The sequence below is a fragment of the Phoenix dactylifera genome, unplaced genomic scaffold (assembly GCF_009389715.1).
Source record: "Phoenix dactylifera cultivar Barhee BC4 unplaced genomic scaffold, palm_55x_up_171113_PBpolish2nd_filt_p 000160F, whole genome shotgun sequence".
Classification (NCBI taxonomy): domain Eukaryota; kingdom Viridiplantae; phylum Streptophyta; class Magnoliopsida; order Arecales; family Arecaceae; genus Phoenix; species Phoenix dactylifera.
The window spans coordinates 816,871-888,959 of NW_024067704.1; the positions used below are offsets into that span (position 1 = coordinate 816,871).

A 72,089-nucleotide genomic window follows, 5' to 3' on the forward strand; every position below is an offset into this window, starting at 1 on the left:
ACTTTAGAAAATATTTATGATAAATCTCAGATTAGCTCTCATATGCTTCAATTATATACTAACAATGAGACTGCAGAAAAGGGTGATGAATCTCCCTCAGTCGAGTCGACTCCAAGTAGCTCAGAGTCGACTCCCAAGTTAGTCGAGTCGACTCCAATAAGGTCCGAGTCGACTCCAAGGCAAATCAGCTTCCTAAAGACAAAGAAAAAGAGGAAGCAAGAAGAAAGGAAGAAAGAGATAAAAAGGAAGAAAGCCTTGACCAAGAAAGAGTCAAGCCAAAAAATAAAGGTTAGGAGCAACAATGATGATATTAGCTCCAAGAAACTACAAGAGGTAACTGACTTGTGCTTTATGGCACAAGAAGACAAGGTAAATTCTGAATCTACTCTTACCTCAAATGATTTTCAAGAAGAATTCTCTTATGATGAATTATTAAATGCTTTTCATGAGTTGTATAGTGAATGTAGAAAATTATCTGTAAAGAATAAAAATCTTAAGAAACTAAATTCTGAAAATGAAAGCTTAAGGTCATTTTCAGAAGAATTGATTCAGAAAAATCATAGCTTAATTAAAGAAAATCAAAACTTAAGTAAAGAAATTAACCAATTAAGATATTTTATTAACAAATTCACTGTAAGTTCAGAAAGATTAAAAATGATGTTTGAAAGCCAACATGCTGATTTTGATAAATCAAAATTTAGCTTGACTCCTTCACTTAGCCATAAATCTCTAGAGAAAAAGGTTATCAATTTACCAAGCAAACCATTAAATAAGATAACTTATTTCAAAAATGAAAAGGATGGAAATAACAACTTTACCTATCGTTCTAGTATAATTAAATCAAATGGTAAAGTTATTACTATTAAACAGATATGGGTTCCAAAAGGAACCATATGTCCTAACTCTCAAGGACTCAAGCAAGCTTGGGTACCCAAAATAAGAAAATGAGGATGTACACATAGGTGTACCAAGGTACCTATGGAACATAAAGAAACTTAAAAAGTTATTAACAAAAAAAATAATAATGAAATCAGTAATTCTTGCATCTCATCATTATTTGTGCTTTAGTATTTGATATGATTTGCTAGTAGTGATCAATTTTGTGATATAGAAAATACTTTTGGAAATATAATCAAATCTCTTCATTTTTTAGTATACTTTACTCACTATTGGATAAGTTGCTAAATGATTAATCAATTTATTAAGAATAACTCTATGAATTCTCTATATGCTTGATTGAGAGTTATTATCCATGGCATTATTGTTTATTGATCATAGATATGATAATGTGTACTTGGTATGCTTTTGAATATATGCACTATGAATACCAAGAAACCATCCTTGGCATATAAAATCAACTCATGCTAGTATGTACTTAATCTCAAAAGACCTTGCCATAGGCTTACTTAGATTATCTACTTAAAGGTCAAAGTTTTGCTATGCATGCTAACTAAGGAAACAAACAAAAATCATTTCTAAATCTAAAGATGTTGTTTCCATCTCCAAGTTTTTCAAAAGCTTACATTGGATTTATTCTTGAAAAATAAAACTGAAGTATTTTTCTGTATTTACTAAATCTTGTAAAAGTGGTTCAAATGATAAAGGTTTCCAAACTGTGAAGATAAAGAGTATCATGGCACAGTGTTGAAAACCAAAATTCTGATAAAGGTTATACAGAAAATAATATTAAATCCAATGATTTCAGCACCAAGGACACCATAAGCAAAATAGGATTAATAGAATTCTTGAAGAAATGAAAAAGACAATTATGTATGATAGTCATCTACTTAAATAATTTTTAAAAGACTATCATCACTGCTTGTCATACATATGATTTCTATTTTTGATGAAAATTTTGATCTTCTGAAAAATGGAAAATGAACCATTGCATATCTTTCATATTTTTCAGTCGTACATGTTATTATGAAAATAATGCCAAATCTGATAAAGATACTTCTATCCTTGGATATCATTCATCAAGCAATGCATATAGAACATTCATGAAAAATTCTAGTTGTAGAAGTATCAATTCATTTTATTCTTTATGAGACTAATGATTTATTATCAAAATACTAAAATCAAATTATATGGTTAATCTTTTACATATGCACTTAATGAAGAAAAATTGATGACTACTAAAAGACTAAATCAAGAAAAGAGAAAATAGATCTTGATAAAGATTCTTGCATGATTAGAAGTAAAGATCATCATTATCATGTGCTTGCTTCATGAGCTTTATATTCTGTCAAATGAATGTGTAGAAGTCACTCCTATGTGGTTACTTCATTAAAAAGGAGATCTATGAAAAATAACCACCATATTTAAAAATACACATTACATATATGATAAAGCAATATGTGATTTAGAACAAGCATCAAAAGCATGATATATAAAAGCTTAAGCAACCTTTTTGATAGAAAGTAATAGTGATAAATCTATGCATCAAAAAGATGAATTTGTGATATCTTATTTGCTCAAAGTATGCATTGATGACATCATTTTTGGTTCTACTAATGAAGAGTTATATTGCAAAGTGAGTCTGAAATATGATGAATGAATTAACATCTTCTCTCAAACTCCAAATTAAGACAAACAGGAAAGGGGATCTTCATTGACCAACGTTAGTCCACAAGAAAACTCTTATAGAAGATTGGCATGAAGAAGGTATATCTATGACCCCATCTTGTAGAATTTGAAAAGGATGAGCAAAGTAGATCTATTGTGTTAAAGCTGTATTGAAGCATGATAGAATAATTATTTTATCATACAGCTAGTAGACCAGATTGTATGCTCATTATGTGACCTTGTGCAAGACTTCAATCTAACTTTAATTAATCATATTTTATTGATAACAAATAAATCATAATCTGAATTTTGATAGAAACAAATGTTTAAGATAAATTGATTAAAACATAGTTAATATATCTTATTGATAATTATCTTAAGCAAATAGAATCTAAACTAAATTGACTTAAACTATCTTGGTTAATGAATCTATCTCTTTAGTTCAAATGATATGTGATTGCTTATATTTAGGCAATCTCTTGAGTAAAGTGACTCAACATGCAACTATTGTCATATCTTATATTGAGTCATCTAGTTAAAAAAATATATATGTTGGATGAATGCTTTGTATCTTAAAGAAACTAATGACCTTCCTTCAAGAAAGAAAAATGAGAAATTTCAACTTGAAGGATATCTTCATGTAAGATACACTAAACATTCACATGCAAACAAGAGAGAGGATCTTCTTCAGCCAAAAGTTCACACATAAGAAATCTAGTTTGGCTTGAAGAACATATAATGAATAGGTAATTTAGATACCTTTCTCACAAATTAGTTGAGCAAAGTCAGTAACTTAAATCTTATTATGGCATGATTAAATTCTTTAATTATTAATTTTTGATATCATGTCTATATGTGTATTGACTGACTTATACTTTTAGAAATTATTTCATGGTTTGCCCAAACTAAAATATATCTTTGCCTATGTCATAACCATGAAATACACAAGTATATGCTTAAAATGTTGATGTAAAATAACTTGTGAGAAGTTATGAATCCTTGAGCATAATGAAAATGTTGTTTGCATGATATACATATATATGATACGTAAGATTAATTCTCTATTCTGCTCTCTCATGAAAATTACTTGAGAATAACAAAAAGAGAGAGAGATAAAGAAAAGAAAATGGATATTATTCAAGAGAAGTAAAATCCAAGTAGAGGCAAACACTTCAACCTTAAGGAAAAGCAAAACAAACTTAATATATTCGACACATTTGTGAGACTTGTGTGAGCATTCTTTTGAAAGAGATAAAATCCATAATTAATTACACTTAAACAGGGAGGTTTTGAAGTAAATATTTTAACCTTTCTATATTGCTCATCATAGGGATGGTGTCAATGGGGAGGCTAGTGGTAGTACCCGGCACTATTGGACCCAACTATTCGGTGTAGGGCATATTAGGGACGGCACAAGAGGGAGGCTAGTGGTAGTACTTCGTGCCCCTTCCCAACTCCACCGGATAGGGAGCAAATAGAGTATAGAGCATAAGAAAGTTATAAATGAAAAACAAAGTAAATGAAAGTAGAATTAAGTCAAATTTTTAATCACTTGAAAACACACTTTAAGGATGAAATCATTGCAAGATTATATTTAAATAGGGGGAATTTATTTGAAAAGAATTGATTTTGATCCTTGACATTCTTGTACTTAGTATTTTAATGCATGACTTAACACATGGTATATTTTGCATATGGTATGATGTCTTGATTTATGGATTCTCAATATTTTGTAATGTTTCATACTTGGACAATTTGATTGAATGTTTGAACTGCTACATAACATCTTTTGTTTAGTTTTATTGAAAAGAAATTTCAGATTTGTCATTCACAATCATTGTTAAAATCTGAAAGCTAAATAAAATTGTAGAAAGGAGAAGAGAAGAACATCTCTATTTAGGGAAAATAAATTGATATTGATCTATCTTTCTACTTGCCTAACTTTGATACATAATGTCCTAATACTTGTTAAAATATCCTTTATTTTGTATCGAAACTCAAAATTAAACACAAAGATTCTGAAAGTGCTTTAATGTTATTGAAATATGTATTTTTCAATCGTAACAATTTAAGATGAGCTACATTGTGAAAGATACATATCTCATATTATGACTTAGAAAGCTTCTATTGAAAATCCTATGTAATTCAGAATCCGATTTTGTATAAAAGTTTAAACTCCATATGATTACTAAATAAAATGTTAATGTAAGAAAAACAGAATTTATTTTGATTGCTCCGATACGCATCCGAAACATATCATTTCTTACCTTCAAAGTATACTAATTTTGATTCAAATGATGTCTCTTACGATGATCTTGATTGCAAGTAAATATTTTTAAAATATATGACTTTATTTTAATATTTAAAAAATTTATTGAGCTTCATGTATACATTGCTGAAAAACTGTGATTAAAAAATTGAGTTCTATAAATCACATACCTCAATGATCATCTATATGTTTTTCTCTCCTACATTCTTAGAAACTATCATCAGAATATATATATATAGAGTGAATACTATAAATTTTGAATAATTCTAGATCACTCTACATTCTCGATAACATAGAATTTCAGTTTTATTCACGTTTATTATTAAATTCTGAAATTCAACCAAAGAAAAGAATGATTAAAGAAGAATGCATCTTTTGAGGGGGAGCTTTAGATATTCAGTATCTTATCCTAAAGAAACTTTAATTTGATGCATACCTTGAATTTTATGGATTGATTTTGATGAACCTCCTTATATTGCAAGACATGCTTTAATTACCTTGAGATGAGTTCTATAAAGGCTGTCTTATCTCAAACCTTGAGTCTTATGAAAATAAGCTGAAACTTATAGAAAATATATTTTTGAGATTGACAATTTTATTGAACATTATCTTCAAATTCTAAACTCTTAAATGGAATGATCAATAGAGGGGGAGAAAGAAAATTTCAGAAGGAGAGGTCTCACGGAACTTAATTACATAAATCTATAGGAGAGGGAAAGAATACTAAATGAAAAGTGATCCTAATACTCTCCAATATGTATCATCTGAAATTTAAATCTGAAAATCTTTATGATACACCTTGAGGCATGTTATTTGGTTAATATATCTTCTGCACAAATCATGAACCAAATTGCAATTCAAATAGTTGATCTTAAGAGCCTCTAATTTAATGAAAAAAGGGGAGAATAACGTGTTAAATTTTCTTGAGTATCTCGTAGAAAATCTATTTTGGAATTCACTAATGAGTCCTAATTGGCTTGCTCTTTAGAACTTCAATATTGTGCCAATTCATATTTTTATATATGTATCAAATCGTGCTTATTTTCTAAAGGAATAAAAGAAAGTCCTTAAAAGAGCTCTAAGATATATCATAAATTGCATGAATTCATATTTTGGTATTTGTGCCCCAATGCTCTTATTATCATAAAAAGAACTTTGAAGTCATGATCCAACATGATGATATGTTTTTCAAGTATATAAGTTTTGATCTTTTACTCTGAAAATCAATTAAATTGCTCTCATGTTGATAAAATACTTAATAGGTTGGGCAAAAGTTCTTCAATGAACAAGCTTTCATACTTATTATTAAAGAGAGGTTAGATTTCCACTCATGTTTTTTCTTGAATATCATTTGTGGTACTTCTTGAATTAACCTAAGGAAGATTCCACCTACACTTGATTAGAAAACTATCTGTGGTATCAAATTAGAAAATCTCTTGAATTCACACTCGATGTGTTCTGCTCTGATCTTTGTACTTAATGTTTCACTATCTTTTTGATGTTGTCAAAAAGGGGGAGAAATATCTAAGTATATGCTATATACTCAGAATGCTTTATTACTTTGAATTGAATACAAATCAGCTTAAAATTTAAATATGTTGATTGTGTTAAGCTGATTAAATCTAAAGCATTATCATGAAGTATGTTTTTAAATATATATGTTTTCCACTTCATGCAACTTAGCTATGTATTACTTCTAGAAATCAATATCTTTTATATTGCATATACTCCAAGTTTTGTCATCATCAAAAAGGGAGAGATTGATGACCCAAAGATTGATTCATAGATTGATTTTGATGATCACAAAACCTTGAAGTATAGATACTAATGTTTATGTTGCAAGGAGAAAGATATTTATTTTGCAAGGAACATAGCAAGTTGGAAGAACACAAGAAGGCCTCCAAAGCTCTCAAGTTGGAAGAAAGCTACAATTTATTGGCCCAAGTTTAAAGTTCAAAGGATTCAAATTGGAGGAGTAAAATCAAAAGAAAAATTCAAAAGAACAGTCTTCGAGTCGACTCCAGTGGAATTCGAGTCGACTCCGGAGAAGTATGAGTCGACTCCTAGGAGTCACAGGCAGAAAATTCAGAGAGCAGTTTTCGGGTCTGAGATTCGAGTCGACTCCCGCATTGCACGAGTCGACTCCGAGACTCCGCGACCATCAACAGACAGAAAACCAAGTTACTGCCTCTGAGATTCGAGTCGACTCCCAGACAGCTCGAGTCAACTCCAAGGCAGCGCTACACCAAGATGGCAGAAGGCTGTGTTTCGCAAACTGAGAGCCGAGTCGACTCTAAGGAAGTTCGAGTCGACTCCAAGACTGGACGAGCCAAAAGACAGAGGATCGGGAGTTCGGGCTCTGAGATTCGAGTCGACTCCCAGGACAGTCGAGTCGACTCGAGAGGACAAAATTCAAAATTGGATCCACGGACTTCAGTGGATGAGCCGACTCCGAAATTGCCAAGTCAGCTCCAGAAGTTGGCGAGTCGACTCCAGGTTAAGACGAGTCGACTCCCAGTCGAGGCAAGCACATTAATTCAAATTTGGAACAGTGGCCGAGTCGTCTCCGGTAAAACACGAGCCGACTCCTGCAACAGGCGATCCGACTCCTGATCGCGCGAGTCGACTCCGATCCCAACGGTCATATTGTCAGGAGGTGCAGACTGGTTCCAACGGCTCTATTTTTGTCTCTAACGGCTATATTCTTGTTTCCACGCCATCTAAAGCTATAAAAACAAGAAGAGAGCTAGGGGAGAACTCATGGAAGTGGGAGAAAACATTTAGGAAAGAGATTACAAGGGAAATCTCCCATAAGCACAAAAAGGGCCATCCAAAGAGAAATAGAGAGAAGAAGAGCTTCCAAGTGAATCCCAAAGCTTCTTCTCCATCAGTGTGCTGCCTCGGTGATCCTCTACTTCATGCCAAATCAGAAGAGGGTCAAGTAAAGAAGAAGTCGAGCTCCTTCATCTTCAAAACTCGTTTGAGGACTTCACTTTACTCTATTTGTTTATATTGTTATATTTGCTTGTTTAAGAAGCTTTGATTTGTTTTATTCTTTGTTTTAATATCTTGTAACTTGATTCAATCAAGGGATTGAATCAAGGGGTTAAAGGTTTGTTGGTGAGCCAAAGGGAAAACCAACGGTGTAAGGTTTGTTGGTGAGCCAAAGGAAAAACCAACGGAGATAGGTTTGTTGGTGAGCCAAAGGAAAAACCAACGGAGATAGGTTTGTTGGTGAGCCGAGGGTAAAACCAGCGTGTAAGGGTTTGATTGTGATCCCGGGAAAACAATCGGAGTGGTTCTAGTCGGTGAGCCTGGAAAAACCGACCGAGTTCGTTGTGACCTCGTAAAACAACAAGTTGGGTTGTGAGCTTGTAAAACAACCGGCTGTAATCTGTAGGATTATAGTGAAATTCCCAAGAAGTCTTGGGGAGTGGATGTAGGTGCTGGGGTGCACCGAACCACTATATGTTTGTTGTGTTTGTAATGCTTCTGCTTATTGTTTAACTAACACACTCACTTACTTAGATAAACTGCTTGCTTAACTCTTATCTGGACATCCTTTAGTTGCAAGCATATTTAATCAAGTCACATTCTATACATCAAACTGTTGCTAAGTTTAACTTTCACTGCGCATATATACAACTTAGCATAATTAATCAAAAAGTACTAGAAGTAGTTTAAAAAGTTTTAAAAAGACCCAATTCACCCCCCCTCTTGAGTTGTATCTACTGGGCAACACTTTCTTTTGTAGATCCATTTGCATCCAATAGGTACAATACCTTCTGGTGGATCTACTAAGGTCCAGACTTGGTTGGAATGCATGGAATCTAACTCCAATTATTTCTCGAAATCGATATCAGATATCGCCTCGTCGTAGGTTTTGGGATCCTGCGTGTGATCCCTATCTCCCACTAGGAACATTTCCTCGGTATCCTCGTCTAGTATACCTAAGTATCTATCGGGAGGATGGGAGACCCTACTTGATCTGCGAGGTGGTTGAGGGACATCGTGTACTGGCTCTGTATTAATGGGTTCGATAGGATCCATGACTCGTTGCTTTTCAGAGACTTTCTCTTCAAGCTCAATTTTCCTCCCACTGCCCACTGCCTCTATCAAGGATAAACTATTTTCATGAAGATAGCATGGCGTCTCACAAACACTTTGTGATCCTTTGGGATGAAAAATCGTATCCTAATAACTCTTTCAGGATATTCAATAAAACGAGCATTAATTATCCTATCCTCTAACTTGTCCGCCTGTGTCGCTTGACGTGGGCCGGACATCCCCAAATCTTGAGATGACCAAGACTCGGCTTCTTACCATGTCATATCTCATATGGTGTGGTAGGAACGGACTTTAGAGAAAATTCTATTCAATAAGTAAATAGCTAAAAATAGGGCATCTATCTAAAGAAACAAGGGTAAATCAGTGAAGCTCATCATGGATCGGACCATATCCAATAGAGTCCGATTCCTCCTCTCCGACACTCCGTTGAACTGAGGTGTAATAGGAGGAGTCCATTATAAAACTATACCATTCTCCTTGAGATAATCACAGAACTCTCCACTAAGGTATTTACCTCTTCGATCTGATCGAAGAACCTTAGTGAGTTTTTCTATATGTTTTTCTACTTCATATTTAAACTCTTTGAACCTTTCAAAAGTTTCATATTTGAGTCTCATACACATATCCATACCGTGAGTAATCATCGGTAAAATGAAGTAAAAAATTACAACCCCTAGCCTGCACATCGAATGGGCCACACACATCAGTGTGTACTAGGGTAAGTATTTCAGTGGACCTCCCTGTGTCCTACAAAGGATAATTTGGCCATCTTTCCTTCAAGGCAGAATTCACAAATCAAATATGACTCGAAAGTCAATGAGCCCAAAAGCTCATGTTTCTCCATTTTGTTTATTCTGTCTTCTCCTATATGGCCAAGCCTGAGGTGCCTTAAATACTTTAGATTTATCTCATTTTTGGATCTATTAGATCCCATGGTATTCACTATTTGCTCAGATATATTCATAGATACATCCATATGTATGTGATAGAGACTGTCAATCTTAAAACCATGTTGAATCAATTTAATTTTTCAAATAAATAAAAATCTTTCTGTGCTAAATAAAATACAGAAATCAAATTTCTGCTAGCAATAGGTAACAGTCCCTAAGTATCCTGAGCATATCTGACATACCTTTTGAAGGTCTGTCACCCTTCATGTTCTTTATGCTTCCCATGTATGTAGGACAGTTCCTCTTCCAATAGCCGTCCATGATGCAATGGAAATATTTTTCCTTGCAATTGGCCTTTTCTTGGAACTTCCTCATTTGGCATTTTCTCGGTCTTCTATTTATTCGCAGGCTTTTTCTTCTTCCAAATAGACTCTCTCTTGGAAGTAGAAACCAACTTGACAGCAAAAACGATGCCCCTTGAACTTCTTCAAGGTCCCTAAGTTAGTTACCAATTTTTTAACAATTCTATTTTGGTGCATACAATCTTGTTCATATGGTAATTTACTATAAACTGTTCATATGAAGCTAGAAGAAATTGTGGGATCAAATCCGTTTGCAATTCCTTGTGCATGGTCATGCCGAGCTTCTCAAGCTTCTTCAAGTCCTTTTTCATGGTCAAACCATGATCGTGGACAGACTGCCCCTCATGCATCTTTGTCTTAAAGAGCCTGTTGGACACTTCAAAACATGCTGCGTGGCTCTGATCACCATACAACTCTTGCAGGTGATTTAATATGTCCCTGGCAGTCTTCATGTTCTCATGCTGGCATTGTAATGCATTGGACATGGATGCCATTGTGCAGCACCTAACTTTATTGTCATTGTTCGTCCACTTAACAAGCGTCTTACGCTGATCAGTGATCGGACGGATTGGTAACATGGGGATTCCATGGTCTAGCATATACCCGAATTTCTCACAATTCAAAACTATTTTTGAAATTTGCTGAGCCAATCTTTATAATTGGGTTTGGTCAAACGGTTGTTCTATAGGATATGAGTTAAGAGTCTAGAAGCTGACTTTATAATCCTCAGAGAGTAAAGATTCTAGTTAGACTTTTGTACTTGATCCTAATCTGTTCTAAGGTCTTTTAGAACAAATGTAACTCCTACTATTTTCTTGAATTCCTCACACTCCCCTGGTAGAAAAACGGAAATCCCACACGACTAGGATTTCTAGTGGGTACTGCGGTCCCACCGATTTACATGCCACCTCACCTAACAGTTATTGGTGACACATAGATTAATGAATGTACAACTCTTGTACAATGCTTCTCAAGCATGTTGCAGTGTAACTTGGTCTCTAAGCCATGAAAACCTCACCTAACAGTTATTGGTCTCATTTCTTAGTTAAGTCAGACCCACCGTATAACCGTAGGAATAAAGTCGTCATTGGGACCTCACCTAACAGTTATTGGTGCCCAACCCCACCTTTACCCTACAACATCTCATGTCTATAGAGAGGTCCAGCCCTCCGATGCAACTTGACCACTGTATCCAGCCAAGACAAATCAACATCAGAAAGGCCTTAGCAGCTCTACTACAGTGGAAGACCTATTGACTTAATATTGGTTAATCAGGTCTTAGTGTTTGCAACTTGAGCTCTTCATAAGAGGTAATCGAACAATTGGCCAGGTAAGCAGGTGGGAGGCTCTCCTTACTCAGAGAGTAAGGTCCTAATTAAGTAACCACCTTTCATGCTTTCCTAGACACCAATTAGATCAATTAATCTAATATGACTTGCTCATGTTGGTTCACTCTTGACTTGATTGAGGAGGTTTTAATTTAGGTCTCAATTGGGTTTGTTACATCACATGTAAACCTATCTACCCGGCTTTCATTCACATCACATGCAAACGGCACATTGCAGGCAGTTATAATCGCAGCAATAATTAAAGCTAAACTTTAAATAGGTGATGATCATGGATTCTAGTTAGGTCGTATTACAAGCACATGCACGTCAATCGATCAATTGGTCTTCAACTCTTGAATTGGTTCCAAGCCTCCTTGGTTCGATCCTTGATCAACTCTTGATCCAATCGCCATCAACCGCTTAGATCACCTGTTCATCTCATGCCTTGTCTTCAACTTGATCGTTGACATACATCACATCACAGAAATACAACCAGATGTAAAATAAAAATAATAATAAATTACATCTCCTTTTAGGAGGCACGCAGGCCTCTCAAAACATCAAATAAGATGCATGCAAGCATTTGAAAAATTACATGACATCACAAATCACATCACAGGTCATTACATTTGATAACAAAAGGGTTTGAATCCTATGATCATCACCACATGCAGCAATTATAATTTTCAGATCTAAAAACTAACTGATTATCTCATGACATAGGTTGCTGATCATGCTAATCATGATTCTAAACTTTGTAATTTCATTAACAATGCAATTAGAATCATCATCTTATCATATAAAAATCAGCATGCAAAAATCAGCACCCTAGAAAAAATCTACATGCAGAAAATTTTCAGCATGCATAATCTTTCAATTTTCAGATCTAATAAGCCTACTAATAATTAATCCTTACCTTAATCTACGAAGCCTAGGCTCTGATACCACTGTTAGGATCAAGCGCTACCATTACACCAAAACCCGCAGGTGTTAGTGAAGGCGCAACTTTATTTCCTTAAACTAGCGCAGGGGCCCATAGCGCCACGAGTCGACTCCGACCAAGCCTCGCCCAACTCCGAACTCCGACAGGGCCTTGCCAGTGGGTTCAGGGACCCCCTAGTGGTATAACCCATCCTACTCCTCCAGCGCATCCACGTTGGCAGGCGGCAGGACTGACTTGGCCCTCCAGGCCTCCGCCAACGTTGACTCGGCCCCTCAGGCCTCCGCCAACACATACATGGATGGAAGAGGGAGTACCTCAGAGCAATTGGTGGTCCTTTCAAGGAGAGAAATACCACTAGTTGTTGTCTTGAGAATGCCTCTTTAGGGTGAAGTACCCTCGGGAAAGGGACACCGAGGCTCAGATGTTCCAGAGGAAATAAAGAAAAAGAAAACCAACTACAACCCGCTAGAAATTCAGCACCAGTTGGGTCAGGACGAGGCGGTAAGACCCCATCAATTGTGCAAAGAAGGGATGGAGAGGAAGTCTCATCCCTACCCGTAGGGTGTGGGTTAATTACTCGGTCATCAGGACCAGCGAGCTCAAAAGTGAACTTGAAGGGCACAAAATGTTGAGCTCAGATGAGATCTATTTCCCCCTGGGAGGATAGATGCCTCATAATCCAAGCCCAACTGGACCTCAGACTCAACCTCGCCTGGAGGTGATGATTGCTGACCTCGAGAAGAGCGGTCAGATGACTAACTCTCCTTCGAGAAACTGACCTCAAACCCGCTCATGGTGCCAAAAAGAAGATGAAAAGAAAGATCAAGGAAAAAGTCAAGGACGAGACACAGAAGACAGAAGAAGGCCAAGGAGGAGGGCTGAGTAGCCAAAAAAGCGAATACCCACTAGAAATGGAGGGGCACAGGGGATGCTGGAGTTGGAGAGAGGATTTCGCTCTAGCACCACCCTAGAGCCTAGATGCTTGAACACTCGGATGGCACAATAGATAAAGCAAAGAGTATAAACTGAGAAGAGGGCCCGCCCCTTATATAGATGTGCAAACGACCCTGATGAAAGTGTCGATTCGGCTACTCCAGTAGATCACGCCATTTATCAGCTTGGGGTATGGCATAGGCATTCCACCGAATTGCTGCTTTAATAACATCTTGAGGGAGACCTGACGATGATGATACCTTGGGACAACCTAGATACGATGACGTCTCGAGAAGATAGATCAGCACATTTATTGCCCACTACAAAAGTTTCGCCTTCAATCGAAGTGGCGGTTTGACTTCCATCACCCAAATTGGGATGCAGCTCGGCTTTGAAAGTAGGGAACAAGTGTTGGGTTAAAAGTTGGACACCTCGATCTCGGGCCAGACCTGCCCCTCGACCTCGGACGCAAATCAAGGAGAATGGCTTTAGCCCCAGTCGAGCAACCGACCAACCGAAGTGATCTACCTCATCTCCAGCTGAAGAGCCATCAGCCGAGGAGAACGATCATCCCATGTAGACAACGACTGACAGTCCTAACAATCGATAGCTCTGGCGGCCCACAATCACGGCAGTACCACGACCTGCGCCCCATTGATGCTGCCTGCCACCCACATGAGTTAGCACCCACTTCTCAACTGTACTACCATCCATCACCTGTCTATTAGTGCACGCTATGTGAAGCCATATAAAGACAAAATGAGCTTCTCTATATAAAAGAGAGCTTGGGGGACCTTAGGTATACATGCAGTATTATCTATAGAGCCTACACTCTTTTGAATTTCTTTCTCTTCCAGACTATTGCCTTTCGATACTGATTTAGGCATTGGAGGTCCCGTCAAAAATTTTTCGGCAAATAAATTTTTTACACGCCATATATGAAGGAGAACCACCTCTTGCACCTCCGTCCTGCTGGACCGTCTCAATTTTGGTGGCAATATTATGATATCCACACTATTGTTCACGCCGACCAGCAAGCCAACGGCTGAGAAGAGCCAACGGGCATCGGTGGATACCGCAGGTCATTGCGCGAGGGATGAAACAGTGGGCTCCTTTTCGAAAAACCGCGATCCTCCAGGCCCTTCTAGCTGATGCATTCCACTCCGCGGGCGCCGGTACGCAGAAACCTCGAGTCCCGACCCGAGAGGCGGAGAGGATGAGTGCTGCTTGGCACCTTCTCCGACTCACACGTGTCACGATGAACACGTGTCCACCCACCTCCCTGACCTCCCCTCCCCTCTCCTCTCCTCTTCAGAAGGCGTCGTCCGCCCCGCGCCGGGCGCGAGATGGAGTCCAAGGCGGTCGTCAATCCCCCAGAAGCCAATCTGCCGGTGGTGGTAGAGAAGTCCGGCGGCGGGGGTCGGTGGGACCAGGTGCGGTCCGCCGTGCTCCGCCGGGGATGGAGCCTTGGCAAGAAGGTGGCCATCGCCGGGGCGGCCATCTCCTGCGCCCCCGTGGTGATCCCTCCGTTGCTCTTCTTCTCCACCCTCGGCTTAGCCGTCGCCTTTCCCTTCGGCGTCTACCTCGCCAGCTTCGCCTACACCGATCTTCTCATGAGGTCCCTTCTTCCTCCCCCTCCCCAAGAAAAAGAACAAGAAGAAGAAGAAGAATTCTTCGAACCAGAGGAGGAGATGGAAAGTGAAGGAGAGAAGACAGAAGTAGAAGAAGAGAAGGAGAAGGAAGAAGAAAATGTGCCGCAGTTAGATCATGACATCGAGGAGAAAGGGGATGGAGGGGTGGTGGAAGAAGAGAGACAAATGGAGGAAGCGGGGATGGGTAAGGGAAAGGAATTGGTGGAGGATAATAAGGAAGAAGAATGCGGAGGTGGTACGCTTTTTTATGATGAGGACATGAGGAAAGATTTTGCTGTGAATCTTGTGCCTGTAGAGCTTGTTTGTGCGGATGATAGATATTCATCTGAAGTTTTCGAAGATAGGAATCGGGTCGAGATAGTGACAGAAGAGCAACTAATGGAAGAGATGAAGATGCCAGAGGAAATACTAGTGGAGAATGAGAAGAATCAAGAAGATAAAGTGGAAGGTACTGCTCAGGGCCTGCCGCCAACTGCTTTTCCTTTTGACTCTGTAGCTCCTTTGGAGAAGGAGATCGAGCCGAGTTCACAGTATGCTTCTGCTGACGAGGTTGGTGGCGCTAGGCTGGGTGCTGAGACTGGTGGAGAAGAGATGGAGGAAGAAATGGGTGGTGGAGAGCAAATGGAAGCAGAGGCAGAGGTGAAAGAAGAAGAGGGATTGGATGCTGCTGCACCGAAGAGCAAGGAGTCAGTGCCAAGTGCTGATGAAGTATTGGAGGACCGTGAGGTTGAGATCGTGCCAAGCTTGGAGCATGCATCTGATGCTAAGGATGGTGGGGATACAGGAGATAGAGGATTAGTGAGACAGAAAAGTGGAGTAGAAGAGAAGGGAAGGAATGAAGGTGGTGTGGATTCTACTGCTCAAGAAGTGCCACCAAGTGTTGATCCTTCTTTGGTAGTGGTGCCACAAGATACACCAATGGAAGAAATGGGGATGGAAGAGGAATTAGGAGCAGAACAGAAGGTAAAGAATGAGGATATTGTGTGTTTTGCTCTGGAACATGAGAGTAAAATAAAACAGTCCAGTTTGAGCCTCGTGTATGGGTCGAAATTTGAGAAGGGGTATGAAGGGGCTGTTGGCATTTTGGAAGAAGAGATACCAACTGAAGAACTAGGGCTAGGAGAAGCATATGCAGTTGAGGAGATGGGGGATGAAGGAGTTGGGATCAAGGAAGAAGAAAAACTGACTGAAGTAGGGTTACCGGAAGCATATGTAGTCGAGGAGGAGGGGTATGAAGGAAATGTTGGCATTACAGAAGAAGAGAAACTGACCGAAGAAGTTGCATTTGGAGATGCATATGCAGTTGACAAGGGATATGGGAGGGATGTTGGCATTCTGGAAGAAGAGAAACCAAGAGAAGATGTAGGGTTAGGAGAAGCATATGCATTCGAGTATAAGGATGAAGGGGATGTTGGCAAAATGGAAGAAGAGAAACAGACTAAAGAAGTAGGATTAGGAGAAGCATGTGTAATTGAAGAGAAGGGGTATAGAGGGGATGTTGGCATGATGGAAGAAGAGAAACCAACTGAAGAAGTAGGGTTAGGAGTAGCTACTGCAGTTGAGGAGAAGACGTATGAAGCTGATATTGGCATAACCGAAGAAAAGAAACCTACTGAAGAAGTAGGGTTATTAGAAGCATCTGCAGTTGAGAAGAAGGGTAATCAAGGTGATGTTGGCTTAGTGGAAGACAAAAAGCTGACTGAAGAAGGGGGTTTAGAAGAAGAAAGAGAGGAGAAGGGAAAGGAAGATGAGCGTGTAGACTGTGCTGATTTTGAGAGTGAGAATCTGTTGCCTAGTGCTTATCCTTCTGAGGCTGTTGCACCAGAGGCAAGCAAGAATGAGATTGAGCAAAGCTTGGAGTTTGCAGCTGATGTTAAGGAAGGTGGTAATAGAGGAAGTATAGGATTGATGGAAGAAGAGAAACCAGTTGAACAGATAGAGGTGAGAGAGGAAATCACAGCAGAAGAGAAGGGTAGGAAAGAAGATGATGTGGATGCTAGCACTCAGAAACCGCCACAGAATGTTTATCCTTTTAATAATGCGGTTCTGGAAGAGCATGAAGATTCTGTGAAGCCAAGTAGCTTGAGCTCAGAATGTCCATCCATGTTCAAGGGGAACGGATATGGAGTGTGTGTTGAAACTGTTGAAGAAGGGAAACTGACTGAAGGGGCTGAGCTGAGAAAAGAAATAGAAGAGGTCCAGAAAGGAGAAGAGGCTGTAGATACTTCTGCACTTGAGAGTGAGAAACTGTTGCCTAGTGGCTATGCTTCTGTCGCTGCTCTGCTAGAGGAGTGCAAGGCTGAGACTGAGCCAATCTCACAACTTGCATGTGATGTTAAGAATAGTGGAAATAAAGGAGGTATAGGATTGGTGGGAGAAGAGAAACTGTTGGAAGAAATGGATGAGAGAGAAGGAAAAGGATTAGAAGAGAACGAATATACTGCGGGTGCTGCTTCTCAGGGATTTTCCCAGTGTGTTTATCCTTCTGTTGGTGAGGTACTGGAAGAGCATATGAATCAAGTGAAGCAATCTAATCGAAGCTCAGAGTTTGCATCTGTGATCAAGGAGAAAGGACATGAAGGGGAAGTTGAGATGATAGAAGAAAAGAAACCAACTGAAGGCATGCATTTGGGAGAAGAAAGACAAAGAGAAGCTAAGGAAGAAGAGTGTGTAGATACTGCTGCCATGGAGACTGAGAAATTATCTCCTAGAGCTTATCTTTCAGAGTCTGTTGCATCAGAGGTGTGTGAAGTTGAAATTGAGCTATCCAGTTTGAGTTCAGAGTATGCATCTTTTGTCAAGGACGACGGAGAAGGAATAGGTATTAAGCTAGTGGAAGAAGTGCAACCAACAGAGGAGGAAATGATAATGGAAGAAAAAAAAGAAGCTGAAAACAAGGTGATGAAACAAGAGGGCGTGGGAGCTGAGAACAAGGAGCAGCTGCAGAATGCTGAGCATTTTGTGGATGTTGTTTCTACAGAGCAGAAGATTGAAACCGAGCAATCTGGTGTGAGCTTGTGCGATCCATCTGTGGTCAAACAGAACGAGGATGGGGACTGTATAGAGGTCTTGGAAGAAAAAATCCTACTGTCAAATGAAGCAGGGATGAGAGAAGAAAGAGAAGTGCTAGTGGAGGGAAAGGAAGAAGATGGTGACAATGCTGCTGCCCCAAAGAATGATGGAGCAGTAAGCAGTGCTGATGGTGCTGTTGCTGTTGTTGCTATGGAGATCAAGGGTGAGAGTGAACCATCTGGTTTCAATTCAGAGTATCTACCTGCTGTTGAATATCAGTCTTTGGATATGGCAGAGACTGAAAGCCGATCTTCCATCGAGCATGGTTTGGACCTCAGTCCTGGACCGAAAGCGGTAGCTGTGGATACAGAGGTCCCAGTGTCTTCTGATGGTGAGGTCAGGAAACTGATTTTTTTTTTTTTTGAGTTTTTTGTTGCTTATAATGTATTCTGGAATTAATTTCTGTTCCTATTTATTTATCTGAAAACTGTGAAAAAGGTTACTATAGGGTCAGTGGAACCGTCCCGAATCGGGTGGTTCCGATTGTACCGAGCCGTCTCGGCGGCGGACCGGGATGGTTCTGGCAACAGAAACGAAACTTGTTGCCGGAGGAGAAGGAGAATGAAAGAAAGAAAAAGATAGAGCGAGCAGAGGAGGGAGGGAGAGAGGAGGGCGGCGGATGCCGACGCCTGGGCAAGAGGTCGAGGTCGCGGCCAGGTTCCCTATTTCGTTCGAAACAGGGGTCCAGTCGCTTTTTAATTTTGCAATTTTTAAGTAAAGTTGGCAAATCCGCGGTAATTTCTTAACAGCGTAGCACGCTGCAAAAATCCCAAAGTCTCTTGAACTTTGTGATAACATCACCAAATTAATTTTTTTCTTGTAAATGTTGAATTTTATGCAGAAATGTAGATGATTTCTTATAATAAATAATCCATCTACAGCTACATACATGAAAGTGGATAAATTTGAGCTACATATAGAACATGTGTTTGTTATCTTGTTTGTAAAACACTGCATTCAAACTAAAGGAGAAAAGGTATCAGGATGCAAACATGATGAGGAGGAATATGTACATTTATAACCCAAGATTCACCTAAGATGAGTTTTTTAGATCGATTGTTAGGATATCTACTTTAATAAAATTTATCTATTAGAGGCAGTTTGGGCACATGTATTGTTCTTGACATGGACTGTCTTGATTGAGGTGGAGTTTTTTGTTCTTGCAACTATAAAAAGGTTTTAGAAGCTTATATGTTATAGTCTGGTGATCTTAATAGACCCTTGATTCCATTAGTTCAAATTGTTCTACTGTTATTGAATATTTATTAAAATGGATCAAGATCTGTTAGTTTTTTGTCATGCTAATGTACTCCATAATGATGAACTCCTATACTTGACTCTTAATATATACATAATATGCATACCATAATGTGCATATTATGTATGTATATATGCATGGATTTATATCTATGCATATATACTATGTATAATTACATATGCATATATACACAGAAATGTATGCATTTGTGGATGTATATGGGATACCTGGATGCTATCTATAGACTCCATAATATGTGGTTATTTGCATCAAGAAAATATATTGGCTTATAGTAGCTGTTGGAGGGTTGGAGGTGAGGATCCTAGTATTATTTTGATGCTTACAAAGCCATTGAGGCCATATGAAAGTGCTAATACTATTAACTCAATTAATCCAGTACAAAAGAAAGTAAGGAAGAAAGATTTGATACATCCTTGATACGCTTTGCTGGATACATTTAAAAGAACCTTCAAGAACACATCTAAAAACAAATTATATTGAAAGAACTTAAGAAAAGAACAAATTTACAGTTTAATATGCCTTAGTGTCAAGTTCTCTTGATTAAAGCTCAATTTTATTATTTACATGCTTAATGAGCTTAAACTTTAATGTGTTAAACATCCTAAGAAGAAAGAAATGATTTGTAATGTTGTTACTTCATGATTATATGTTTTAATTGCAAATCTAACTTTGAAGTGAAGAATTTCAGTGTTAGAGTCGACCCCACGAAGATTGGAGTCGACCCCGGCACATTTGGCACACTCATGGCACATTCTGGCACAATGGTACAAGTAGCACAGAGCTTGGGTCGACCCCAAAAAACCATGAGCCGACCCCAGTTTCAGCTATTTGAAAATATAGTCTTCTGGAATTTACTGAGAGGGCCGACCCCAAGATTTCTTGAGTCAACCTCAGGTGGAGCCGACCCTAGGAAACCTTGAGCCGACCCCAGTAGAGCCGACCCCAATGAAAGTGGAGCCGACCCTAAGAAATCAAGAACCGACCCCAACAAGACAAGGAGGAACTAGATTTCCTGAAAACACTGTAGCTGAGTCGACCCCAGCCTAAAGAGTCAGAAAAACAAGCTTCTGAATTTTCTGAGAGGGCCGACCCCACTGTAGCAAGGGCTGACCCCACTGTAGCTGGAGCCGACCCCAGAAAAGCTTGAGTCGACCCCAGCCTGATGAATAGTAACTTGAGCCGACCCTAGATTTGCTCGGGTCGACCCCAGCACGGGTGACAGCCTAACGGCTAGTTTTGCAGAATTGTTTTTTAAGTCCCCAACGGCTATAAACGGCTATTTTCTCCATTCCAACGGTAGGAAAGTGTTCTTTAGAGGTTGGAGAAGTATTTAAGAGGCACTATTCATCAGAGGAAGTAATCTTTTGGAAATCAAGAAGCACATTCAAGAAAAAATCCTAGAAAAGCAAGCCTCATTCAATTGCTTCATCTTAAAAGCCAAAAGAAAGGGGTTGAGCAATCTCAAAGAGTCATCAATAGCTCCACCAACCCTTGTAAAGTGAAGCAAGCTTGACAAAGAAGAGAATAACTCCTCCAAAGCGATAAACATTCTCTAAACTCTTCTTTGTAGTTTATAATTGCCTTATTTGCTTTTTTAGGAGCTTTCATTCTTTACTTATTTCTCTTATTGTAAGGTTTGTTGGTAAGCCTGTAAAACCAACATTGTAGGTTGTTGGTGAGCTCGCAAAACCAACGCTGGTGAGCCCGCAAAACCAACATTGAGGTTTATTGGTGAGCCCGGAAAACCAATTATAAAGGTTTTGGATTGTGAGCCCGGAAAACAATCCAACTGTAATCTAACGGATTATAGTGAATTCCCAGGAAGAGGCTTGGGGAGTGGATGTAGGTGCTTGGGGTGCATCGAACCACTATACATTGTCTTGTTTGTGTTGTGCTCGTTCTTGTATTTATTCTTGCTTTATATTTGATTCTTGCTCTAGGGTAAGTTCACACAAATAACTTAAGAAAGCTTCCACCGCTCTTAACAAGAAAACTTTTAAAGCATCAAAAATTTAGAAAAATCCAATTCACCCCCCCTCTTGGGTTGTCACCTTGGGCAACAAGTGGTATCAGAGCAGGTGCTCTATAATTTCTTGTCTGTTGATTTTGACCTAATCGTCAAAGAGCCAAAGATCATGACAACTCAAATAGATAGTTTTCTAGGAGAAGGACAATTGATTGATAGACCTCCACTATTTAATGGCATAAATTACACACAGTGGAAAGCACGCATGCGCATTTTCATACCATCACGTGATTATAATTTATGGGGTATTATAGTCAATGGGACAAACACAAACACTAATCATAATAAGGAAATGATCCAACAAAATTCAAAGGCCATAAAGCTGTTATATTGTGCATTAGATGAGAATGAGGTTAATTGTACATCTTCTTGCATAACTGCTAAAGACATGTGGAATATGCTAGAGGCTAAATATGAAAGCACTAATATTTTTAGTGAAACTGAAATTAGCTTTGAAGAAGAAGAGATGTAAGCTGATATTGAAAACCTATGCCTTGTGGCACACAAGGATGAGGTATGTATTGAAATACAAAGTGTCTCCTCTTTTGAATATGAAGTATATGATAAAATTGAAAATGATTTTACACTTGATGAGTTATATGATGCATTTCTTAATCTAATGAAAGAACATAAGAAATTCATTTGTAAAAACTAGAACCTGAAGAATGAAAAGAAAACCCTAGTAAATGAAAAACTGAAACTGTCTAATTATTATGAAACACTAATTAAGAAACATACTAATGAAACTAAAATCTTAATTGAGAAAAATAAAGAACTAAATCAGAAAAACCAACTTCTCACTGAAAGCCATGATAAACTTAAGAAAAACAATGAATTGCTTTCAAAAGATTATAGAAGATTAACTAAACAAGTTAACAAATTGAGACCTGTTGTTGAAAGATTTACCTTCAGCTCTGAAAGGTTGAACCTAATGATAAATAATCAAAGAGCTGAATTTGATAAAGTTGGATTGGGATATCAACCTTGGTACATCCAAAAATTTTTCAAGAATATGTTTGTTAAAACAGTTTCTAATTATTTTAAAACAGATTCTTATAATGCTGATAAACATGAACAAAAGCTAAGCAAAATCTTTTCTGTTCCTAAATCTGTACATTACAAATTTGATGAACCTAAAAGGCAAAAACAGAAAACTGAAGGTTTATCTACTACTCATGTTAAATCTATGTTTGTTAAATTTAACAAGAGGATGCAGAAATACAATCCTTGTAATCCTAAAATCTGCAAGTCTATGGACAAAATAGTTATTAAGAAAATATGGGTTCCAAAAGGAACAATTATAGCTAACCTGCAAGGACCCAAAAGAGCTTGGGTTCCTAAGTTGAAAACTTGAATATTTTCTGCAGGTGTGTCTAGCACTCAAGGCTCCAACAAAAGATGTTAATTTGGACATTGGGTGCTCTAGACACATATTAAAGAATGAAACTTAAAATATACTTAAGAAAAATAATTGAAATGAAAGGAATAATGAAATTAATAATCCTTGCATTTTATCATTCTCTTTGCCTTGGTATCTGATTAAAACATGAATTGCAGGTATTAATCAATTTTGTGATATAGGTAATATTTAAAAAATATATATATATAATCAAATCATTTTATTTTATAGTATGCTTTACTTACTGTTGGATAAGTTGTTGAATGATTAATTAATTTATTAAGAATAACTCTATGAATTCTCTATATGCTTGATTGAGAGTTTTTATCCATGGCATTATCTTTTATTGATCATGGACATAAGAATGTATACTTGGTATGCCTTTGAATATATACACTATGAATACCAAGATTAAAGAAACCATTTTTGGCATATAAAATCAACTCATGCTAGTATGTACTTAATCTCAAAAAACCTTGTCATTGGCTTGCATAGATTAATTTCTGCAAGATCAAAGTTTGCTATGCATGTCATCTAGAAAAACAAACTAGAATTATTTCTAAATCTAAAAATATTGTTTCCAACTCTTAGTCTTTGAAAATTCTCCACAAGAACCTATTTGGATCTCTAGGATCGTGAACTTAGGAGATAAGCTTCTTGATTGTGTAATTGTAGATGATTTCTCAAAGCTAACGCTGGTTTTGTTCTTGGCACTTAAATTGAAATATTTTCTTCTTCGACACAAATTTATAAAAGGTTTCAAATGAAAAAGGTTTGCAAACTGTGAAAATAAAGAAGTATCATAGTACAGTTTTGAAAATCAATTTGTTGATAAGTTTTGTACAGAAAATGGTGAATATAATTGTTCTTGCACCAAGAACACCATTGCATATAGGGGTTATAAAAACATAAAAATAGAACCCTTGAAAAATTTGTGTAATAACAATGCTTCGTGATAATAACTTGGTTAATTGATTTTTGATTAATTCTATCATCACAGATTGTCATATTATAAGGTTTTCTATTAAATCTATTTTTGAAGAAAAATCCTTGTGAACTCAGAAAAAAAATAAAAAATCAAATGTTGCATACTTTCATGTTTTACAGTTGTACATGTTTTGCTGTCAACAATGAAAGATATGCTAAATCTATTAAAACAAATATTTCTTTGGATATTACACTTCAAGCAATGCATATAGAATATTCAATAAAAAGATACTAGTTGTAGAAATATCAATTCATATTATTCTTATTAAAACTAAATCTTTTATTGAGAATATAGTTTATCATTTTGCTTCTATGTAACAATCTGAATTTTGATAGAAACAACTGTTTAAGATAATTTGATTAAAACTTAACTAGCATGTCTTATTGATAATTATCTTAAATAAATAGAATCTAAGCTAAATTGATTCTGAAAATAAAAAATTGATTTGATCTTGATGAATCTTCCTATTACCTCACATTCTTGTCCTTGAACCATCTTGCTTAATGAAACTATCTCTTTAGCTCAAATGACATGTGCATGCTTATATTTAGGCAATCTTTTGAGTAAAGTGACTCAATATTCAATTATTGTCATATCTTATGTTGAGTCATCTAGTTAAGAAATATGTTGTATGAATGTTTTGTATCTTGAAGAAACTAATGACTTTTCTTCAAGAAAGAAAAAGATTTTGTTAATAATGCAGAATCCTTGAGCAAGAAATTGAGAGATTTCAACTTGAATGACACCTCCACGTAAGATACAATAAATATTCACATGCAAACAAGAGAGAGGACCTTCTTCAGCCAAAAGTTTACACATAAGAAATCTTATTGTGGCATGATTAAAGTCTTTAATTATTAATTTCTTGATATAATGTCTATATATGTATTGATTGACTTATGCTTTTAGAAATTGTTTCATAGTTTGCCCAAACTGAAATATACCTTTGCCTACGTGATGCATAACCATGAAATACACAAATTTATGCTTAAAATTTTGATTTAAAATAATTTGTGAGAAGCTATGAATGCTTGAGCATAATGAAAATGTTGTTTGCATGATATACATCTATATGATACATTAGATTATTTCTTTATTCTACTCTTTCATGTAAATTACTTGAGAATAATAAAAAGAGAGAAATATAAAGAAAAGAAAATGAACATTATTTAAGGGAAGTATAAGCTAAGTAAAAGCAAATACTCTAATCTTAAGGAAAGGCAAAACAAGCATAATATATTCGGCACATTTGTGAGACTTGTGTAAGCATTCTTTTGGAAAGGATAAAATCCATAATTAATTACATTTAAATAGAAAAATTTTGAAGTGAACATTTTTGTTAAAGAGAACGATTTAACCTTTCTATATTGCTCATCATAAGGATGGTGCCGATGGAGAGGCTAGTGGTAGTACCCGGCACTATTTGACCCAACTATTCGGTGTAGGGTATATTAGAAACGGCACAAGAGGGAGGCTAGTGGTAGTACCTCGTGCCTTTTCCAACTCCACCGGATAGAAAACAAATAGAGTATAGAGCATTGAGGATGATAGTGTTATTTTGATGATTAACAAGCAATTATCTAGAGTATATTATAAGTTAAATTGATACTTCATTTATAAGTTCATTACTCTCAGTATATTTGTATGAATTGAAATAGATACATGTCTTTGTTCATTTGAATGAATCTAACCTTGAGATGCAGCAAAGTGTAGATTGAGTCGACCCAAAGGTTGATTGGGTCGACCTCGGCACATCAAGAAGTCATTTGGCACACTTCTGCAAAATTGGCACAGATGAACAGTGAGTTGGGTCGACCCAAGGTAAGCATGAGTCGACCCAAACTTCAAGAACCTCAAAACGTGAAAGAAATATGTTCTCTGGATTTACTGAGAGGGTCGACCCAAACAGTGGTTGAGTCGACCCAAGCTTGAGTCGACCCAAACCCTGAGAGGGTCGACCCAAAGGCAAGACAGAAAGGCAGACAGAAAATGGTTCTCTGGAATTACTGAGAGGGTCGACCCAAGAAGAAGTTGAGTCGACCCAAGTGAACTTTGAGTCGACCCAAAGAATGGTTGGGTCGACCCATGGGAAGGAAGGCTGAAATTTCAAGTTTCTGTGTTTTCTGAGAGGGTCGACCCAAGGAATGTTTGAGTCGACCCAAGTGAATGTTGGGTCGACCCAAGGACAGGTTGAGCCGACCCAAATACGGGCTGAAGCATAACGGCTAGTTCTGCAGATGTACTTTTTGTCCTTCCCAAGGTTAGTAATGGCTAGTTTTTCAAATCTAACCATTGGGGCTTGTCCAAAGGATGTGGGAAGCTATTTAAAGGGGCACTATTCATCAGATAGAAAAACTTTTGAAAGAGATATCAAAGAGTACACAAGAAAACAAAAGTGCCCTAATCTTCTTCATTCAAGTGCTCCATTCAAGAATCAAAGAAAGGGGTTGAGCAGATTCAAAGAGTCATCAAGAGCTCCATCCTCCCTTGAAGAGTGAAGCATCCTTGACAAAGAAGAGCAAAGCCACTTCAAAGCGATAAATACTTTCTAACTCTTCTTTGTAGTTAATATTGTTTCATTTGCTCATTTAGGAGTTTGAATCTTTCTTTTTTGTTTATCAAACTATTTGTAAAGGTTCGTTGGTGAGCCCGTAAAACCAACAAAGGTTTTTGGTGAACCCGGAAAACCAAAGTGTATAGGTTCGTTGGTGAGCCCGTAAAACCAACAAAGGTTTTTGGTGAACCCGGAAAACCAAAGTGTATAGGTTCGTTGGTGAGCCCGTAAAACCAACAAAGGTTTTTGGATTGTGAGCCCGAAAAATAATCCAACTGTAATCCGCGAGATTATAGTGAATTTCCAAGGGGTCGCTTGGGGAGTGGACGTAGGTGCTAAGGAGAGCACCGAACCACTATATATTATTGTGTTTGTATTGTGCTTGTGGTTACATTTATTCTTGCATTATCTTCCATCGTTGTTCTAGTTTAACTCATTCAAATAATCTAAGAAAGCAACCACCGCACTTAATTAAGAAAGCTTTTAAAACACCAAAATTTAGAAGAAACCAATTCACCCCCCCCCTCTTGGATTGTCACCTAGGGCAACAAGTGGTATCAGAGCAAGGTGCTCTAATAGTACTCATTGATCTCACAATCAAGAGTTAAAGATCATGACAACCCAAGTGGGATGTGCAATGAGTGAGGGGCAATCCACAAATAGACCACCTCTATTTAATGGCACAAACTACACATATTGGAAAGCTAGAATGAGGATATTCATTCAAGCTTCAGATTATGAACTATGGCAAATCATCACTAGAGGACCTCACACACCCACACTTAACATAGAGGGCACTATCATACCCAAACCAGAAATGGATTGGAATGAGATGTTAGATGTATGCCCTAGAAGCCAATCTGGCAGACACATTATTTATTCTGGGACATAAATTTGTACTTGACTTTATTATTATTGAATAATAAATGGGCATCTTTTTCATTCATATTTTTTATGTGTCTATGAATCGTCCAAGAAATTAATAAGATGATGATACATATTCTCAAGAGTTGAGAATTTGAGCCATGTATCATTGGTGATTAATTTCTAAATGCTCCTGATCAATGGATCATCACGAGGACGGTGATCGATCCGATCAGTGCACAGATCACTTTTCTTCTGGATGGACGAGACTCGAGTCCACAGTGTAGGGACACTGAAGTGATAGTGCAGGTGCTTGTTAGAGAACAAGGGTACTGAGCGTGACCAAGACAAGAAGTCACTTGGATGTCTATCCACTCGTCAGTGACTTGCTTGATGTTGCAGTAGTATGACTGGTCCTTTGACCTGCGGTGCTTCGGCTACTCACAGTGAGGTTATTGTAGTTTGACTACACGTATACATGGTCTCTAGCCATATGGGTCCTTATAGTGTAGATTGGCTGCAGTAAGTTCACTGTAGGAGTAGGGTATGCACTTACATGGAATCTATCGACCTTGATAGAAGAGGAGTGATCCTATGTGATTTGTTAGACTGAGTTCTAAGACCTTGGCCAGGGCAGAAATATAAAGTGGAGAAAGAGTTTTTCACTATCGAACTCAAGTCAAATAAATCTAGACATATGACAGACGACGGGGTTTGACGAGTTTTCCATGACCTCCGATCTGTAGGGATTCACGATAGAAGGACTGTATCATACGATTGCTGCACCTAGAGGTTCATCATTCTATTCTGCTGGGTGGCCACTACATACTGCTAGGTGTCACTGGTGGATGGTGAGACTCACAGGGATCATCTCGATGGTCGATAATCCCTGGTGAGTTGAGTTGGAATTGTTTCAACCCATTGAAAGGAGTTTTCAATGATATTGTGATAGAGATCATAATATATCTCACTACCAGTCAGAATGGAACCTATGGGGTCACACACATTAGAGGTATTGACCGATCCAATGGTTGAATGTGATTAGGAATCACAAATAATCAATTAGATTGATAAATGAAAACCCGCTAAGAGTTAGTGGCTAGAAGAAGGAACAATTGCAATCGAATTGCAATTTAATTTAATTAATTGGATTTAATTAATTGGACTTGATCATGAGTCCTACTTGGAGTGGGAATCATGGAGTCCTAATTGGATTAGGATTTCAAATTAAATTAGAATCCTATTTGGAATAGGATTTCTAAAGTCCAAATTGTCTTAGGGCTGAAAATTGAACAAGTCCTGATTAGATTAGGATTTTCTTAAGTCCTAATTAATTTTAATTTTAATCTAATTAATTTTATGACTCCTAATTGGATTAGGATTGAAGAGTTCAATAGAGTCATGGCTCAATTAAATTCTAATTGGATTAGGAATTGGAGGAAATTGAAATGGGTTCACAAAAATCCTATTTTGACTAGGATTGGACTCAAACAATGGACCCAAATTAAAACCCCCTTTAATTTATTTAAATAGCAGATTTAAATGAACTTGAGGGAGGGGCCCACGCCCCTCCCCTTGGGGTGTGCGTGGGAGAAAGAGGAGGGGCGCACGCCCCTCCTTGTTAGCCAAAAAGAAGAGATAAAGATGAGTTCCTAAAAAATAGGAACTCATCCTTATCTCTTAACTAATTAAAAGGGAGCATGGAATTTCGAAAAAGATGGATGTTTTTCTCCTCATTCCAGCCGTGAGCACCCTCCTCCATCTTCCTCCTTTGAGCCACAATCAAGAGAAGAAAAAGAAAAGCCTAAGACGCCCTCTTCCTTCTTCATCTTGGTTCCAAAAGGAAGAAAAAGAAAAAGACTGCAGGGCTTTGTTCTTGTTCCTTTGGTTCTTCCTTCTTCTTCCTCCTCTCAAGCCAATCAAAGGTTGATTCAAAGGAGAGGACTTCAGCCATCCATAGCCATCTCTGCAAGGGAGCTAGCACCCCGGTGAGATCCAAAGGCTTCGATCGAGTCAGTACTTCGTGTGGATACCTGTAGAGGCCGGACGCGTGTGCGGCTTCCACTGAGCCTTGATCAAATACCACGTAAATCAGATTTGCGGAGACCATCTACCCGCACAAGGTGAAGATCTGATCTTCTTAATGATTTTAAAATAGTTTAAAATAATTTAATTCTAATCTATCTACATACGAAAGGTTTTAAAACACGTTCATGCGATGAACAGATCCCACATATGTTTTTCCGCTGCAATCTGAAAATTATTTCGAAATTTTCATGGCATATGAGGGATGCTAACAGTGGTATCAGAGCCATGGTTATGTAGATTAAGATTAGAATTAAATTTTTCAAGGCATTTTAGATCTGAAATTTAAGGGATTAGGCTTGCTGAAATTTATGTATGCAGAATTTTCAGCTTGCTGATTTTTCTGCATACTAATTTTTAGATGCTTAGATTAATGATTCTAAAGCTTTGATAATGTGATTACAAATATTTAGAGTCAAATCTAGCATGATCAGCAAGTCATGAGATGGAATAATCAATTAAATTACAGATCTAAAAATAATTTTTATGCATGTGATGCGTATGGTGATGATCATGGATGGACCCTTTGAATGTGCTGAAATGTTCTGCGATGTTCTGTGATGTTCTGTGATGCATGTAGTTTTAATTTTCAGATGCCTGCATGCATCTTAAATTCATGTATTAGAGACCTGCGTGTCTCAATGAAAAGGGTTGTAATTTTATTTTTATTTTTATTTAATTTTTAAAGCAATCTGGGATGTAAACTGTGATGTGTGTTGCACGTCGATGGTTGATCGATATGTACATCAACAAGCTCAACATGCGCGGATCAAGATCAAGGGTTGATTGAAGATGGATCAAGGAGTTGATCACAATTGGACCTAGAGGATCAAGATCGAGTCAAGAGTTGAAGACGATCAAACCAATTGACGTGCATGTGCTTGTAAAATGACCCCATCTTGGATCCATGATCATCATCATTTAATTTTATTGTTGATAAATGCCTGGATGTTTAATGCTTATGATTATGCAGGTAGACTTATATTTGCATGAGATGTGAATACGCGATCGAGTGAGACCTAAATCGAGACCTCCCTAATCAGTCGAGGGTGAACCAACATGAGTTAGTCATATTAGATTAATTGATCTAATTGGTGTCTAGGCAAGCCTATAAGGTGGTTACTTAATTAGGACCTTACTCTCTGAGTAAGGGGAGCCTCCCACCTGCTTACCTGGCCAATTGTTCGATTACCTCTTATGAAGAACTCAAGTTGCAAACACTAAGACTTGATTATGCAATATTAAGTCCATAGGTCTTCCACCGTAGTAGAGTTGCTAAGGTCTTTCCGGCATTGATTTGTCTCGGCCGGACACAGTGGGCAAGTTGCATCGGGGGACTGGACCTCTCTATTAGACATGAGATGTTGTGGGGTAAAGGTGGGGTTGGGCACCAATAACTGTTAGGTGAGGACCCAATGACGACTTTATTTCCGCGGTTATACGGTGGGTCTGACTTAACTAAGTAATGGGACCAATAACTGTTAGGTGAGGTCTTCATCACTTAGAGACCAAGTAACACTGCAATATGCTTGAGAAGCATTGTACAAGAGTTGTACACTCATCCATTTATATGTCACCAATAACTGTTAGGTGAGGCGGCATATAAATCGGTGAGACCGTAGTACCCACTAGAAATCCTAGTCGCGTAGGGTTTTCGTTTCTCCATCAGGAGAGTATGAGGGATTCGAGAAAATAGTGGGAGCATATTTGTTTTAAAAGTCCCTAGAACAAATTAAGTTCAAGTACAAAGTCTAACTAGAATCTTTACTCTCTACAGATCACAATGTCAGCTTCAAACCCTTTGACCCGAATCCTTGAGACCAACAGACTGACCGGAACTAACTATAAAGACTGGCTTAGGAACCTGAAAATTGTTCTGAATTGTGAGAAAATAGGGTATGTGCTCGAGAATGATATCCCTAGGCTACCAGCATGTCCTACTGATGATCAGCGTGAGACGCATCAGAAGTGGACTGATGACGACATTAGGGTCAAGTGCTACATCATGGCATCCATGACTAACGAACTTCAATGCCAGCATGAGAACATAAAGACTGCTAGGAAAATACTGGCTCATCTGCAAGAGTTGTATGGTGAGCAGAGCCGCACTGCACGCTTTGAAGTGTCCAAGAGGCTCTTCAAGGCAAAGATGCGTGAGGGGCAGTCTGTCCACGATCACTGTTTGACTATGATCAAGGACCTCGAGGAACTTGAGAAGCTCGGTATGTCCATGCATAAGGAACTGCAGATAGATCTGATCCTGCAATCCCTTCCTAATTCATTTGGTCAGTTTATAGTAAACTACCATATGAATAAAATTGAATGCACAAAGACCGAATTGTTGAATATGTTGGTAACTGCTGAAGGGGCCTTGAAAGGTTCAAGGGGCTCTGTTCTGGCTGCTGAGCTGACTTCTGGTTCCAAGAAAAAGTCTACTTGGAAGAAAAAGAAGCCTGCTAAGAAGCAAAAGAAAGACAAGAAGCCTAAGAAGGAAGTTCACAAGAAAAGGGCTAATGACAAGGAAAAATGTTTCCACTGCAACGTCGACGGCCACTGGAAAAGGAACTGCCCTTCATACCTCGAGAGCCTGAAGAACAAAAAGGCAGACACACCTTCTGAAGGTATGTTAGATTTGCTCGTAATTGAAACTAATCTTACGGTTTCTTCTACTTCTAGTTGGGTTATAGATTCTGGTTCTAGTGCTCATTTGTGCACTACTATGCAGGGTCTAAAGGAAAGTAGGAGGCTGGCGGAAGGTGCAGTGACCCTTCGAGTTGGCAACGGGGCAAGAGTTGCTGCTGTAGCTGTGGGCACCTACCCTCTGCGATTACCGTCTGGATTTAGTTTATTGCTTAGAGACTGTTATTATGTCCCTGCTGCTAGCAGGAATTTGATTTCTGTTTCGTGTTTAGCACAGGGTCATGTTTTGACCTTTGACAAAGACTGCTGTTCTATTTATTTCAGAAATAAATTAGTTGCACGTGGTTTCATGATTGATAGTCTCTATCACTTGCATATTGATGTGTCTGTGAATGTGTCTGAGCAAGTAGTGAGTGCCATAGGATCTAAAAGATCCAGAGATGAGATAAACCAGAAGTATTTGTGGCACCTCAGGCTTGGCCATATTGGAGAGGACAGAATGAACAAAATGGAGAAAGATGGGCTTCTTGGCCCATTGACTTCCGAGTCATATCCAGTTTGTGAGTCCTGTCTTCAAGGAAAAATGGCTAGATTACCCTTTGTAGGACATGGGGAGAGGACCACTGAAATACTTACCCTGGTACACACTGATGTGTGTGGCCCATTCGATGTGCTAGCCAGGGGTCGTTATTCATACTTCATTACCTTTACCGATGACTATTCACGATATGGGTATGTGTATCTTATGAGATACAAATCTGAGTCTTTTGAAAAGTTCAAAGAGTTCAGAAATGAAGTAGAAAAACAGACTGGAAAAACCCTTAAGGTTCTTCGATCAGATCGAGGAGGAGAATACCTTAGTGGGGAATTCCGGGATTATCTCAAGAAAAATGGCATAGTCTCACAATGGACACCTCCGGGTACACCTCAACTCAACGGGGTGTCAGAAAGGAGGAATCGGACTCTATTGGATATGGTCCGATCCATGATGAGCTTCACTGATCTACCTATGTTTCTTTGGGGAGATGCCTTATTATCCGCAATTTATTTATTGAATAGAGTTCCCTCTAAATCCGTTCCTACCACACCGTATGAGATATGGCATGGTAAGAAGCCGAGTCTTGGTCATCTCAAGATTTGGGGATGTCCGGCCCACGTCAAGCGACTACAGGCGGACAAGTTAGAGCCTAGGACCATAAGTGCTCGTTTTATTGGATATCCTAAAGAGTCATTAGGATATAATTTTTACATCTCAGAGGATCACAATGTGTTTGTGAGCCGACATGCCGTCTTTCTGGAAAAACAGTTTATCCTTGATAGAAGCAGTGGGAGAAAAATTGAGCTTGAAGAGAGAGTCTCTGAAAAGCAACGAGTCATGGATCCTATAGAACCTATTCATACAGAGCCAGTACACGTAGTACCTCCTCCACCTCGTAGATCTAGTAGGGTCTCCCATCCTCCCGATAGATACTTAGGTATACTAAGTAGAGGACACCGAGGAAATGTTCCTCATGGGAGATAGGGAACATGTACAGGATCCCAATACCTACGACGAGGCGATATCTGATATCGATTCCGAGAAATGGCTGGAAGCCATGAAGTCAGAGATAGACTCCATGTATTCCAACCAAGTCTGGACCTTAGTAGATCCACCAGAAGGTATAGTACCTATTGGATGTAAATGGATCTATAAAAGGAAGATAGGTTCGGATGGAAAGGTAGAGACCTATAAGGCAAGGCTAGTAGCGAAAGGGTATAGTCAGCGCGAAGGCATTGACTATCAGGAGACCTTTTCACCTGTAGCCATGCTGAAATCCATTCGAACATTGCTTGCCATTGCAGCATTTCATGATTATGAAATATGGCAGATGGATGTGAAAACTGCTTTCCTGAATGGATATCTTGATGAAGATATCTATATGGAGCAGCCTTTGGGTTTCACTTCCAGTGATGGTGATCACAAGGTCTGCAAGCTGCAAAGGTCCATCTATGGACTAAAGCAAGCATCTCGGAGTTGAAACACTCGTTTTAATGATGCGATCAAATCGTTTGAGTTCATCAAGAACGAAGAGGAACCATGTGTTTACAAGAAGGTTAGTGGGAGTGCTGTCGTGTTCCTCGTACTGTACGTGGATGACATCCTCCTGATAGGAAATGATATTCCTATGCTAACCTCGGTCAAGGTCTGGTTATCAAAAGAGTTCTCCATGAAAGACCTTGGGGAAGCATCCTACATTTTGGGGATAAAGGTCTATAGGGATAGATCTAAAAGGATGCTTGGCCTATCACAAAAGATGTACATAGAGGAGGTACTGAAGAGGTTCAGTATGGAAAACTCCAAGAGGGGTCTATTACCCCTTAGGCATGGGATTCATCTCTCCAAAAAGATGTGCCCCAACACATCTGAAGAGATTCAACGCATGAGCAGGATTCTTTATGCTTCTGCAATAGGAAGCCTCATGTATGCCATGCTGTGTACACGACCTGATATAGCCCTTGCTGTGAGTGTCACTAGCAGATATCAGTCGAATCCAGGTGAAGAGCACTGGACAGCTGTGAAGAACATTCTTAAGTACTTAAGAAGAACTAAAGATTTGTTCTTGGTCTTTGGAGGAGCATCGGAGTTAAAGGTAGAAGGATACACAGATTCAGACTTTATGACTGATATTGATGATAGAAAGTCTACATCTGGATATGTGTTCTTGTGCAATGGTGGTACGGTAAATTGGAAGAGTTCCAAACAACCGATCATTGCTGATTCTACCATGAAAGCTGAGTATATCGCCGCCTCTGAAGCTGCAAAGGAAGCCTTCTGGTTCAAAAATTCATTGCAGAGCTAGATGTAATGCCATCAGATGCCATCACACTCTACTGCGATAATAATGGCGCCATAGCTCTCGCTAAGGAGCCAAGGTCTCATCAGAAGTCCAAGCACATAGAGCGGCGTTTCCACCTCATACGCGACTATCTCGAGAAGAAATATGTCGAGGTACAGAGAGTAGACTCCGCGAACAACGTGGCAGACCCGCTTACTAAACAGCTAAGTCAGCAGAAGACTGAAGCCCACCTTGAGAAGATGGGACTTAGATATATGGCTGATTGGCTTTAGTGCAAGTGGGAGATTGTTAGATGTATGCCCTAGAAGCCAATCTGGCAGACACATTATTTATTCTGGGACATAAATTTGTACTTGACTTTATTATTATTGAATAATAAATGGGCATCTTTTTCATTCATATTTTTTATGTGTCTATGAATCGTCCAAGAAATTAATAAGATGATGATACATATTCTCAAGAGTTGAGAATTTGAGCCATGTATCATTGGTGATTAATTTCTAAATGCTCCTGATCAATGGATCATCACGAGGACGGTGATCGATCCGATCAGTGCACAGATCACTTTTCTTCTGGATGGACGAGACTCGAGTCCACAGTGTAGGGACACTGAAGTGATAGTGCAGGTGCTTGTTAGAGAACAAGGGTACTGAGCGTGACCAAGACAAGAAGTCACTTGGATGTCTATCCACTCGTCAGTGACTTGCTTGATGTTGCAGTAGTATGACTGGTCCTTTGACCTGCGGTGCTTCGGCTACTCACAGTGAGGTTATTGTAGTTTGACTATACGTATACATGGTCTCTAGCCATATGGGTCCTTGTAGTGTAGATTGGCTGCAGTAAGTTCACTGTAGGAGTAGGGTATGCGCTTACATGGAATCTATCGACCTTGATAGAAGAGGAGTGATCCTATGTGATTTGTTAGACTGAGTTCTAAGACCTTGGCCAGGGCAGAAATATAAAGTGGAGAAAGAGTTTTTCACTATCGAACTCAAGTCAAATAAATCTAGACATATGACAGACGACGGGGTTTGACGAGTTTTCCATGACCTCCGATCTGTAGGGATCCACGATAGAAGGACTGTATCATACGATTGCTGTACCTAGAGGTTCATTATTCTATTCTGCTGGGTGGCCACTACATACTGCTAGGTGTCACTGGTGGATGGTGAGACTCACAGGGATCATCTCGATGGTCGATAATCCCTGGTGAGTTGAGTTGGAATTGTTTCAACCCATTGAAAGGAGTTTTCAATGATATTGTGATAGAGATCATAATATATCTCACTACCAGTCAGAATGGAACCTATGGGGTCACACACATTAGAGGTATTGACCGATCCAATGGTTGAATGTGATTAGGAATCACAAATAATCAATTAGATTGATAAATGAAAACCCGCTAAGAGTTAGTGGCTAGAAGAAGGAACAATTGCAATCGAATTGCAATTTAATTTAATTAATTGGATTTAATTAATTGGACTTGATCATGAGTCCTACTTGGAGTGGGAATCATGGAGTCCTAATTGGATTAGGATTTCAAATTAAATTAGAATCCTATTTGGAATAGGATTTCTAAAGTCCAAATTGTCTTAGGGCTGAAAATTGAACAAGTCCTGATTAGATTAGGATTTTCTTAAGTCCTAATTAATTTTAATTTTAATCTAATTAATTTTATGACTCCTAATTGGATTAGGATTGAAGAGTTCAATAGAGTCATGGCTCAATTAAATTCTAATTGGATTAGGAATTGGAGGAAATTGAAATGGGTTCACAAAAATCCTATTTTGACTAGGATTGGACTCAAACAATGGACCCAAATTAAAATCCCCTTTAATTTATTTAAATAGCAGATTTAAATGAACTTGAGGGAGGGGCCCACGCCCCTCCCCTTGGGGTGTGCGTGGGAGAAAGAGGAGGGGCGCACGCCCCTCCTTGTTAGCCAAAAAGAAGAGATAAAGATGAGTTCCTAAAAAATAGGAACTCATCCTTATCTCTTAACTAATTAAAAGGGAGCATGGAATTTCGAAAAAGATGGATGTTTTTCTCCTCATTCCAGCCGTGAGCACCCTCCTCCATCTTCCTCCTTTGAGCCACAATCAAGAGAAGAAAAAGAAAAGCCTAATACTCCTCCATCTTCCTCCTTTGAGCCATAATCAAGAGAAGAAAAAGAAAAGCCTAAGACGCCCTCTTCCTTCTTCATCTTGGTTCCAAAAGGAAGAAAAAGAAAAAGGCTACAGGGCTTTGTTCTTGTTCCTTTGGTTCTTCCTTCTTCTTCCTCCTCTCAAGCCAATCAAAGGTTGATTCAAAGGAGAGGACTTCAGCCATCCATAGCCATCTCTGCAAGGGAGCTAGCACCCCGGTGAGATCCAAAGGCTTCGATCGAGTCAGTACTTCGTGTGGATACCTGTAGAGGCCGGACGCGTGTGCGGCTTCCACTGAGCCTTGATCAAATACCACGTAAATCAGATTTGCGGAGACCATCTACCCGCACAAGATGAAGATCTGATCTTCTTAATGATTTTAAAATAGTTTAAAATAATTTAATTCTAATCTATCTACAAACGAAAGATTTTAAAACACGTTCATGCGATGAACAGATCCCGCATATGTTTTTCCGCTGCAATCTGAAAATTATTTCGAAATTTTCATGGCATATGAGGAATGCTAACATGAGAGTGATAGAAGATTAGCACAGTTAAATGCAAAAGCTATAAATGTACTTTACTGCTCATTAGATGTAAATGAATTTAATAGAATATCTACTTGCACTACCGCCAAAGAAATTTGGGACAGACTTGAGGTCACACATGAAGGGACCAATCAAGTTAAGGAGTCTAAGATAAACATATTAGTACACAAATATGAATTGTTTAAAATGGAATCTACTGAGTCCATAACTGATATGTTTACTCGTTTTACTGACATTATAAATGGGCTTAAGAGTTTAGGAAAATCTTACTCTAACTCTGCTTTGGTGCGAAAAATTCTCAGGTCTCTACCAAGGAATTGGAAGGCCAAGGTAACCGCTATTCAAGAAGCAAAGGACCTCAACACACTGCAGTTAGAGGAGCTTCTAGGATCTCTCATGACCCATGAGTTGACAATGAGGCAAAATTCAGAAGATGAGGTCAAGAGAAGAAAGCCCATTGCCCTAAAGACTACCACCCCTAAACAACTAACTGAATCGGAAGATTCAGATGATGATGAAGAAATCGATGAAGAAGGGATGGCTGTGCTTGGGAGAAGATTCAGAAAATTCATGAGAGGTAAGAATAGGTTCCATAAAAAGAAAACCTTCCTTAAAGGTAACTCAAGCAAAGAAAAGGGTAAGGACAAAGAAAAGGAAAAAGAAACTCCCATTTGCTATGAGTGTAACAAATCCGGGCATTATAAGATAGATTGCCCAGATTTGAAGTGGATGGCAAGAAAGTTGAAAAAGAAGAATTTCATGGCTGATTGGAGTGAAAGTGAGGAATCAAGTTCGGAGGAGGAAGATCATCAAGAGACGGCCCAAATGTGTCATATGGCCAATGACGATGAGGTAGATTCTAAACTTGAGTGTGATTTTACTGTTGATGAATTACATGATGCTTTCTTAGAACTCATGGAAGAACATAAGAAACTAATTAATAAAAATAAAGCTTTAAAAGAAGAAAATCAATCTCTTGTCAAAGATAAGCTAAAACTGTCTCATAACTGTGAAACATTAAGTAGGAAACTTGCAAATGAAACCAAGAATCTAATTGCTGAAAATATCAAGCTAAAAGAAGATGCTGAAAAATATAAAACTTTGGTAGATAAATTTACTCTTAGTTCTACTAAATTAAATTTGATTCTTGATTGCCAAAAAGTTGTATATGATAAGGCCGGTTTAGGATATAAAACAAATAGGAAACAAAAATTCTTAAAGAACATTTTTGTAAAAGCTAAAAGTAAAAATATTACTTGTTATTGCTGCAATAAGTTAGGACATAGAGCATATGAATGTAACTTTAGAAAATCCAGTCAAAACAAATTAAGTTATAATCAAAAGATTAAATTCAAGAAAGTTTGGGTTCCAAAAGGAACATGGAGTACTAACCCTAAAGGACCCAACTTAGTTTGGGTACCTAAAGTTTCTTCTTGATCTTGATTGCAGGTGTGTCTTGCAGCTGACAAAGTGGAAAAACGATGGTATCTAGATAGCGGCTGTTCAAGACACATGACCGGTGACGAAGATCAATTTGTCACCTTGGAATCAAAGAAGGGTGGAGTAGTAACCTATGGAGACAATGGTAAAGGGCATATCATTGGAAAGGGTAAAATTTTCATTGCTCCATCTATTTTTGTAGAAAATGTCTTATTAGTTAAGGGTTTGAAACATAACCTTCTTAGCATAAGTCAATTTTGTGATAAAGGGTTTAAAGTTACATTTGAAGCATCTGTATGCATAATCACTAATCCTAAAGATAATAGCATTGTACTTGTAGGACAAAGGCAAAGAAATATTTACTTAGTAGATCTTCATGAGTTAGGCAAGAAAAATGGATTATGCTTAATTACTAATGAAGAAAAGAAAAATGAAACTAGTTGGCTTTGGCATTGAAGATTAGGACATGCAAGTATGGAATTAATATCAAAACTAGTTAAGAAGGAATTAATAAAAGACGTGCCAAAATTGATCTTTGAAAAGGACAAAATATGTGGACCATGTTCATTGGGAAAACAAACTAAATCATCTTTCAAATCGAAGAATGTAGTATCAACAACTAGACCATTTGAACTTATACACATGGATTTATTTGGACCTACTAGAACTACAAGTCTAGGAGGGAAGAAATATGGACTAGTTATTGTTGATGATTTCTCAAGGTATACATGGGTTTCACTTTTGGCACATAAGAATGAAGCATTCTCAGAATTTTTGAAACTATATAATAATATCATAAATGAAAAGAAACTCACCTTAGTAGCAATTCGAAGTGATCATAGTACGGAATTTGAAAATCAACACTTTGAAGAATTTTGCACTAAAAATGGAATATCACATCAATTTTCAGCACCTAGAACGCCTCAACAAAATGGGGTTGTTGAAAGAAAAAATAGAACATTGGCAGAAATGGCACGCACAATGTTGTGTGAGTCAAATCTTCCAAAGTATTTTTGGGCTGAAGCTATAAACACTTCTTGCCATATTCTAAATCGAGTTTTAATACGACCTATAACCAAGAAAACTCCTTATGAACTCTGAAAGAATAAGAAACCAACTGCTAAATATTTTAAAGTGTTTGGATGTAGATGTTTCATCTTAAATAATGGCAAGGAGGATCTAAGTAAATTTGATGCCAAGTCAGATGAAGGTATCTTTTTAGGATACTCCACATCTAGCAGGGCATACAGAGTATTCAATAAAAGAACCTTAGTAGTAGAAGAGTCAGTCAATATTATATTTGATGAGTCTGATAGTGAGTCTGCTAGGAAAGAAAATATTGTTGATGATGATACAGGAATTATCGACTTTGAAAAGTTGAATATTGATGACGTGCCAAATCAAGATAAGGGAGATGATTGCGTGCCACCACAACCCCAAAATTTGCCAAAGGAATGGAGGTATGCATATGGACACCCTAAAGACTTAATCATTGGTGATCCATCACAAGGGGTAAGAACTCGATCATCTCTTAGAAATTTAAATGATTATCTTGCTTTTGTTTCACAATTAGAACCTAAGACTTATGAAGAAGCTGAAAAAGATACTAATTGGATAAATGCCATGCAAGAAGAATTAAATCAATTCAAAAGAAGTAATGTATGGACATTAACTGAAAGACCAAAGCATAATTCAGTAATTGGAACAAAATGGATATTTAGAAATAAATTAGATGAAAATGGATTAGTTATAAGAAATAAGGCTAGACTTGTAGCTAAGGGATACAATCAAGAAGAAGGAATAGATTTTGATGAGACATTTGCTCCTGTAGCTAGATTAGAGGCTATTAGATTACTTCTAGCATTTGCATGTTTCATGGATTTCAAATTATATCAAATGGATGTGAAGAGTGCATTCTTAAATGGTATTATTGAGAAGGAAGTATATGTAGAACAACCTCCAGGATTTGAGAATCATGAATTGCCAAATCATGTGTTTAAACTACATAAGGCATTATATGGATTAAAGCAAGCACCTAGGGCTTGGTATGATCGTTTAAGTAAATTTCTGCTTGATAATAACTTTAGTAGAGGAAATGTAGATAAAACTCTATTTCTCAAAAGAAAGGACAAAAATCTATTAGTGGTATAAATATATGTAGATGACATAATCTTTGGTGCCACTAATGATACTCTGTGCAAAGAATTTGCTGATTTAATGCATGGAGAATTTGAAATGAGTCTAATGGAAGAACTAAGCTTCTTTCTAGGTTTACAAATCAAACAAACTAAAGAAGGCATTTTTATTCATCAAACTAAGTATACAAAGGAAATACTAAAGAAGTTTGGGAATGAAAATCATAAGGGAATTGGCACTCCAATGAATCCTACTAGTAAGCTAGACAAAGATGAAAAAGGAAAGAGTGTTGATATTAAGCTCTATAGAGGACTAATTGGATCCTTGCTCTATCTTACTGCTAGTATACCCGACATTGTATTTAGTGTAGGGATATGTGCTAGATACCAATCGGATCCTAAGGAGTCACATTTAAGTGCTGTTAAGAGAATCCTTAGATATTTAAGAGGAACTACCAATATAGGATTATGGTACTCGAGAGACTCCTGTCTAGATTTGCTTGCATATTCAGATGCTGATTTTGCCGGATGCAAATTAGATAGAAAGAGCACAAGTGGCACATGTCAATTCTTAGGAAATAACTTAGTATCATGGTTTAGTAAAAAGCAGAATTCAGTGGCACTGTCCACAGCTGAAGCTGAATACATAGCTGCTGGTAGTTGTTGTGCTCAAGTATTATGGCTCAAGCAACAACTAGAGGACTATGGAGTTAAACTAGATAATATTCCTATTAAGTGTGATAATACTAGTGCTATCAATCTTACTAAAAATCCAGTTCAGCACTCCAAAGCCAAACACATAGAAATAAGGTACCATTTTATTAGGGATCATGTGCAAAATAGAAATGTATGTATTGAGCATATATGCACGGAAAAACAATTAGCCGACATATTTACGAAACCATTGAGTGAAGATAGATTCTGCATGCTAAGAAGGGAATTAGGCATATGTGATCCTTTGTATTGAAGAAATATAAAAGGGAGCTAGAAGTCTCATGATACACTCCTCTAATTTCAAAAATCCCATGAAACATGAGTCAAATTTGTTATCCATAGATTCCTTACTCATGTATCATTGTCCCATAAAGAGTTTATAAGGACTGGAAGCAAGGAAAACTTTTTAGAAGCAAAAAGGAAGAGAAAAGAAAAAGTCTGCACTTGGGTCGACCCAACCCAGAATAGGGTCGACCCAACGTTGAGTCGACCCAAGAAAAATCTTGAGTCGACCCAACGTCGGGACCCCACTGTTAAAAGGGGACCCGAGAGCATTTCTAGGGCACTGTTTGCCCTTTGTCTTCTTCCGAAAAACCTTTTCCCCACTCTCAAATCTTCTCCAATCATCTCCAAACAGTAGATTTCCTTGAGATCTTAGAGAAATGGGACCCAAAAGAGCCGTAGCCAAGAGATCCGGAAGAGTGACACGGATCCAATGGGAGGAAAGGCAACCTACCGAGCCATCTCCCGTGTCTCCACGACGTGAGGCACGTGCGGAGGGCCCTCCTCCTCCTTCCCCCTCAGTGATACTTGCAAGATTTGCGGGGAGGCCGGTTACAACGGGGAGAAGGATCCATTCCGAGTTCTTCAATCAAGAAGGGTTTCGGATTTGGGAATGGATCCAAAGACAAGGTTGGGAGTATCTTTGCTCCCTAGATGTGGTTATCTACCCCGGATTGGTACAAGAGTTCTATGCCTTCCTCAAAACTGGTATGGGAGGGCTTGTTTCGGAAGTTCGAGGGGTTCGAATTCGAGTTTCCGAGGAGAGCTTGAGTGAGCTACTTCATCTACCCTGCATAGGAGCCACTCCGGAAAAGCCAGAAAACAAAATGAGAGCTCTACAGTTGATCATGAAAAATGAGAACTTCGACTTTTCCACGAAGGTAATAGCTAGTTCTCTTTCCGCTGAAATGAGATTACTGCTCAATATGATCAATAGGATTTTATTTCCAAAGACCGGGAGATTCGATCTCATCACAGAGCGAGATCTAGCTGTGATGGAGTGTATGATTCGGGGGATTCCCCTAAATCTTCCGGCTATGATACTGAGACAGATGAGGAAGGTAATGTGCAGCAACAGGGTATCACTACCTTATGGTATGATACTCACCTTGATTTTCCGTCAGCACGGTTTACCTCTCGAGGAGGAGGCATCCAAGAGTCTGCATCATACTGATACATACACTGCATGGACACTTATACGCATGGGATATGAAAAAGTGAACGGGCAGTGGATTCACACTGGAGCAGGCATTCAGGGTGAGGCGCCAGAGGGAGATGCACCAGAGGATGAGGATGAGGAGCATATGGATCATCCTACTGCACCCTCAGAGGCTGGACCATCGTCATCCGTTCCTCCGACAGATACGGATGAGTTCTGGAGCAGGATGACTGAGCTCATGTCAGCTCAGGCGAGGACTATCACTGACGGGCTGACGAGCCGATTGGACGCCCGGTTGGATGTCATGTCTGCTGAGATCAGTGATCTGAGGCAGCAGATAGGAGCACTCCGGAGAGAGAGAGACCCATGGACCATCTGTGCCACAGGCTGCTGAGTCAGAGATTTCGGCACAGAGTCATCCAGCTCGTCGTGCTCCACGCCAGACACAGTCTCACCAGGCTCGACCTCCCCTCGCCACGTACACTAGGAGGATGAGGACTAGATCCCAGCCGTTAGAGTCTCCCTAGGCTGATCTTAGCATCTATGTTTAGAGCCTAGGCTAGATATCTAGTTCTCATATGTATCTTGCTTTTATCATGTATCTTTAAATCTTGATTAAGGAACATTGTATCTGTTTTTTTGTTTTTGGACATGAATGTATGAAAATGTTCCTATTTTGATCAATGAAGTTTGAAGTTTGTTGTTTATTGCATCTTTCCCATGTATCTTTTTGATGATAACAAAAAGGGGGAGAAGTAAAGAAAGAGTATTTATTTATTTTAGGAAGTAAAGAAAGAGTATTTATTTGAGGAGAAGTAAAGATCTTAGGTGAGAAGTAAAGATATCTTTAGAGTAAGTAAAGAAAGAATAATAAGAGCAAAAGTAAAGAAAGTTAAAGAAAGGAGAAGTAGAGAAAAAGAAATAAGAATTTATGCAAGAAAAGAGAAATAATTGGGCAAACAATTAAAAAATCATATAAGAAAGCTTATACATCTAAGGGGGAGCAATTTGTAACAATGAAATTGATTAAATCAAAAATTTCTATCAAATTTCAGAATTTGGCACATATAAATTCAGAATTTGGCACGCACCTCTCGCACCCCGATACATAATCTGAAACTCATATTTTATCTCAAATTTTTGAAGTTTCATCGCTAATGAATTATAAATGAAAGGGGGAGCAATTCAAAGAGTCAAATTGGCAACATTTAAATAATATAGGGGGAGATTTCACTCTTATATATGAAAAGCTGAAATTCAGCAATTTAAACCCTTTTATAAACTGTTTTTAAAGACAAGTATCAATAGGCTTATACTCTTTATTTTGTAATCATCAAAAAGGGGGAGATTGAGGATGATAGTGTTATTTTGATGATTAACAAGCAATTATCTAGAGTATATTATAAGTTAAATTGATACTTCATTTATAAGTTCATTACTCTCAGTATATTTGTATGAATTGATATAGATACATGTCTTTGTTCATTTGAATGAATCTAACCTTGAGATGCAGCAAAGTGTAGATTGAGTCGACCCAAAGGTTGATTGGGTCGACCTCGGCACATCAAGAAGTCATTTGGCACACTTCTGCAAAATTGGCACAGATGAACAGTGAGTTGGGTCGACCCAAGGTAAGCATGAGTCGACCCAAACTTCAAGAACCTCAAAACATGAAAGAAATATGTTCTCTGGATTTACTGAGAGGGTCGACCCGAACAGTGGTTGAGTCGACCCAAACCCTGAGAGGGTCGACCCAAAGGCAAGACAGAAAGGCAGACAGAAAATGGTTCTCTGGAATTACTGAGAGGGTCGACCCAAGAAGAAGTTGAGTCGACCCAAGTGAACTTTGAGTCGACCCAAAGAATGGTTGGGTCGACCCATGGGAAGGAAGGCTAAAATTTCAAGTTTCTGTATTTTCTGAGAGGGTCGACCCAAGGAATGTTTGAGTCGACCCAAATGAATGTTGGGTCGACCCAAGGACAGGTTGAGCCGACCCAAACACGGGCTGAAGCATAACGGCTAGTTCTGCAGATGTACTTTTTGTCCTTCCCAAGGTCAGTAACGGCTAGTTTTTCAAATCTAACCATTGGGGCTTGTCCAAAGGATGTGGGAAGCTATTTATGAAAGTGAATCCTAGGTTCTTCGGTGTTTAGCATGCTGAATTTTTTTTTTTTTTTGAAAACCATGGCTGAACCTGATCGGGTTGCCTACGTACCCCTTCATAAGGGGGATCAAGCCATACGTAGTTCTTTTTAAGTTTTAAAACGCAGCGGAAAAACCGAATCAAACAATTTAATTCATGCATGCTTACAAGATCAAATCTAGAAATCAGCACCTTAAGAACACATAGGATTATGCCGGAATCGTTTAAACAATTATGCTAAAACTTTTATGCATGATTAACTATCAGATCTGAAACTTAAGAACTCTATTCCAATTAATCTCCGAATATCCATCGAATGGATTCTGGAGATATCTCCGTGAGGAGCCCCAAAAGAGGGTAAAACCTCGGGGAATTGGACCTAGACCTTGACACCATAATAAATGATTAATGCTAGATTAATACCTTTTATGATGGATGAAAGTTGTGAATCTGATTCTTGACTTCGCAGCCACGCACACGAATGGCCTCTACGAGAAGTACATGCGAAGTCCTGAAGGATCTTCTTCCGCAACAGTGCTAGCAGCTGCAGAACACTTGAAAGCTGAAATCTGCCCGCCGGGATTCAATCAACTCTTGATCAATCGTCTTGAAGCAGATAGAGATGAGGTTTGTAAGGGAAGTAGAGGACTCAGATCTGATCTTGAATCTTCTAGATATTCACCCTGAAAATCCTATCTAAAATGGAGAAGAAGAGGAGGAGGAGGCGGGTGAGGAAGAAGGCTGCAATGGATGTGTTTTTGGTGCCCATGTTTGACCCCTTTTAATGGCCTTCGAATTTTCATTCAAAATTTGAAATTTATTTTCAGAAAACCTCTTTTAGTTGGCACATGCAAAGGAACAGGAACAACCCAAATCAGATCTCAACCAAATCTGATTTAAATTCAAATTTTAACACATGTGCAAGAGGGAAGGAATTTGAAATCCATGCAGCAAGGTAAAACACTTCATAATTTCGAAATCACCTCTTGAAATTCGAATTTAATCCATTCAAAAACTCATACGCCACCTTGGCTGATGGTTTGAGTGATTAAAATCATTTAACACATTGCTTAATGTTTGAATTTAAATTCAAATAACAAACAATGTCGCCATGTGTCAAGCAATGGGTCCATGTGCCATGCAATAATTTTGGTTTATTTAAAATTCATGAAATCCAATTCCATGTCACCAATAATTGCCACATCATCTGAGCCTAATCCCCTTGGGTTGCACCTAATCAAATTTGGTCAAATCCGAATTAAAATAAAGCAATTTGGTTGAACCCAATCTAATCAGGTCAGACCCTGATTGAGCTCAAATTGAATCCAATTCAATTTTGGCTCATGCAAACTCAATCAAATTGAATTAATTACTTTGTGTTGGACCTAATCCAATTAGGTCAATCCCCAATTAAGAACAAATTAATTTAAAATTAATTTGATCAGCTTAAGTCCTTTTTGGTTCTAACCTAATCCAATCAGGTCAAAATCCTGATTGAGCCCAAACTTGAATCCAATTCAATTTGGCTCATCCTTAGTACAATTACTCAATCAAATTGAGTTTATTAGTAATTTAATTACTAATTAATCCTTCAATAATTACTTTAATTATTTTATAAGATAATTTGCCAATCAAATTGACCAAATTACCCCTGAATGATTCTTAATCATTCATCAGCTTTCTTGATCAATCAGGAATCTTCTATGCGTGTGACCTCATAGGTTCGAACCTAAGCCGGTAGTATAGGAACAATTTTCTACACTAATCGATGTGACCATCTAGCAATGGTACCCGACGTCCGGATAGGTCGAATATATGCGAAGCAAATATTCTGGAACCCTGAACTATGGTTACTGTATAATTCAATCCCTTTGACTCCTAATGCCAGGATGACTTAGAGCTCACTGTCAACCCTATAATTAGTACATCCATTATGTGATTAACTTTAGATATCCCGTGACTCCTCACTGGGATTACCCTGGCCAAGGTTTTGCTAAATTAATCACAAGACATTATCTCCTATTTTCAGGAGGGGTCAATTCCATCTTGACTCACAACTGACTACGCAAGTACTTGACTGCACCCAGTGACCTTCCGTCACTGAATTAGAAATTTAGGTAGTCCGGTACCAAAGTACAGTGAGTTGCTTGCTAGTCACAGGTTGCGGTCTCAGGTCAGAGAGCCAAACTTATACCCATATCCACTCGGAACATCTCTCGACAATAGAGCGTTCCGGAATTGGTCACGTTCAGTGAAATGTACTCCTACACTTCACCTGTGTGGCATACCAGTGTCTCCACACTCCTTGGTTAAGAGGACAACCAACGTATATGTCACACAACGACCTAATCTCGATAACGCTGTCGTCCTAGTAACAACATATCATTTGGTCGCGAACAAGTTTAAGGACTCAAAGATAAATCCTCCTTTATCATAACATAAGTCCTAAGGACTTCATCATATAAGAGTTCATTTGAAGATGAAATGATGAATAATGCCAAATAACACTTTATTAATTTGTCAATTCATTTACAAAATTCAATCATCAATATGCTGACGATTGACATTTAGGATACAAATCCCAACAATTTAAAGGGGCACTATTCATCAGACAGAAAAATTTTTGAAAGAGATATCAAAGAGTACACAAGAAAACAAAAGTGCCCTAATCTTCTTCATTCAAGTGCTTCATTCAAGAATCAAAGAAAGGGGTTGAGCAGATTCAAAGAGTCATCAAGAGCTCCATCCTCCCTTGAAGAGTGAAGCATCCTTGACAAAGAAGAGCAAAGCCACTTCAAAGCGATAAATACTTTCTAACTCTTCTTTGTAGTTAATATTGTTTCATTTGCTCATTTAGGAGTTTGAATCTTTCCTTTTTGTTTATCAAACTATTTGTAAAGGTTCGTTGGTGAGCCCGTAAAACCAACAAAGGTTTTTAGTGAACCCGGAAAACCAAAGTGTATAGGTTCGTTGGTGAGCCCGTAAAACCAACAAAGGTTTTTGGATTGTGAGCCCGGAAAACAATCCAACTGTAATCCGCGAGATTATAGTGAATTCCCAAGGGGTCGCTTGGGGAGTGGACATAGGTGCTAAGGAGAGCACCGAACCACTATATATTGTTGTGTTTGTATTGTGCTTGTGGTTACATTTATTTTTGCATTATCTTCCATCGTTGTTCTAGTTTAACTCATTCAAATAATCTAAGAAAGCAACCACCGCACTTAATTAAGAAAGCTTTTAAAACACCAAAATTTAGAAGAAACCAATTCACCCCCCCCCCTCTTGGATTGTCACCTAGGGCAACAAGCATAGAAAAGTAAAACCGAAAAACAAATGAAGATAATCAAAACATTCATTGATTGGTTAAAAAAAAAATGGGAATGAATGAAAAAAATAAATGAAATATATAAGAAGCTTGTGAAAAAAAAACAAATGAAGTTTCAATCACTTGAAAACACACATAAAGGATAAAATCAGTGCGAAATTGTATTTAAATAGGGGAAACTTTATTTGAAAAGAATTGATTTTAATCCTTGACATACTTGTTCTTAATGCTTTAATGGGATGCATACTATATTTTGCATGTAGCATGATGTTTTGAATTGTGATTTTTCAATATTCAGAAAAATTGAAGATTTTGTTCAAATATAATTTGTAATGCTCTATGCCTAGATAATTTGATTGAAATATGTTTCTATCAACAACAACATCATTTTGTTTTAGTGAATATCTTCTGAAAAATAAAAGAAAAGAACAATCTGAATTTGCAAATTAGGCAGAATGAATTAATTCTGATTTATCTTCCATCTTGCCTAATATTGGCACATAATGTTCTGATACATGTTAAAATATTTTTCAATTTGTACCAAAAACTCAATATTAAAAATAAAGATTCTGAATATACTTTGATGTGCTTGAAATATGTATTTTCAATCTTAATGACTTAAGATGAGCTACAATGTAGAAGATACATATCTCAAATTATAAATTTTGAAAGCCTCCTTGAAAATTCTTATGAAATTCAGAATTGGCCTAGTGTAAGAGTTTAAACTCCATATAAAATGCTTATATCTTTGCATTTTTGTAATTTTCATTATATGCTTCAAAGATTGCATCATGCTGGAGAATAATTTACTATGATTCTTAGATAAAAACTACAGCTTAAGAAAATATAATTAATTTTGATATCTTGGTTGTTTGCTCCGATACGCATATGAAACATATCATTTTTTATCTTATAAATGTACTGAAATTGGTCTAAATGATGTGTTTTTCAATGATCTTGATTGCGAACAAATATTTCTAAACATATGATGTTATTTTGATATTAAAAAGATTTATCGTGCTTCGTATATACATTGCGGAAAAACTATGACTAAGAAATTAATATTTTGAATATACACTCCTGCATAATTAAATACTTCTATCATTAAAAGGAAAAGCTATTTTTAAGAAGAGAGTTAATGATTCTAAAGCTTAAAGTATTTCAACTCACTCCAATAATTCTTATAGGAAAGAAAATGTAATTACTTTTGAAAGAAATTTGAGCTTCAAAAGAATTATTAATATTTTCATACACATTCAAAAAAAAAAAAAAATCAGAGGGAGAGATCATATAGAACTTAATCGTGTAAATTCACAACTAAAGATGAGAGAAAGAATACTAAATGTAAAGTAGTATTAAACTTTGTGCTTCATTGAATATCTTTTGAAAGTTGGATTTTCATTTGTACTTAATTGATAAATCATTTGTTTTGAAAACTAATTTGAAAAGGATTTCATTTGTCTTAGTATCGGAAATTTACTTTGGAATCTACTAATGAGTTCTTATTGGCTTGCACTTTAGTGTTTCAATCATGAGCCAATTCATTTTTAATTGATTTTGATGCTATGATCTTTAAAGAAATAAAAGAAAGTCTTTAAAAGAGCTCTAAAAGAACTTTCAAAGCTTTAGATTTTATATATGCTCTAAGATGTATCATAAATTCATGTTTTGGTAGCTGTGCCCCAATGTTTTTATATCATGAAAGAACTTTGAAGTCATTAAGAATTAATGATTCAACATGATCTTATATTTTTTCGAGTATATAAGCTTTGATCTTTATCTTATACTATACTCCGAAAACTAATTAGATTGCTCTCATGTTGCAATATACTTAATATATTAAAAAAAAGTGGTTAGATTTCCATTCGTGCTTTCCTTGAATATCATTTTTGACACTCCTTGATTTCATCTACACTTGATTTGAAAACTATCTTTGGAATCTATATCTAGAGATCTCTTCTGGCTCGTATATCAAATGTCTCACTCTTAAAGCCAAACTTTTCATCCTTGATTTTGATGTGATCCAATCATAATTTTGAAACTATCTTAATTGGCTCTGATCTATACTTATTATCTTGCCCTGACAGTATTGCCTTGAGTCACATAATTTATATTCTTGCAATAATTTGGCATGCAATGAATGAAATATTGTCTTGTGCTTAATGTTTCATTATTTTGCAACCTTTTTGATATTGTCAAAAAGGAAAAAAAATATCTGAGTATATGCTCATAATGAAGCATGTTCATTATGACTAGTGTCTTCTAGATTTTGTATTTATTTTGACTAGTATATACTCTTTGTTATTGTCTGCATTTCTTCTCTAGAACATTATACTTTTGGCAAATATGATGAAATACATTTTTTCTTTACTCATAATCTTATGTCATTACAATACTATCCATTGCTATTCATTCTTTTTGATGATGACAAAAAGGGGAAGAAAGTATAAGAGAGAAACTAGAAGCAAATTCTATAAGAAAGATAATTCTATAAGAAAGATTGTATAAGGGAGAAAATATAAAATGTATATATTGTATACTTAAGGGGGAGACATGTATTATACACTTAAGGGGGAGACATTTGACAAAGAGAAAATCTGAATCTGGCACATAATCATGGAGATTTTTTCTTGCCTCGATACATAGCTTGAAACTCTTGCTTTAAGGGGGAGCAAAACTAAAATTCATTAGGCATTCTACTTGGATAAGATAGGGGAAGCTTTTGGTTCATTGATACATTCTCTAAATTGGATTATTTGAAACTTTTGCACCAAAAGCATTTCCTATACATTAAACCTTACTTCTCACATAAATATCAATTTGCTTATACTCAATGTTTTGTAATCATTAAAAATGGAGGATTGAGGATCCTATTATTATTTTGATGCTTACAAAGCCATTGAGGCCATATGGAAGTGCTAATACTATTAACTCAATTAATCAAGTACATAAGAAAGTAAGGAAGAAAGATTTGATACATCCTTGATACGCTTTGCTTGATACATTTAAAAGAACTTTCAAGAATACATCTAAAAACAAATTATATTGAAAGAACTTTAGAAAAGAACTAATTTACAGTTTAATATGCCTTAGAGTTAAATTCTCTTGATTAAAGCTCAATTCTATTATTTACATGCTTAATGAGCTTAAACTTTAATGTGTTAAACATCCTAAGAAGAAAGAAATGATTTGCAATGTTGTTACTTAATGATTATATGTTTTAAGTGCAAATCTAACTTTGAAGTGAAGAATTTCAGTGTTAGAGTCGACTCCATGAAGATGGGAGTCGACCCCGGCACATTTGGCACACTCATGGCATATTCTGGCACAATGTTATAAGTAGCACAGAGCTTGGGTCGACCCCAAGAAACCATGAACCGACCCCAGTTTCAGCTATCTGAAAATACAGTCTTCTGAAATTTACTGAGAGGGCCGACCCCAAGATTTCTTGAGTCGACCCCAGGTGGAGCCGACCCTAGGAAACCTTGAGCCGACCCCAGTGGAGCCGACCCCAATAAAAGTGGAGCTGACCCTAAGAAATCAAGAACCGACCCCAACAAGACAAGGAAGAAACTGGATTTCCTGAAGAAACTGGATTTCCTGAAAGCACTGTAGCTGAGTCGACCCTAGCCCGAAGAGTCAGAAAAATAAGTTTCTGGATTTTCTGAGAGGGCCGACCCCATTGTAGCAGGGGCCGACCCCACTGTAGCTGGAGCCGACCCCAGAAAAGCTGGAGCCAACCCCAGCCTGATGAATAGTAACTTGAGCCGACCCCAGATTTGCTCGGGTCGACCCCAGCATGGGTGATCGCCCAACGACTAGTTCTGCAGAATTGTTTTTTAAGTCCCCAATGGCTATAAACGGCTACTTTCTGCATTCCAAGGGTAGAGAAGTGTTCTTTAGAGGTTGGAAAAGTATTTAAGAGGCACTATTCATCAGAAGAAGTAATCTTTTGGAAATCAAGAAGCACATTCAAGAGAAAATCCTAGAAAAGCAAGCCTCTTCAATTGCTTCATCTTAAAAGCCAAAAGAAAGTGGTTGAGCAGTCTCAAAAAGTCATCAATAGCTCCACCAACCCTTGTGAAGTGAAGCAAGCTTGACAAAGAAGAGAATAGCTCCTCCAAAGCGATAAACATTCTCTAAACTCTTTTTTGTAGTTTATAATTGTTTTATTTGCTCTTTTAGGAGCTTTCATTCTTTACTTATTTCTCTTGTTGTAAGGTTTGTTGGTAAGCCCGTAAAACCAACATTATAGGTTGTTGGTGAGCCCGCAAAACCAACGTAGGTTATTGGTGAGCCCGGAAAAACAACTTAGGTTGTTGGTGAGCTCGCAAAATCAACTTAGGTTGTTGGTGAGCTCGGAAAACCAATTATAAAGGTTTTAGATTGTGAACCCGGAAAACAATCCAACTGTAATATGATGGATTATAGTGAATTCCCAAGTAGAGGCTTGGGGAGTGGACATAGGTGCTTGGGGTGCACCGAACCACTATACATTGTCTTGTTTGTGTTGTGCTTGTTCTTGTATTTATTCTTGCTTTATATTTGATTCTTGCTCTAGGGTAAGTTCACACAAATAACTTAAGAAAGCTTCCACCGCTCTTAACAAGAAAGCTTTTAAAGCACTAAAAATTTAGAAAAACCCAATTCACCCTCCCTCTTGGGTTGTCACCTTGGGCAACAGGAGGCTAGTCAAACATCTCACTCTTTATTGATGAGAGGAGGTGAGTTGCCAGAATTAGGTTCCAGTTTTTGAGATATTTGAGATACTATTAGCTACAAGGAGTCTCTTCCCTTGAATTTTTCCATTCACTATTATATGTTGCTTTGGTTACCAGGTAGCTTTAGCAGGTATGGGCTTTGACTCCATGAGCCATTGCATTAATTGTCAGCATTTAGAGATAAAAAAACAATAAACTTATGTAATTTTGGGAAACAGAAATCCTCATCTATCTCTCTTAAAACTTTAGATTTGATGGATCTGCTCAACTATTGATCTTTCTCTTTTGTTTTATGTTGTTACCCTAACTTTTCATGAAATATGTTATTTCATGTTATAATATTTAAACTATCTCAATATATCTTTCACTAATATGTAGGTCCAGTGGAATTTTCAGGAAATGTATGCATGAAGTAGATGAAAAAGTTGTCTAGTCCATGTGGAATTTTATTTTCATTCCTATTGCTAAAGCTGACAAATATTGCATCAAACCAACCTAGGAGCCTGAATTTTCTATTCAATGCAACAAACCAACCTAGTTCTTGTTCTTCAGTAATCTCATAGATTTTATCCTCTATCCAGCACTTTGTATCTTTCCACTATCAAATTTAACATTTCATACGATCTTCTACTACCTTGCTGCTTCCGACTCTTATTTGATTGGGTGATGTTTCCTTATACTGGAACTCAGATAATCTTTCATCCATTCTCTTCTGTGCAGAGCCATGTACAGGGCTTCATTCATGTGCAGGTTATGTTGCCTAAGTGTCCTAAATCTGTCTTGCATGAGTGGTGCTTATTTCTTTCGGCAATGATTAAATATTAAATGAGTCTCTTTGTTCTTCCATCATCTATTTTATGTTGATCTTTTTGATTGTAGCCACCACTTCACCTGTTAACCCAAATGGCCTCGCTCCATGAGATCTCTCTTGCAATCATTATGCTGCCTCCTCAGTCAGATGTCTTCTTTCATCTTCCTTGATCCAATCTAGACATGGTTAACCCAGATATTGAAATTTCGTCTTTGTAACTGTCACGCCCAAAATCTTGGACATAACACGTCTATGCTACCAAAGAGTACAACCTATGATAACACAAAGCAAAACATTTCATTTAGCTTCCATAAACAAAATATAGAAATTCAAATTCATCATCTTATTCAAATAACAAAACCAACATATGTTCTGAGAATCTACATTTTAAACATGAAGCTATAAATCCATTAGCAAACTTAGAATCTAACACTCTGCTACATAATCGCCAAGCTTGCTAGTGCGTACTCCAAGCCTAGACCATTCTTCATTTCTATTGATTTTACTTGTCTGAAAAGAGAAAAAATATCGATATGTGAGCGACATGGCTCAATAAATAAAACTTACACTATCTTATTGGATCAAGCATAAGTTTTTCTATGACAATACATAATTTAAAGAAAATAATCGATTTTGCAAAAGTAAAGCATTTCATAGTACAACATATTAAAACAAGTCTTAAAACAAATCATGCATGCATAATCTTCATTATTTCATAAACATGGTTACAAATAAATTCATAATTCATTCTTATGCCATTTAGCCATATCATAATTTTAAAACATTGCTCATAGATATTCGTGTTACCGTCACTTTAAATCCGTGATAGGGCCATGTTTCGTAATCGACAAAAATTTATGTTTCATATACCAACTTTATATCCGCTGGCAGGGCCGTGTTTCGTATGGATGCTAGCTCTGGGTGTTGATCATTTTAATTCTAGGAATCATATATAGCTATCTGTTGACCGGGCATATGGTAGTTTCAAGTGGATCAGGTCTAGATGATTCGATCAATGAATCCTAGGGTATGGACTCAGTTAGGGCCAAGATTCATCAATGGTGATTTCAGGGACATTCATCGGGGCAGGAATAATCGGTCTGGTACGTGGCCCGAGCACTAGGGCTGTTTAGGGTCTCTTTGCAAGGGTCAACTCGGGGTCCATAGGATAGGCATTTGGGACCCTCTTACTGGGGTTTATAGGTCTTTTAGAGAGAAAGAAGAGAGAAAAAAGAGAAAGAGAGGGATGGGATCCCTCTCTCCGTCCATTCTTCTTATCTTCTTCATCCTTCTACTAAGACTGGAATCCTCAACCCCATGAACAGAGGAACAAGGAGGCAGACTCGGCTGAAGAGGGTTGTCCGATGAGGCGACAATAGGAGGTTGTGGCAGGTGGTAGAGAGTGGCCGGCGACGGCCGTGGGAACACCCGTGCTCGGCCAAAACAGAGAAAGAAAGTGGGATAGCGCCTCCAGCTGCCTCGGTGGCAGCCTAAGAGGCTTAAGGAAGTGGTGGGGAACTCGCCGGCGAGGGGTGGAGGCAGTGGACTTCAGCTGGTGGTGGCAATTTTCGGTGAATTTCGGCGAGAAGAAAGGAGGTGGTTCTCGAAACAGGTCACTCGAACCAGAGGGAGAATGAAGGTGCTTCGGGTGGCCGTGCTTGGCCGAGGTGGCATGCCGGCCACCGGAGAGAAAGGAGGAAGGAGGGAGGTGGGGAGGTGAGCGGAGATGGGGCGATCGAAGGGAAGAGGGGTTTAAATAGATGATGTGAGAGAGGGGATAAGCTCAGACGAACGGCGGCACCAGCCAACCATTCGCCAGTTGCAACAACCCCTAACGTCCGCCGGCCGTTAGCATCGGCCTTGAAGAGTTCGCGCTGGTTGCACCTCCCTTGCATGTGCCTTAATGGTGGCCGTTCAGGTAGGGGATCGCATTCCCCTGTTCTTTTTTTTGTTTCGAGTTTTGAATCAAAGCCGGCTAGGCCTGCCGACTTTGGTCCAAGTTAGGCCCAGGTGGCCTGATTCTCACAGTAACAAGCAGTGTCTGAACTCAGAAGCCTTGAACTCATTTAGAATGTTCTTAGCTATGGTTGTACAAGTCCTATGCTGTTACATCTAACGCATATGGAATCAAGTTATCCTTTTTTTTTTTTTTTTTTTTTGGCTAAAACGGGCATTTCATACATCACGGGTATGATCAAGTTATCCTTTCTTTGCTAAAGACATGAGGAAAGATTGAAACACTTATTTTCTTGCACCATGATTTGATCAATTGATGTATACCCTGCCATGTTTGATTATTTGTTGTGTCTGAATTCTAGAATGTTACGATTAATGATCTATCAGCTATTCTTGTTCTTTTCCTACTCAGTATGTAGATTTGTTTGTCGTGGCTTGTCATCTTCATTGAACTGACATCCTTATAAATGAAGGTTAGTTGTTGATTTGTTATGATCCCGTTGCATCCAACAGTTGAGACATTGTGCATATCTTTTGTTGCATAGCTAATGTTCCCAGAGTTTTAAAGCAAATGAACAGAATCCATTCTGTCTGAATGTAACCAATTAGGAGCATCATTCTGTATACAGCAGTAGGGTTAGGTTAATCATTTGTAATGGCCCATATTTCTCTCTCCTTTATTCGACTTGCTTTATGTGACAATACTTGGATCTCACACCTGGAAAAAATTACGCTCTCTTTCTCTCTCTTTCTCTCTCTCTGTCTTCTTGGCCATACAAGGACAAACACAAATTATACTTAAAAGATATATGAACATGCCCTGGGTACATTAAATTTCTATTATTTGTGCGCACAAACACATATCATGCTTAAAAAATATATATAACATGCTTTGGTTACATTAAGTTTCTATGTTTTCTGTTACGTTATTCCAAACTGCTTTCATCTAAGTAAACAAATCATGCATTAATATAAATATTTATATTCTATTTACCTTTAATTTGTGATAAAATCTAATGTTGTGTCTATGTTGCAGGGTTTATACAGTGAGGATAAGCTTTGGGAACAAATCTTTGCAATTCGGACCATAATGGGTTATAAGGCTGCTTTGCAGCTATCACTTGTAGAGGAACTCAGGGCTCTTTTCTTCGTCACTGGAGTAAAGCCACCTGCTTCAATGAAGGGCGACTCAGATCTTGTGGAGCTCAATGAAATGTTGCGATTCCTGAAGTCTGTGATTGGGGTTCAATAAAGTCAGCAGCAGCCTTTGATGCCTTTTAATGTACTTGAGACATAGTTATGTCGTAATTAGCAGATACTTGGAAAAGTATGAGAAAGTCTCGTTATCATATAATATATGAGAACTTTCGCTTTTTAAAATGATATTGTTATATAAATATTATGGTATCAGACCGTATTAAGACTAATATAGTTTGAGTTGATAGATAACTAAACAGACTGAACTCAGCTGCTCTATTTAAGTGTTGCAATAATGTAGCCACTGCGAAGAGCTTTCAGGCAGTGTATTGGTTTCTAAAAAGCAGTAATTATGAGTATGCTGGACTAAAAACTTGAAGCTGACAAATCTTCAAGCCCGGTAGGAAAGTTTAAACTTATTTTACTCTCTTAATTAAGGGCACAGATGAAGACCATTTCATATTATATCATGAGTAATGCTAGGGGAAGCCTGTTTAATCGCATTGAAAGTCTCTGTATCTAACTAGTGTTGGCGTTGATCGGTTCTTTCAATTTCAAAAGTAAATCACGCAATAGCATGTATCCTGTAGGATAGTGATTACGGATGTCGGTCCACAGGGATTGGTGACAATTTATTTTTCTTAATTAAATAATTAATTCAAAGGGCATAAGCTAGAGTAAAAAAAAAAGAAATTTAAGTTATCGACTAATGAGAACTAAAAAGTAAGATGAATGCAACAGTAAGAATATTTTATGGGAAGAGATGTTTAGGGTTAGAATCCACCGATGGATTCGTAAGTGTGATGCTTTCAATGACTTAGATGCGTGTATGATATGATTGCTCTTAACTACAAGTTAGGGCAATCATACAAAGAGTTGAAATCTAACCCACAGTATGAGTCATCTAAGCCTGGTACAAACCATCTTCTCTAAGGATAGGCATGGTCTGTCCTATTTAGCGTGATTCATCTGATGATTAATTTCTCAAAGATAAATCTGGTAGTTGCATAACAATCTCCTCCAAACCACAGGTATTGGATTCGATTTCGATAAACTAGATTAATTCATGCAGAGGCTTTCTACAAGATAAACATCTTACACAAATTAAACAAGACATTTCAAGATCATAATTTCATTAAATATGCAACTGTCTTACAACGCTAAAAATCAAAAAAATGCAACATAAATACTCATCCACGGCTTCATCAAACCCCTAAACCAGGGTTTAGCCACTCATGATGCTCGGCAACTTTGATTGGTTTGCTGAGATGCTCCATGCTAGGATGATTGATCTTTGCGCCCCCAGGATTGCCTCTGAAAATACTTTCCTCTCTCCCCCCATTTTATTTTTTTATTCTTCTTTTTCTTCCAAAACAGAGCATGCACTGTTTTTCATTTTCTTTCTTTCTTCCCTTCCAAAATAGAGCTCTCCCCTCTTCTTTGGCCCAACCCCCACCGAGAGCTCCCCACCTCCTCTGCTCTTCCTCCTTTTATAGATCCCCACCAAATATCAGCCAGCGATGGATCCATGATTTTGCGTGGAGAGGAGGAAGAACACATGCGTGATCGTTGGGACGGAATGCACGGGATCGGCTGGATCGATGGAGCTGACCGCGGGATCGCTTGGAGGAAGACGTGAATCCGGCGCGGAGGATGGCTTGGATCATGGGCTTGATTGCAGATGCTGGTGACTGCGGACGGGAGAAGAGGCAGAGGCGGGGTCATCCGGGATTTGGGAATCTTGAATCCAGAGGAGACGCAGACAGTGATGGCGAGAAACGGGAGGCTGGGTCGCAGGAAGGAGGGACGCGAGCTGTGATAGGAGGACGTGGATCCGTGGCTGGAATCACGCTTCATGAGTGTCGGCTGTGAATCTTAGCTGCTGGGAGGTTGGAATGGAAGCTGGGCGTGGCATGGATGCATCGTGGGAGAAAGAGGAATGGAAGGCTGGTGATCGCATGGAAGATTGGGAACGCGTGGAGGATCTGGGAAGCTGGCTGCATCGCGAGATCCTGGGATGTTGCTTTGAAACGAGGACGGATGGGAAGGAATGTGAGGATGATAATGTTATTTTGATGATTAACACAACCATTGAGGCCATATCAAATTATAAATGCAAATTAACTTGATACATCATTGATAAATGGCACACCCTCGATACACTCATGATACATTAGGAGAATGAGATCAAGATGTATTTTCATGATTAATAATGAGATAAAATTTGCGATAGAAAAGGGATAGTGAATTCTAAATTCTAATTCGGCAAAGTTTCAAGTTAAACGTACTCTCAAGGAGATGATAGTAATTTTCATTGTTAAGAGTATGTAGCACTACCATGATATATATTTATTGCTGGTGGTCTAAACTGAGAATGATTGGCACAGCGGTGTGAACGGGGTTCCCTTTGAGTTGCTTTGGTTGCGCTCCGCCCTCCGCCGTGAAACCTGCAAGCAAGCCTCGCACCACCACCGGGGTAGTGGGGGCCCTCCGACGATCAAGTCAGAGGAGATCGAAGGAGAAGGAGAAGGAGAAGGTAGCAGGTGAGATGATACTCTGGAAGATATATCTTTTCCTCCCCCTTCCCCCCCCAGCCTCATATATATCAGGCTGGGGGGTTTTTCCGGGGATTCGTCATCGTGTGGCACGATGGGGCTGCCACTGACATGGCCGTTACAGGGCGTCGTGGGGCAGCGCTGGGTACAGCCATGGCAGGGCATAGTGGAGCTCCGCTTTGTACGGCTGTTACAGGGGATCGTGGGGCAGCGCCGGATACGGCCGTTGCAGGGAGTAGTGGAGCAGGGGGCCGCGGCGTGCCTCAGAGGAACAGTCTGTTGTTGTCGAGAGATTGCCGACTCGGGGTCGGATTGCTGGATCAAGGGGCAGCCGACTCGGGGTCGGGCTGCGGAGCCGAAGATATCCGACCCGAGGTCGGATTGCTGGATCAAGGGTCAGCCGACTCGGGGTCGGGCTGCGGAGCCGAAGATATCCGACTCGAGGTCGGATTGCTGGATCAAGGGGCAGCCGACTCGGGGTCGGGCTGCGGAGCCGAAGATATCCGACCCGAGGTCGGATTGCTGGATCAAGGGGCAGCCGTAGTCTTCCTGGGCGCGCGTGCCGGTCACGTGGGGCATGGTGGCTAAGTTCTCCCGTAACAGTAGCCCCCCACTCCCGAGCCTGGAACCAGGAGGGGATCGGGTGAAGGGAGTGATGCTTCGAGATCGCCGCCATCCCTCGGAAAGGCGCGCGCGCTCCGAGCTTCCCGCCTTCTTTATGGCGTATGGCAGTTGTCGCTGATCTGGCGGTCTGCGGATTTCGGCGGACATCCTTCCTCTTTTTAACTCTCGGTAGCGCCTCGCCGACTCCTGACTCTTGAAGTTCCTCCGGCGCTAGGCCAGGCATCCGAGGGTTAGGCCTCAGGAAATTCATCCGGCACTAGGCCAGGCATCCGAGGGTTAGGCCTCAGGAAATTTTTCCGGTGCTAGGCCAGGCATCCGAGGGTTAGGCCTCAGGAAATTCTTCCGGCGCTAGGCCAGGCATCCGAGGGTTAGGCCTCAGAAAATTCATCCGGCGCTAGGCCAGGCATCCGAGGGTTAGGCCTCAGAAAATTCTTCCGGCACTAGGCCAGGCATCCGAGGGTTAGGCCTCAGGAAATTCTTCCGGCGCTAGGCCAGGCATCCGAGGGTTAGGCCTCAGGAAATTCATCCGGCGCTAGGCCAGGCATCCGAGGATTAGGCCTCAGAAAATTCTTCCGGCGCTAGGCCAGGCATCCGAGGGTTAGGCCTCAGGAAATTCATCCGGCGCTAGGCCAGGCATCCGAGGGTTAGGCCTCAGGAAATTCTTCCGGCGCTAGGCCAGGCATCCGAGGGTTAGGCCTCAGAAAATTCATCCGGCGCTAGGCCAGGCATCCGAGGATTAGGCCTCAGGAAATTCTTCCGGCACTAGGCCAGGCATCCGAGGGTTAGGCCTCAGGAAATTCTTCCGGCGCTAGGCCAGGCATCCGAGGGTTAGGCCTCAGGAAATTCTTTCGGTGCTAGGCCAGGCATCCGAGGGTTAGGCCTCAGGAAATTCCGCTCGTTGGTCGGCCAAGGCTGGCGCAAGCCGAGACGACCGGTCGGGGCTTCAGGCTAGTCTGCCCCCGGGATGGTCATCGGGTTAGCCTGGCATCCGAGGGCCGAGCCTCGGGAAATTCCGCTCATTGGTCGGCCAAGGCTGGCGCAAGCCGAGGCGACCGGTCGGGGCTTCAGGCTAGTCTGCTCCCGGGATGATCATCGGGTTAGCCTAGCATCCGAGGGCCGAGCCTCGGGGAATTCCGCTCATTGGTCGGCCAAGGCTGGCGCAAGCCGAGGCGACCGGTCGGGGCTTCAGGCTAGTCTGCTCCCGGGATGATCATCGGGTTAGCCTGGCATCCGAGGGCCGAGCCTCGGGAAATTCCGCTCGTTGGCCACGCGCCTGTCGCTTGCCGCTCGACGGGATTTCTCCGTGGCCAGCTACGATCGTGTTTCTCCTATTCTCCAAGCGTCGCCTGGGGAACACCAGAAGGGTATTAAATGCTAATTGAGGCGTTACCTGGGAAATCGGATCGCCAGTTGCTGCTTGCAAGGTGTGTCAGTTAAGCGGCCGCGATACGCGCGCTCTTCGAGGCGGATGCGGCCTGGGCGCGAGCGGAGATACGTGGGCCGTGGGATACACACCGCCCGGAGTGTCCTGCATGAAGAATGCAATTAAGGAGAACGACGCTTAGGAGATCGTGGGAGGATACGCCTCGAGAGCTGGAACGGCTCCAGATTCGGTGCGCCCGCCTTTATTGGAGCCACCCGCATAGGAACGACCGGGGGGCCACAGTTTAGCTATAAATATAAGTGCAGGTGCGGTGGAGCCTCCCAAGCCGGAGCTATTCAGGTTGCCATGGATCGTGGACCTCCTCTCCGGCGTGTGGCTGGGAAACCCCTGCCGGAGGAACGGGAGGCGCGCCCCTCGCGACTTCCGCCAACTAGCCGTTTCATCTGGGATCAACAAGGAGGTTCTCCCCGGCGGAACTCCGCTCTAGGCGTTTCATCCGGGATCACATCCCCCCTCCTTTCAGCCCCGCCTTCCGATTGAGCTCTGCGCCAGACGCTTCATCCGGGATCGCGCCTCCTCGCGCTCTTCTCCCTTGTATTCCTTCCCTCCCCTTCTCCTGGGGAGGACCGGAATATCCCTTGGAGGTGGCGTTCCTCTGGAGGCAGCGGGCACTTCTTCTGCGGCGGCTCCTCATCTTTTTCGTGAGGCGTCGATGGCGTCTCCGGGGGGAAGCACCCACGCCCGGTGGGATTGCAGCTGCTTCGGATGGAGGGTTCGGGATCCCAGATCTTCAGCTCCACGGAGTCTCCACCTCTTTCTTGTTTTCTTTACTCCCCAATTCCCCTCTGGGAATTCTTTGTAATCATACGAACACACCGTTGTAACCAGGAATTATTGAAATGAAAAGAATTGTACATTTTTCGAACTGTCTTCCTGGCTTTGTCGTTCTACTGGTAATACGCCCGCAGGTTAGCGGAATTCCAGCTCCTCGGAATTTCTCGACCATCTAGGGCCTCCAATTGGTAGGAGCCAGGTCGGTTTACCCAGCGAACCCTATACGGGCCTTTCCAATTTGGCGCCAGCTTCCCACCTTCCGCGGGTTGAGATGCTTTGGCTCGCCTTAGCACCAGATCTCCGATTCTGAAAAGTTTCGGTCGGACCTTGGAGTTATAATATCGGGCCACCCTCCGCTGATACATCGCCATCCGAACCTGCGCCATTTCCCTCGCTTCTTCCAAGAGATCCAGGTTCCCTCGGAGTTGTTCCGAATTGGCCTCGGGTCGGTGCGCGGCCACCCGAGGTGAGGGGAGTCCGAGCTCCACGGGAACAACCGCTTCCGTGCCATAGGTTAGGCTGAAAGGTGTCTCCCTGGTAGGGGTCCGATGCGTGGTCCGATACGCCCAAAGGACATTCTCGAGTTCTTCGACCCAAGCTTGCCCCGTCCGACCGATTCGCGCCTTAATTTCTTGGAGGATTGTCCGATTTGTGACCTCGGCCTCACCGTTGGTTTGGGGATGCGACACAGATGTGAACCGATGCTCGATCCCGAACTCCTCGCAGAAATCACGAAAATGCTTGTTGTCGAACTGTCGACCATTATCCGAGATGAGGACTCGGGGTACCCCAAATCGGACAATGATGTTTTTTCTTCACGAACTTCCGGACTTGCGCCTCCGTGATAGTGGCCAGCGGCTCTGCCTCCACCCACTTGGTGAAGTAGTCGATTGCAACAATCAAGAATTTCCGCTGGGCTGAAGCGACGGGGAATGGTCCGAGGATATCCATTCCCCACTGTGCGAAGGGCCAGGGTGCGGTGATTGGTGCCAAGGGGACAGAAGGGACTCTCTGGACGTTGGCGTGGCGCTGGCAGGCGTCGCATTTCCGTACATGATCCTTTGAGTCCTCCAACAAGGTAGGCCAATAATAGCCTTGCCTCATGATCTTGTGCGCCAAGGACCTAGCCCCCAAGTGCGATCCGCAAACGCCCTCGTGGACTTCGCCGAGGACGTAGGCCGCCTCCGAGGGGTGGAGGCACCTTAAGAGGGGGGCGGTAAACGAGGTCCGATACAGCCTCCCTTCAGAGTACGTAGTGGGCGGACTTCTTGACAAGTCGCCGAGCTTGATCTTCGTCTTCAGGGAGGATCCCTTCGGCGAGGTAGGCGACGAGCGGGTCCATCCAAGACGGCTCCGGATCAATCGCCATCACCGCTCCAGCCTCGCCGATGCTCGGGGCCTCCAGGGTCTCCAGGTAGATTGCCCTCGACAAGTTGTGCGCCTCTGCGCTCACCAAGCGGGACAACCTGTCGGCCCTAGCATTTTCGCTTCTGGGGACCTGCTGGATGTCGACACTGCCGAGATCGGGAATGAGTGCTTGCACCTTCCGGACGTAGTTCTGCATGGCCGGGCTCCGGGCCTCGAACTCCCCACGGACCTGCCCGACCACCAGCTGGGAGTCGGTGAAGACCTTCAAACGCCGGATGCCGAGCTCCCTGGTGAGTTTGAGTCCCGTGACTAGGGCTTCGTACTCCGCCTCGTTGTTGGTCACTGGAAATCCAAATCTCAAGGCATACTCGGCTATCACTCCATCAGGACTGGTAAGGACCAGCCCGGCTCCTCCACCCTCGGGGTTCGACGACCCATCGATGTGAAGCGTCCAGGTCGGGAGGTCGAGGCTGGGCGTTTCCGGCGGTCTAGGTTCCGCCTCCTGCACCGTGCACTCAGCGAGGAAATCCGCGAGCACCTGGGCCTTGATGGCGGGTCGAGGCTGGTAGCGGATGTCGAACTCACCGAGTTCTATTGCCCACTTCACCAGCCGTCCCGCATTCCCGGGGTTGCAGAGGATCTGTCGTAGTGGTTGATCAGTTAAGAGGGTGACAGAATGGGCCTGGAAATAGGGGCGGAGTCTCCTGGTCGCGGTCAGCAGCGCGAAGGCGATCTTCTCAGCCTTCGTATACCGCATCTCGGCATCCCGTAGGACCCGGCTGATGTAGTACACGGGCTTCTGGAGCTTTGCCTCTTCCCGAACCAGCACCGCACTGACCGCGGTTGGGGAGACCGCCAGATAGAGGTAGAGCATCTCCCCTTCTTGCGGCTTGGACAGTAGGGGAGGAGACGCCAGGTATTCCTTGAGCTGGTCGAATGCTGCTTGACATTCGGCCGTCCAGAGGAAGTCTGTCGGGCGTTTTAACACCTTGAAGAATGGTTGGCAGCGTTCGGCCGATTTTGCCACAAATCGTCCAAGCGCGGCGACCCTTCCAGCGAGCTCCTGAACCTCCTTTACTTTGGTCGGAGGGGACATACCTTGGATGGCCTTGATTTTGTCCGGGTTGGCTTCGATACCCCGCTGGTTGACAATGAAACCGAGGAACCTCCCGGCCGAAGCGCCGAAGGCGCACTTCGCTGGGTTCAGCTTCATGCGAAACTTCCGCAAGGTGGTGAAAGTCTCCTCCAAATCCGCGATGTGCTGGTCTGCATGGCGGCTCTTTACCAGCATATCGTCCACGTACACCTCCATGTTCCGGCCGATTTGCTCTTTGAAGATTTTGTTGACGAGGCGCTGGTAAGTGGCGCCAGCATTCTTCAGACCGAAGGGCATTACCTTGTAGCAGTACAGCCCCCGGTCTGTTATAAAGGCAGTTTTCTCCTCGTCCTGTGGGGCCATCATTATCTGGTTGTAACCGGAGAAGGCGTCCATAAAAGACAGCAGCTGATATCCGGAAGTCGCGTCGACCAGTTGGTCTATTCGCGGAAGCGGAAAGCTATCCTTAGGGCACGCCTTGTTCAGGTCGGTATAGTCGACGCACATCCTCCACTTCTCGCTCGCCTTCCGGACAAGTACAACATTTGCCAGCCACTCGGGGTAGCTTACCTCCCTTATGAATCCTGCCTCCAAGAGCTTGTCTACCTCCTGGTCGACCACCCGGATCCGATCCGGGGCACAGTGTCTCTTCTTCTGCTTTATTGGTCGGTGGGTCGGGTCGACGTTGAGGGCGTGAGAAATGACCTCCGGGTCGATCCCAGGTACATCGGCCGCCGACCAGGCAAATACATCGGTATTGGCTCGGAGGAATTCCACCAACCGGGCCCGATCTCCCGGATCGAGATTGGCGCCGACCCGGACCGCCCGGTCGGGGCGGCCTTCCTCGAGGGGGACTTCGACCACACCCTCGGCCGGCTCCCCCTGCCGCAAGGCCACCTCGTCTCTGGCATCAAGGGACTCGACGCTTAGGGCTTCCACGGGCTTCTTCCCTTTGAGGGTTGCTAGAAAACATTGCCGTGCGGTCGGTTGGTCACCTCGGACCTCTCCGATCCCGACCGCCGTGGGGAACCGCATGAGCAAGTGGTACGTGGAGACCACCGCGCGAAGGGCGTTCAGCCCGGGTCGCCCGAGGATAGCGTTGTAGGCCGAGGGAACACGGACGACCAAGAACCCGAGTCGCACCGTGGCTTCTGCGGGTGCGACGCCCGCAGTCACAGGTAGCTCAACGACACCTTCCGCCGGGACAGCGTCACCGGTGAATCCTACGAGGGGGGTGGACATTTTGTGCAACAACTGTCTGGACAAGCTCATCTTTTGGAAGGCCTCGTAAAACAAAATATCAGCTGAGCTTCCACTATCCACAAGAACACGCCTTACATCATAGTTTGCCATAGTGAGGGAGATCACCATGGCGTCATCGTGGGGAGTCTGAACCCCCTTTACATCCTCATCAGAATAGGTGATTACATTGCCGACCCTCTGCCTCTTTACGACGGCCGTCCCTGACGCTTCCGTCGAGCCCCCTGCGTTCCTCACGGGCCGAGAGCAGCCCCCAGTGATAGTGTGGATCACGCCCGCAACGGGTCGATTCTGCTCCCGAGGCTCCGGAGGAGCCGGGTCGGCCGGACGCGGGTCTGCGGGGGGACGTCGGTCGCTCACATATCGACCGAGACGCCCCCGACGGATAAGAGCCTCGATCTCGTCCCGAAGCTGGAAGCAGTCCTCTGTGTCGTGGCTGTGGTCTCGGTGGTACTCACAGTACGCCCGGGAGGGCCTCTTTCCAGGGATCCTTCGTATCTGTCTCGGGGCCGGGAGGTCCTCCCGCCCCTTGATCTCCATAAGGATCTGGGCCCGGGGAGTCAGGAGAGGGGTGTACCGGTTGAAACGTCGGGGCGGAGAACGAGGGCGTGGGGCGCCGTGGTTCTTCGCCGGCGACGGGCTTCTGCGCCGACGCTGGGGCGTCGGGCTCCTCCTCTGGCGTGCCTCTTTCCGCCTTTTCTTCCCAAGCTTTGGAGGGATCTCGGCAGCCTCCTTGCTCCGGTGGGCAGCCGCCTCCTCGGCGTCCGCATACTGGTTCGCCCGGGACGACAGCTCTTGGAAGCTCCGCGGCAGGCGTTTGTCCAGGGAGAAGGTGAGCCTGCCCTTCCGGAAGCCACGCTTCAGGGCTGAAAGAGCTACCTCCTGACTCAGGTTCCGGACCTCCAGCGTAGCCCTGTTGAAGCGGGTAAGATAATCCCGCAGGCTTTCTCCCTCGTTTTGCCGGACGTCAAAGAGGGAGTCGGAGACCAGGCGCCGCCGGCTACTGACGGCGAAATGAGTGATGAAGAGGCGAGTGAACTGGTCGAAAGACCGGATTGAGTCAGCCTCCAGCCCGGCGAACCACGCCCTCGCCGGGCCACGGAGGGTTGCCGGGAAGGCCTTGCAGAGAAGGGGATCTGATGCTCCGTGGAGGAGCATAAGGGTCCTGAAACTCTCGATGTGATCCCGCGGGTCTGCCGCCCCGTCATAGGGCTCGATCGCTGGCATTTTGAACCCCGGGGGATTCGGGGTCCGCAGGATCCTCGAGGCAAGCGCCGGCTGGGAGGAGATCTCTAAGTCGGCGAAGGGATCTTTGGAATGGCCCTTCAGGACCTGGAGTTGTCGGTGGAGATCGTCCACCCGCCGGTCCAGGGAGCGCGACCGGTGGGTGGGAGACAAGGAGCGGCGAGTGGGGGACCGACTGGAGCGCGGGTTCCTCGAGGACTGGGGGGTCTGGGAACGCGCCCGGGCCCGCCTCTCGTACCCCGCGCAGCTCCGATGGGAAGGTCCCGGCAGAATAGACCGTGCTCGAGAATCCTCCTCGCGCCGGCGCTCCTCCCCATGGGAGAGGAAGGAGCGCGGGTTGAGGAGGACAGGCGAGCTCTCAGGGAGCAGTGGCTCCTGAGCCCGCTGCGGCGCCCGGGACATCGTACCCTGCAGATTCTGCACTGCCTCCGCGAGGGTGCGAACCTGCTGGGCTAGCTGGTCGAATTGGGCGGCTTCGACCGTCTGAATGGGCGGTGGGGTGGTGGAGTGTTGCTGAGAGTGTGTTGGAGATGCAGCGGCCTCCCGGCCGGAGGCGCGAGAGGCCCCGCGACCAGAAGCATTGGAAGCTCCACGACCACCTCGCCGTGCCATTACGATCGCTCTGAGATCCGGCCCTTCCTCTAGCGCCAACTGTTGCTGGTGGTCCAAACCGAGAACGATTGGCACAGCGGTGTGAACGGGGTTCCCTTTGAGTTGCTTTGGTTGCGCTCCGCCCTCCGCCGTGAAACCTGCAAGCAAGCCTCGCACCACCACCAGGGTAGTGGGGGCCCTCCGACGATCAAGTCAGAGGAGATCGAAGGAGAAGGAGAAGGAGAAGGTAGCAGGTGAGATGATACTCTGGAAGATATATCTTTTCCTCCCCCTTCCCCCCCAGCCTCATATATATCAGGCTGGGGGGTTTTTCCGGGGATTCGTCATCGTGTGGCACGATGGGGCTGCCACTGACATGGCCGTTACAGGGCGTCGTGGGGCAGCGCTGGGTACAGCCATGGCAGGGCATAGTGGAGCTCCGCTTTGTACGGCTGTTACAGGGGATCGTGGGGCAGCGCCGGATACGGCCGTTGCAGGGAGTAGTGGAGCAGGGGGCCGCGGCGTGCCTCAGAGGAACAGTCTGTTGTTGTCGAGAGATTGCCGACTCGGGGTCGGATTGCTGGATCAAGGGGCAGCCGACTCGGGGTCGGGCTGCGGAGCCGAAGATATCCGAACCGAGGTCGGATTGCTGGATCAAGGGTCAGCCGACTCGGGGTCGGGCTGCGGAGCCGAAGATATCCGACCCGAGGTCGGATTGCTGGATCAAGGGGCAGCCGACTCGGGGTTGGGCTGCGGAGCCGAAGATATCCGACCCGAGGTCGGATTGCTGGATCAAGGGGCAGCCGTAGTCTTCCTGGGCGCGCGTGCCGGTCACGTGGGGCATGGTGGCTAAGTTCCCCCGTAACAATATTCAAAATTGCTTGGAGTATATTTTATTAATTATATGGATGAATCTAACTCTAAGTTGCAGCAAAGAGTGGAAAGAGTCAACCCCAAGATTGGTGGAGTCGACCCCGGCACTTCAAAGAACCATCTGGCACACTTCTGGAGAAATAGCACGGATGAACAGTACTTGGGTCGACCCAAGTAAAAGTTGAGTCGACCCTATTCTTGAGTCTACCCAAACTGAACTTGAGTCGACCCAAAGGCTGTGTCATTCAAAAACTGGTTCTCTGGAATCCCTGAGAGGGTCGACCCAAAGGTAACTTGAGTCGACCCAAAAAGAGTTGAGTCGATCCAAGTGAAAAATGGCTGAAATATAAGGTTCTCTGGTTCGTGAGAGGGTCGACCCCAGTAAAAGTTGAGTCGACCCTAAGTCTGATGAACAGTGGTTTGAGTCGACCCTAGAAAAGTTTGGGTCGACCCAAGCACGGGCAGAAGGATAACGGCTAGTTCTGCAGAAGTGCTTTTTGGACTTCCAACGGCTAGTTTCTTCAATCCAACGGTCAAGAAGGACTATTTGGAGGATGGAGAAGTATTTAAGAGGGGGTATTCATCAGAGGAAGCAAGCTTTGGAAATGACATTAAGTGCATTGAAGAGAAAACCCTAGCAAGGCAAGCTTCATTCAATTGCTTCATTCAAAGAGCCAAAAGAAAGTGGTTGAGCAGATTCCAAGAGACATTAAGAGCTCCACCAACCCTTGAAGAGTGAAGCAATCTTGACAAAGAAGAGAAGAGCCTTATTAAAGGGATAATTATATTCTAACTCTTCTTTGTAGCTCATAATTGTTTTATTTGCTCATTTAGGAGCTTTAGTTCCTTGTTCTTTATTCTTGTTGTAAGGTTTGTATTAGATGTATGCCCTAGAAGCCAATTTTGGCTGACACATTATTAATTCTAGGGACATAATTGTGTACTTGACTATTTATTATTGAATAAATAAAGGCATCTTTCTATTCATATTATTTATGTGTCTATGAATCGTCCAAGAATTAATAAGATGATGATGTGTATTCTTAAGAGTTAAGAATTTGACCATGCATCATTGGTGATTAATTTCTGAATGCTCCTGATCAATGGATCATCACAAGGACGGTGATCGATCCGATCAGTGGACACATTGCTTTTCTTATGGATGGACAAGACTCGAGTCCACAGTGTGGCGACACTGAAGTAATAGTGCAGGTGCTTGTTAGAGAACAAGGGTACTGAGCGTGACCAACACAAGAAGTCACTTGGATGTCTATTCACTCGTCGGTGACTTGCTTGATGTTGCAGTAGTGTGACTAGTTCTTTGACCTGCGATGCTTCGGCTACTCACAGTGAGATTATTGTAGTTTGACTGCATATATACATGGTCTCTAGCCATATGGGTCCATGCAGTGTAGATTGGCTGCAGTAGGTTCACTGTAGGAGTAGGGTATGCACCTATAAGAAATCTATCGACCTTGATAGATAAGGAGAGATCCTATGTGATTTATAAGACTGAGTTCGTAAGACCTCGGTCGGGGCAGATTGCACAGTGGAGAAAGAGTTTTCCGCTCTCGAACTTAAGTCGAATAAATCTTGACATATGACAGACGAAGGGGTTTGACGAGTTATCCATGACCTCCATCCTGTAGAAATCCACGATAGAAGGACTGTATCACACGATAACTGCACCTAGAGGTTCATCATTCTATTCTTCTGGGTAGCCACTACATGCTGCTAGGTGTCACTGGTGGATGGTGGGACTCACAGGGATTATCTCGATGATCGATAAACCCTAATGAGTAGAGTTGGAATCGTTCCAATCCATTGAAAGGAGTTTTCAATGATATTGTGATAGAGATCATTATATATCTCACTACCAGTCAGAATAGAACCTATGGGGTCACACACATTAGAAGTATTGACCGATCCGATGGTTGAATCGTGATTAGGAATCACAAGTAATCAATTCGATTGATAATCAGTTGAAGAAGGAACAATGGAATTAATTAATTGGACTTGAACACAAAACCTACTTCGAGTAGGATTCCTAGAGTCCTAATTGGATTAGGACTGGAAATCCTAGTTGGAGTAGGACTGGGATTCCTACTTTTAGTAGGAATCCTACAATCCTAATGAGATTAGGAGTTTTGAATTAAAATTGGATTCCTACTTGGAATAGGATTCCTAGAGTCCTAATCAGATTAGAACTTCGGATTCAAATTAGAGTCCTAATTGGATTAGGACCAAAATTAGTTAAGTCCTAATTGGATTAGAATTTCTTAAGTCCTAATTAATTATTAATCTAATGAATCAACAAGACTCCTAATTGAATTAGGATTGAAGGGGTCAATTGAGTCATTGTTCATTAAGTTCTAATTGGATTAGGACTTACCTAGATTAAGCCCAAATTGGTTCACCCTTGGTCCAAGCCTAATTAGATTAGGACCTAACCATGAGTGACCTTCCTAATCCTTCTTAAAGGAGGATTAGGTTAACCATGAAGGAGGGGCACACGCCCCTCCTCCTTTTCCTTGCTTGGTGCGGCAAAGAAGAGGGGTCGGCGCCCCTCTTAGAAGTTTATCAAGGAGCTCCTACAAAGTAGGAGCTCCACATGCTATTTAAGAGGAGCCGTGGGGGCTGACCTAGGGCATCATTGAAGCCCTCTCCCTCTCCAATTCGTGGCCCCCCTCTCCTCCCCTTTCCTTGGTTCAGCCGCAAGCAAAGGAAAGCAAGGGAAGATTATTTGGTGGCCTCTTCCTCCTCCCTTCTTCCTTCCAACGCAAGGAAAAGAAAGAAGGCTGCAGGGGCTTTGATCTTCTTCCTCTCTTCATCCTTCTTCCTCCTCCTCCCAAGCACAATCAAGGGTTGATTAAGAGGGAGGACATCATCCATCAAAGTTATCTCTGCGAGGGAGCTAGCACCTCGGGGAG

At 41.2% G+C, this 72,089-nt stretch overlaps 1 protein-coding gene across 2 annotated transcripts; it reads left to right on the forward strand.

Annotated features, from left to right (window-relative positions):
• The first annotated feature begins 14,515 nt into the window (after positions 1 to 14,515).
• On the forward strand, positions 14,516 to 57,642 carry LOC113461932 (enolase-phosphatase E1-like). Of its 2 annotated transcripts, none has more exons than XM_039117011.1 (2): positions 14,516 to 18,413; positions 57,169 to 57,302. In XM_039117011.1, exons 1-2 carry the CDS (start codon positions 14,705 to 14,707, stop codon positions 57,180 to 57,182), a joined length of 3,723 nt encoding a protein of 1,240 aa, XP_038972939.1. In that variant the 5' UTR covers positions 14,516 to 14,704; the 3' UTR covers positions 57,183 to 57,302. The 2 variants fall into 2 exon arrangements, with proteins under 2 accessions (XP_038972939.1, XP_038972938.1); XM_039117010.1 differs by having other exon boundaries at positions 14,517 to 18,418; positions 57,169 to 57,642.
• The last annotated feature ends 14,447 nt before the right edge of the window (positions 57,643 to 72,089 follow it).

Coding starts and splice junctions, on each gene's coding strand:
- LOC113461932 (XM_039117010.1), top strand. CDS start 14,705: ATGGAGTCCAAGGCGGTCGTCAATCCCCCAGAAGCCAATCTGCCGGTG. Junction 18,419..57,168: donor CAGTGTCTTCTGATGGTGAG/GTCAGGAAACTG, acceptor TCTATGTTGCAG/GGTTTATACAGTGAGGATAA.